The sequence below is a fragment of the Ruditapes philippinarum genome, unplaced genomic scaffold, assembly GCF_026571515.1.
Source record: "Ruditapes philippinarum isolate M1 unplaced genomic scaffold, ASM2657151v2 ctg3582_1_1_1_1, whole genome shotgun sequence".
Taxonomy (NCBI): Eukaryota; Metazoa; Mollusca; class Bivalvia; order Venerida; family Veneridae; genus Ruditapes; species Ruditapes philippinarum.
The window spans coordinates 60,139-132,227 of record NW_026861973.1 but is presented as its reverse complement, the minus strand read 5'-3'; the positions used below and the strand labels follow the sequence as shown (position 1 = coordinate 132,227).

The 72,089-nt window shown below is 32.9% G+C and overlaps 1 protein-coding gene and 1 long non-coding RNA gene across 2 annotated transcripts; both read right to left on the bottom strand.

The window, feature by feature from the left end:
- Positions 1–13,623: 13,623 nt before the first annotated feature.
- LOC132717493 (uncharacterized) lies at positions 13,624–36,438 on the bottom strand. Its single transcript, XR_009623965.1, has 3 exons — positions 36,356–36,438; positions 34,207–34,311; positions 13,624–13,724 (listed from the first exon to the last, which is right to left on the bottom strand). It is a non-coding gene; the product is annotated as an uncharacterized LOC132717493 (long non-coding RNA).
- A 6,609-nt stretch (positions 36,439–43,047) lies between these two features.
- Positions 43,048–44,718, bottom strand: LOC132717492 (uncharacterized). Its single transcript, XM_060700978.1, has 2 exons — positions 44,407–44,718; positions 43,048–44,269 (listed from the first exon to the last, which is right to left on the bottom strand). Exons 1-2 carry the CDS (start codon positions 44,699–44,701, stop codon positions 43,233–43,235), a joined length of 1,332 nt encoding a protein of 443 aa, XP_060556961.1. The 5' UTR covers positions 44,702–44,718; the 3' UTR covers positions 43,048–43,232.
- Between the last annotated feature and the right edge of the window lie 27,371 nt (positions 44,719–72,089).

Sequence of the window (72,089 nt, the reverse complement as noted above, 5' to 3'; positions counted from 1 at the left end):
ACAAATGTTAATAGTTTGATATATAACCTGTTTCTGCATTAATGTTTATAAATACCTGATTCTGTTGTATATCTCCTTGTCCCAGGTGATTGAGACTGATTGTTATCATACCAATACTTAACACTTTAAAATCTTAAACAAAACAATATCTCCAAAACTGCTAAAATATCAAGTACATCCTCTGTAATTTGCTCTCTTTGCTGACCCAGATATCTTAGAATTCAAATTTTACAACAGTTACTGTAAAACTGGACAGGTCTATCATTATGTAAAGCAGGGTTAATCTACTCATCATTTTAACTTTCATTCTTTGAGCGTAAAGGAAAATATCAAATAGCTAATAGATATATAGATTTTAAAAGTCATTACAAATTTTTGTACAAAAAGATTGCAATGTCCTTCTAGACACATTCTGCATATGAAATTTATAATGTTATCTCTCCCCAAAATAATCACATGGAACAGCCTGATCTGTCGGAATGACCAGGGAGTAAATTAGTCATGCCCAGATGGTGGAAAAATGCTGGTCAATGAATTTCATCAAGGCTCTGATCTGTGTAGCGCAAAATCTCAGTGGATGTAGTATTTATTTTCCTAAATAAAAGCAATATATATTGATTAATTTAATATAGAATATATATGAGATTATTTCATGCACTGTTTTTGTTTTGTTTATTTATTTATTTATTGTTATCCAAAAACATGAATTCTTAGAATTTAAAAATGGCAAGCAATGCAATCCCATCTTGATGATTAGTGTCTGAATGATTGAATCACAGACTCTAATTAATTTATAGTTAAACATAAAGCCTGTAATGAAATGGATATTATTTCATTGTACATATTAAACTTCATGTAGATTTATTTAAATAATAATATGTATTTAACAATCAATTCATTTACTTCTTTTGCATAGACAAAGATATACCCTTTTCCAACTACATGAAATGTATAAAGTATCAAATTTCAAATCATTTACAGTAACTTGCATTAAAATAAATGATGATTTTATATTTTCTTCGTAAATTTACAATATTGAGCTGAATATATAAAGTCAGATTTCTTGTTGTTATTTTTACAAGTTTTTTCCAGCATACTTAGAGAACGTTTAACACATTTCCAGCATCAAAAAAATGCTATATGGAAGTAAAGTCCATGGTCTTTTACCACAAATGTCCAGCCAATTTCCAGCCTATTCCAGCAATGCTGGAAATGGCTGGACAAAAAAAGTCCATATAGCATGGAAAAAATACCGCATTCTCCATGAATGTCCATGGAATTCCATGCTTTTCCATAGTTTTCCAGCCTCTCTTCCAGGCTTACCTTGGAAAATCTACACCTTGTGAGGTGAGAAAAATAGTTTCTTAAAACTCTGTATATTACCTATAACCGACTTACAGTTAGCCCTCGCCCATTCAAATCGAGTACATTATATGAATAGGGGGAGTCCATTAAATCGGCTCATTTAACATATTAATTTAATACATGAAGTTGAGTTACAGCATTGTATGGTAAATATTTTGGCAAAATTTTAACAAAATAGGGCGATTTCATTGGCAGACAAACTTTAGCGTGGTATTCTATTTTAAACTAGTTAATTATCCCTGAAACTAACAATTTTTGGAATGTTTTTTTTTATGTGTACACTTTTGACAAAAATTTTCTAAGTGTTTCCATTACTTTAACAAAAAAAAGTGTAGATTTGTACAAAAATTTTCTAAGTGTCTACTAATTGCAAGCTGGCGGCATTGCAAGCTTACATCAAATGTTCGCAAGCTTGCATGAATTTTAAACAAGCTTGAAATATATTTCAAAAGTCATCGCAAGCTTGCGCAAGCTTGTTGCAAGCATGCAGCAACCTTGTATTTAAGCTGTAAGCTTACGGCAAGCTTGTGACAAGCTTGCGGCAAGCTTGTCGCAGGCATGCATTTTGGTTTGGGAAGGCCCTATTTTCAAAGTGAAAAAAGGGAAATATCTGGGAAATATGGATGACACAGTTATATAACTTGGCAATATCATGCACTTTGTATTGATAAGTAAGTCTGGAAATTATAAAGCCATTAGTATAGATAGAACTTAAGATGTTTCCAACTTGCCGTTTTAGGTTAACCATTATTCATTTTCTAAATGCTGAAAAGGGCAATAACTTGGTAAATATGAAAGCCAGAGTTATGTAACTTGCCCAGATCATGAACTTTGTATTGATTAGTAAGTGTGTAAACTTAGAAGCCATTGGTACAGGTAGAACTTAAGAAAAATTGTAATTTGTAATTGAAAGAAAAATCCAACTTGCCGGACGGACGGACTCTTCAATCACTATATGCCCAGGGGCATACAAATTATTTTATCAAGTTTTCAACAATAAAATCTTACGTCTTAGAATGGATTTATTGTGTTTACATCAGTGCCCCATTTATCATTCTTGTATGTATGAAATAAAGGCAGCGTTTATGAATGAGTTTTATTCTTAGGATGACGTCATTACGCTGCTTACGGATTTGCATCGTTTTGTCAAAATATCTATTAACTGATATGGATCAAATATGTGGCGTTAGTGTAGGGCTGTTCAAAAACTTCGTGGACTGCGGCTGTACTGTTCACATCTTTTAAGTTGCGTACACGATTTTACAAGAGACAGATATTGGAACATGTCTTTAAAACACAGTGAAAAAAAATCAATAAAATGTGTTTAAAAATAACAATTCTGTGAAAATTACAAGTAACAAGGGATACGCGATCAGGCGCACGCTAATGATAAAACAAAATGACGTTCGTGACGTCGAAATTTCTATTTAAAATGTCACCAGCGTCATTGCTTCTGAAAGTACATTTTCGTGTGTTCTATGTCTCCATATTATATTACCATAACCATTTTTCTGTTTGTTATGATGTAGCGAGAGTGAAAGCGGTCACCTTTTCGCTCCATTCTCCGTATATGGGTCCGAGAGCTGACCACTTTCTTTATCATGATTTTTAAGTAGTCTTGACACATACCGGACATTGATTCAAGTTGATTCATTTGGTGATTTATAGTATCAATTTAAAACCACCATCGTCTGATCTTTAAACAATATGATTCTTAACAGTAAAAAAATAGTTCATCAACTGACAATTGTTATCTGCGGTAAATCTACTGAACACCGGCTAGCATTTAATACCAAACAAGTCGGGGGAAATACATGTAATACAAATATTAACTACATTTATTTATTGTAAGTACGCATGCATCCTGCTAAATAAAATAAAATATTGTTTAAATTTAATTGTTTGGTCAGAATTGAATGTGTATACTCGATGCAGAAACTAAACATGCCGGACAGCTCGCACACCTTTCATACTGCCCATCCTCCTGTAACACTTTTGCCATTGACGTTCCAAACGTCATGGCGATTCACCGCTTTCGCCCCCGCCCCTTCCTGTCTATGGTCATGTTTTTGCCGGTCTTGAATCACTTGCGCCAGCTGAAACCGGGTGACCTGGTCAGCGACTCATTGCCCTTTGTTAATTTAACCACCTCATATGGAGATGAAGGAGTATCCCCAATTTGATGGCAAAACTTCCCGAAAGTGTGAATTTCTAGTTTTTTAAATGGGCTTATATTTCGCACTTAACGCTACTGACTACTGCTGCTCAAAACTTGTTTGTTTAGCCATTCGACGTCCGAATGACGTCAAATTTCAGATTAATGTCATTTAAATCTCACAGATGTTTACACGCATTTTACCTGATGGAATAAACATTCGATTTTTTTAAACATTTGTTAATATTGAAACATAATATGAAAATTTTGGCGTGCGCCGATGTTGCGTTGCCATGGTTATTAAAGTGCACATAGTTCGCAACGGATGTAAAAGTATAAGATAAAAGTAAAACATACTTTTAGAAATAAAGACACTCGTTCGATTCATATCAACAAAGGTTGTTTTTATAAACAAGCAAAAAATGACAGCAAAAGTCCACGAACTTTTTGAACACACCTCGATAATATGAGATAATATTTCAGTATTGTATGAAAAGAAAGCATTATAAGAACTGAAAACATAAATAAAATTGCTTTTTATTTTTGCTTTAAAAGGCTTTGTAAACTATTTAATCGAGGGTGAAAACTTAACAACAGCATATACAAGTAGTCCCTAACCAGTGTTTATTGGCAGTTTAGCACCGTTTTTTTTCTTCTTTGCCTATAGTGACAATATCACGTGGAGTTTTAGAATCAATAATAAAGTGAAATAAATTCAAAATTAGCCTTTTTCCGAACAGGTTGATATATGGCTATAGACCTTACATATTTTTTTTTATATTCCAATTTCTATTTATATAAAGTATCATATTTATTGTTTTTGCAAAGTTAAAAATAATTTCAGAATAATATTGTACATGTACGTTATTTTTTTGTTTCTGACATTTGTTCACCAAACAGGAAGTAAGAACAGTTATCTTTCATAACAATTAGTCGCTAAAAACAGTGATATGCACCTTCCTGACCGTACATATCACAGTCGCTTAATACAGTGCAACTGTATAGCTGAAATAGTTGGGCCGATTGAACAGGGTCACATAAGACTGGAACACTGAATACAGGATGAGGTGGTTACTATGGCAGTTTTGACTGTATTCAATGATCTTTTGTGAGTAATTGTCAGATTCCGAAGTATATCATACGGATTTTAAAGTATGGCATAACAAAATACATGGTTTATGTAAAACATAACACTTTCCTAACTATATAGCCTCTATGATAAGGAGTTTAGACTCTTAGTTTCAGAGTAAAGGTTAAATGTTCGAATCTTAATGAAACATTATGTTTTTATGGGTTTTTTATTATGTTGTTTTAATATGTTTTGCGAAACTATTACTAAGTTTTTGCGCATGCCAAATCAAACATTATAAATACGACTGCACAAATTGTAGTTATGAAACATGTATATATCAAAGTTATGATTTTTTCTAAAGAAAAGATATAAGAAATCAAAGAAATGATTCATTTATTAATGCTGCATATAAAAGAACCTTAAAAAAAAGTTTGTGAAGAATTCGAACTTGCAACTTTGCGACGGCAACTTTGCGACGAAAACACTAGGCCATCTTTAATATAAAATAAAGTATCGACAACTTCATATCATTTGAAATAATAACTACATCGTAAGAAAATACAAAAATCACAAAAAAGCTTCCGAAAATTAATGAGTCTCAGGTCAATATTGCCAAACATAATACTTGCCAAAAGTAAAACATTGATAACTGGTTTAATAAAGTAAACAATACAGAGGTGATGCATATTTTACTGTAGATTATTCATATTAAGTGCAAAACTGTAGTAAGTCCAGTTACAACAGTTTTGCAAAAAAATATTTTTATCTATTGAGTTACTAGGTCAGTAGAGTATTAATAAAAAAATTATGAAATGAAGTAACATAAAAACAAACAAGAGCTGTCGGTAGGACAGCACGCTCGACTATTCTAAGTGCTTGATAGTAAAAGAGCCTTGATAATTTTAAATTTTTTAAGTTCACAAAAGGGCTAATTTTTTTTTTTATAAATTCATGTTATAGGCCTTAGAGAGAGTCTAATTATACAGTATTGGCTTGACTATTCGGAAGGTAATGTCACAAGGGTGTTTTATTGAGTATAATAATACTAATTACCTATGAATACATAAATTTGACAGAAAAGGTACAAACGCTTGTTATTGAGATGTTTTATCAAGTAAATCACTGCTTTATTATTATGAATGCATAAAATTGTCCCAAAAAAGGCACAAACCCTTCAGTAGTTATTGAGATAACAGCTTACAAGCAAAACTTTACCATGAATTTCTAAGTTAAAAAAGGGGAGAAAAACCAGCCTAAATGCAAGATAGAATTATGGATCTTTGTCAGTGGCCTACAATTATGACCCTAAATGCATATGTGAAGTTTTAAATAAATATCTTTAATAGTTATTGAGATATGTAAAACTTGCATGTAAACATTAACCAAGAGACTAAGTAGAAAAGGGGATATGAATCAGCCTTAATGCAAGGGGCAAATAATTCTGCAAATATTGCAGTCAGAGTTATGCAATTTTGCAAACTGATGTACATTGTTACTATAAAAAAGTATTTTAAATTTCAATTGAATATCTCAAGCAATAATTGAGATATTGGACTTTACAAAAAAACTTTAAACAAAATTTCCAAGTTCCAAAGGGGCATAATTCTGTCAATATCGTAGGCAGAGTTATCAAACTTGTCAATCAGATGTACCTTGTTACTATAAATAAGTATTGTAAGTTTCAATTGAATATCTCAAGTAATAATTGAGATATTTGACTTTACAAAAAACTTTAACCAACGCAGACGCCGACGCGGACGCTGACGCCGATGCCGGGGCGACTACAATAGCTCTCATATTCTTCGAATAGTCGAGCTAAAAAAATTACCACATGATGTAAAATACCAAAATAATACAGGAAATTAAAAAAAATCATTTTCAGAAAAAATGGTAGTAAATACTACAGTCTTGCGCTTAACCCTTGGTCTGAATATTTTAGCTACCGGTATTGCTTTGTTTGGTATTATACATGTAGTTTGACAGCTGTATTGTGTTGGCTGTTGTTGAAGGAAATGTTTATATTATTAATCAATGCAATTAAATCCTAAAATTGTGTCCGGTTTATACCGCTATTTTTTTTTTATCTTAGAATAATTATATTTAACAATATCATTATCAAAGACGATAAAAAAACAACCCTTGTTTGTTATTGTTATCATTACCTGCAATAAACATACTCTTTAATTTGTAATTGTACAATATGCTGTCATTATGCGATTTTGCCATTGTTTTTTTTTCACACTTCATATTTATACACATACAGTAGTAAAATTGTTGGTATTGCATTCTTTTCTTGTTTATTAACGTGTATATACCAACATGATGCTTATGACGAAACACATTATCAGTAGTCTGCATCTTAAATGGGAAGTAATGTAGTATCGACAAATCTTGAAATGATGTTTGTTCTTATTGATTAATTTTGTACATAAATCTTCATTAAAATGCAGAAATAAAATGCATAAATGCAAGAATGATGACAACGCAGAAATAAGATATGCAGCAATTTAAACACCCTTATTTTAACAAAAATCGCAGAATATTAAGCCCGCAAAAATAAGTACTTATACGGTAAATAGAGAGGATTATTATATATAAAGGTCCACATTCCATTAGAGTTTTTCATTCACACATTAGCCCACATAAGTATTTTTTACATGCAAAAGTATGTACCTGTTCAATACATTTATACTATTTAAAACCCCAAATTTCGCTACCATATAGCAGGACTGGTAGCACCTTTCTATCAAATAATTTGAAAAACAAAGAATTGGGTAATTGGCCACACTTATACATAGAAGATAAAATACTATTAAAAACGTGTTTACCTTTGAAAACATTTTCATTGGCCATATTATTTAAAGAAAGAGCTGGAAACTAGAAATGTGTCATCATGCCACGGATGCCCCCGCATGCAGCCAAAATTTCAAATGTTATAATATTTAGTTCCAAATTTGTTTGCACAAATTATTTTTTTCATTCCAAGTTCAAAGCCCTTAAAACTTTTCAATGTTAACACAAACCTTTTTTATACAATGTTCAAGGCACTGAAATTATTCAGTCTTAACCATTTTTATACAATGTTCAAGGCACTGAAATTATTCAGTCTTAACCTTTTAAAAATAGCATATTGCATATTTGTAGCCAACATAATGGCTATATACATATATACATACAAAAGTATGAGTGCTGAAACTGAAAGTTCAAAATTTTTCCAACATTCAGGAAAGATAAGTTTGTCTAAAATCATTGAACCACGACCAAATTCAAACTTAAACTGCTTATTCCTAAGATGTATCTATATTATTTTCAAAGTGAAAGGGACATAACTCTGCCAAAAAATCATCGAACCATGACCAAATTCCAACTTGACCTGCGCATTCCTTTGACATATCCATATGTCAATTTTGAGTTGAATATGTAACACTGTTGGGTTGATAATGAACATAAACTGTAAATTTCATATCATTTTCAAAGTGAAAGGGGCATTACTCTGCCAAAAATCATTTGAACCATGACCAGATTCGAACTTGGTCTGCGCATTCCAAAAACATATCCATATGTCAAATTTGAGTTGAATGTTGTAATATTGGTTTGGGGAGATAATAAACGGAAACTGAAAATTTCATATTATTTTTAAAGTGAAAGGGGCATAACTCTGCCAAAAATCATCGAACCATGACCAAATTTGAAATTGACCTGCGCATTCCTTTGACGTATCAATATGTCAAATTTGAGTTGATTGTTTAAAAACTATTGGGGAGATAATGAACAGAAACTGAAAATTTCATATTATTTTCAAAGTAAAAGGGCATAACTCTGCCAAAAATCATGGAACCATGACCAAATTTGAACTTGGCCTGCGCATTCCTTTGACGTATCGATATGTCAAGTTTGAGCTAAATGTGTTGTACGATTGGGGAGATAATGAACGGAAACTGAAAATTTCATATCATTTTCAAAGTGAAAGGGGCATAACTCTGCCAAAAATCATTGAACCATGACCAAATTTAAACTTGACCTGCGCATTCCTTTGACGTATCCATATGTCAAGTTTGAGTTGAATGTGTTGTACCATTGGGGAGTGAATGAATGGAAACTGAAAATTTCATATTATTTTCAAAGTAAAAGGGGCATAACTCTGCCAAAAAATCATCGAACCATGACCAAATTTAACTTGACCTGTATTTTCTCATGACATATCAATAAAAAAAATTATGTCAAGTTTGAGTTGAATGTGTTGTACCGTTGGGGAGATAATGAACGGAAACTGAAAATTTCATATTATTTTCAAAGTAAAAGGGGCATAACTCTGCCAAAAATCATCGAACCATGACCAATTCGAACTGACCTGTATTTTCTCATGACATATCCATATGTCAATTTTGAATTGAATGTTTTTGAACCGTTTGGGAGAAATGAACGGAAAGTGAAAATTTCATATTATTTTCAATGTAAAAGGGGCATAACTCTCCAAAAATCATCGAACCATGACAATTTCGAACTTGACCTGTATTTCTCATGACATATCCATATGTCAAATTTGAGTTCAATATGTGCAAGGGTTATTAAGATAATGAACGGAAACTGATGATGACGGAAGGACGGAATGACGGAATGACGGAACAGGGTAACACTATATGCCCCTGCCATTATATGGCGGGGGCATAAAAAGAAACTCCAACATAAGTAAACGACTGTACAACTTCGAGCTTATTACCAGCAAAGTGCCAATGTTCTGAAGCTGCTAAGATGCCCCCTCTTTTAAAGACCATGACCCTTGTCTTTTGGGTGTTCACCCTTAAACCTGTTTTTTGACAAAACTGATGTAATGTATTTAAATGTATTTGGAGACCATTAACTGTATCGGAGAGAAGGGCTATATCATCGGCAAACATCAGTGAGAGGATATCAATATCCTTGGGAGAAAGTTGTATATCCCTCGTTCCACTATTTCTTAAATCTTGGACTAACTCATTAATAAAGAAGGAAAATAGCTGAGGGGAAGCCAAACATCCCTGTTTTAGACCAATATAACAATCAAGATAATCCGAATTTCCATCATTACATCTAACTCAAGCTTTGAGCCTCTCATACATTGACATCAATACATTAAACACGAGGGCCATCATGGCCCTGAAATCGCTCACCTGTTTATAGGCCCCTGTTGTGGGGCCAATTTAACCCAGGGGCTTTTATTTGAACAAACTTGGTAGACAGCTATTTGAAGATGTTTCATGATAAATATCTAAGCTCTAGCTCTAAGAAGATCTTTTGAGTTTTTACTATACACATACAGGGAAAAACAATGACCTTACCCCTCTGGGCGGGGCCAATTTTGTCCCCAGGGCTTTTATTTGAACAAACTTGGTAAAATAGATAAAAACAGAATCCCTAAAGAAAGCCCAACACGGCAAAATTGAAAATGTTGCAGGCTCGGTTTGATTGAGCCTGTTCACTAGAAAAAACACTCACTAGAAGATAATTCATGCTTAATATCTAAACTCTAGCTCTTACGGTTTTTAAACAGAAGAATTTTTAAGTTTTTACTATAAACATATAAGAGAAATCAATGATCCCTGGGGCGGGGCCAATTTTAACTCTAGGGTCCTTATTTGAACAGAAATGGTAGACACCCATTAGAAGTTGTTTCAATGCTAAATATTTCAGCTCTAGCTCTAAAGATTTTTCAAAAGAAGATTTTTTAAAGTTTTTACTATATACATAAAGGGAAAAAATGACCCTCTGGAGTGGGGCCAATTTTGACCCCAGGGCTTTTATTTGAATGAACTTGGTAGACACCCAATAGAAGATGTTTTATCCTCTAGCTATTTGGTTTTTTAAAAGAAGATTTTTTAAGTTTTTACTATAATATACAAATAAGGAAAATCAAGGACCATCCCCCCCGGAGGGGCCAGTTTTGACCCCAGGGCATTTATTTGAACAAACTTGGTAGACAGTGACTAGATGATGTTTCATGCCAAATATTTAAGCTCTAGCTCTTACGGTTTTCTAAATGGAGATATTTAAGTTTTTTCTTTCTCTTGCCATGGCAACCAGAGTTCTGCTTGGAATTAAATTCTTTGAACAATTTTAAAGTTGACTACCAAAGGAACATTCCTGTGAAGTTTGGATGAAATTGGCTATGTGGTTTATGAGGAGATGTTGTTTAAAGTAAAAGTTTACGCAAGATGGACGGACATCCCACCGAATAGGGATAAACGGCCATATCTATTGTTATTTTCTTTTGTTTAATAGAGGGCAATGGCCCCTTATTCTATTGTTACAGAATTAATTCTATTGTTCTCTCTGTTTACAGTTAGATGGCCCCCTATCCCTATCCGGTAGGGCGGACAGACAACGGACGGCGGACGAAAAGCGATCACAAAAGCTCACCAGGTGACAGGTGAGCTTAAATATTTGATTCGTTAAAACTTCCATAATTTATTTACGATTTTACGAGCAAAGCGGTCCTTAAAGCAATAAAACCCACTAAAGCTTACCACGTTTTTGCGATAAAACTTTTGAAATAATTGTTTGCAGTACAAATGCATTGTCAATGGTATTGTAACTGGCACGAAAACCAGACTGACACTCATCTATTTTTTCGAAAGCGTTTGCATAAAAAGTCAATCTCCTTATAATGATGCTAGTAAATATTATACCAAAAAGTCAATCTCCTTTTAATGATGCTAGTTAATATTATACCAACTAGAAATGTGTCATCATGCCACGGATGCCCCCGCATGCAGCCAAAATTTCAGATGTTATAATATTTAGTTCCAAATTTGTTTGCACAAAGTATTTTTTCATTTAAGTTCAAAGCCCTTAAAACTTTTCAATGTTAACACAAACCATTTTCATACAATGTTCAAGGCACTGAAATTCTTCAGTCTTAACCTTTTGAAAATAGCATATTGCATATTTGTAGCCAAATAATGGCTACATACATTTCCACAAAAGTATGAGTGCTGAAAAACTGAAAATTCAAAAATTTTCCAACATTCAGGAAAGATAAGTTTGTCCAAAATCATTGAAGCACGACCAAATTCAAACTTAAACTGCTTATTCCTAAGTTGTATCTATATTATTTTCAAAGTGAAAGGGGACATAACTCTGCAAAAAAAATCATCGAACCATGACCAAATTCCAACTTGACCTGCCCATTCCTTTGACATATCCATATGTCAAATTTGAGTTGAATATGTAACACTGATGGGTAGATAAATGAACAGAAACTGTAAATTTCATATTATTTTTCAAAGTGAAAGGACATTACTCTGCCAAAAATTATTGAACCATGACCAAAAACTTTGAACTTGCCTGGGCATTCCAAAAACATATCCATATGTCAATTTGAGTTGAATGTGTTTTACCGTTGGGGAGATAATAAACAGAAACTGAAAATTTCATATCATTTTCAAAGTGAAAGGGGCATAACTCTGCCAAAAATCATTGAACCATGACCAAATTTGAACTTGACCTGCGCATTCTTTGACGTATCCATATGTCAAGTTTGAGTTGAATGTGTTGTACTGTTGGGAGATAATGAACGGAAACTTAAAATTTCATATCATTTTCAAAGTAAAAGGGGCATAACTCTGCCAAAAATCATCCAACCATGACCAAATTCGAACTTGACCTGTATTTTCTCATGATATATCCATATGTCAAATTTCAGTTAAATGTGTTTTACCATTGGGGAGATAATGAACGGAAACTGAAAATTTCATATTATTTTCAAAGTGAAAGGGGCATAACTCTGCCAAAAATCATTGAACCATGACCAAATTTGAACTTGCCCTGCGCATTCTTTGACGTATACATATGTCAAGTTGAGTTGAATGTGTTGTACTGTATGGGAGATAATGAACGGAAACTTAAAATTTCATATCATTTTCAAAGTAAAAGGGGCATAACTCTGCCAAAAATCATCCCAACCATGACCAAATTCGAACTTGACCTGTATTTTTTTTTTTTTTTTTTCTCATGAACATTATCCATATCTTAAATTTGAGTTGAATGTATTGTACCGTTGGGGAGATAATGAATGGAAACTGAAAATTTCATATTATTTTCAAAGTAAAAGGGGCATAACTCTGCCAAAAATCATCAAACCATGACCAAATTCGAACTTGACCTGTATTTTCTCATGACATATCCATATGTCAAATTTGAGTTGAATGTGTGCAATAGTTACTAAGATAAGGAACGGAAACTGATGATGACGGAATGACGGAACAGGGTAACACTATATGCCCCGGCCATTACATGGCGGGGGCATAAAAATGTCAAGTAATGAAATACCACGGTAATTAGAAGGACAATTTATGTCACCCTTTTTATGTATTGGAACGATTATTGCTGAACTCCAAGACTCTGGAAAATTTCATGATGTAAAAATTCTATTAAACAAGTGAACAAGTATCTGGAGAATAAAGTCACTCGAATATTTGAAAGAGGCTGGTGGCATTTCATCTTGACCCGCGCTTTTGTTTTCGTCTAGTGCACGTATGCTTAACAAAAATTTCTTCGTCAGTTATAGGACTATTAAATATTTCATCCTCAAATTCAGTATCAAACACGCTATTTGCAAACAAACAAAAATGACAAACGATTAGAAAAATCGTTCAAAATAAGGAAATGACGTGTATGTAGGTACATTTTGTATATAAAATAAATAAATATAAACTGTCTCTTATTAACACCATAAACATTTACTTTGCACAAGAGAGACATAGTATAGAAATTAACTTCAACCTTACCTGTAATATTGCGGAAATAAAATTCAAATAATCGCAAATATAAATTTCTGACCCTGCCATCGTGAATATATGAATATGCGAAATAATCCGGGGGAGGGGTTTTTGCGAAATAAACATCAGGCGATTATAAAATCACTTATAGTAGTGTTCTGCACTGGGTGAACAGGTCCGAGGTTTAGGATCAAATTATGAACCAAATAACCCATTCCAAAGGTAATTATCCATGAAAGGTACCAATACATCAAGTATATAAGACATCAATCTACTTACAATATTCTTCAGTTGTGCCACGAGAAAGAGCTTTGTAGAATTCTGTTCATTTCTTTGGGCTGGTACATAGGCCAACATCTGATAACATGATATGTCCCTGTAATATATGTCATATTAATAGGAATAAAGCTATATTAGACGGTCTGTAATCAGTAAATATATTTATTTGTCTCTTGATAATAATAATAATAATGCCAAATAGAAAGGAGAATGTTTATAAAGCACTGTTACTAATAACACTAATGAAACAGGTTTGCTTGGTCATAGCATTTAAATATGTTGCTTAGTAAGGTTTTATATAACTCGTAAGCACTTAAGTAATTATTTAACAGACTGAGGACTGAAATTACTGTATGCCATCATTACATCAAATATGACACAAGTTGACCACTGGAAGTCACAAGCCATGACTGTATCATTTCTGAATATTGTTCAACATCTATTTCTATTTGTATACAGTCTGAATAAACTCCATTTTCTTTATACAATTGGTTACTATTTTAAATATCAAAATTCCTTATAGTAATAATGATAAAATGTTCTAATTCAAATAAGGAGATGTTCTCCATAAATATGGATTGCACTTTCACATGAACTACCTATACATCTCATTTATTTTAATATCAATATACTCTCAAAAGTACCTCAGGTCAATAGTCTTTGAACATTAAAATGCAATCTTTAAGTTTAGTACGACACTCGATTCGCCAAGAGACAGAACATTGCATTTTAATGTCATACGGTGCATTCCTATTTTATAGCAATATAGACCATTTACTGGAATATGAAAGGAAATTATGATGGCAACAAGCCAATACTATGTTACAGTAATTGTTAATTAAAGTGTTTTATATGAGGTGATTAACTGCATCAATTTCTGAGGAACATTCTATACAATATTGTAGCAATATATTAATTATTTACAGCAAAAATGGGAATTTGCTGTCCAAAAGCAGCCCTATTTTCTTTTTTGTAAAAGAAAAACAAAAAACTTTTATTGTACTTATCCTTATGTCTCTATGAACACTGCCTACAAACATGTGGTATCAAATTGAGTCATTTAATGGATTACACGAGGGGTTATATGCTGAATATTTGCGGACAAGCATGTTTAAAATGTCTTGGATTTTAAGTCATATCAACATAATTATATCAGATTACATGGTGATGTTTTTATTTTGTGAAGGAGCAACCTTTCACAACCCAGCAAACACAAGACGTCACCCTGACGTCAGATCAAAGTCAGATTCTGACGTCGGATGACGGTCGGAAAAACATTTGGATTTGAAAGTTTGTTTTGACGTAATAAGCTGACGTCAGGTAGATGTCAGAATCTAACTATTATCTTTCTTTTCTTTTCACAAAAGTGCTGATTTTTTAAAACAATATATATCAACAGTGAACTTATATTTTTGTCTATGGAAACGTTAGGAACATATCATTTTTTTATTGATTAATAAAAAAGAAATTAAATGATGTAATTCTGATTGCCTACACATACTGTACTGTCCTGAGTATAACCACAGGTGTTCCTTAATCCTGGGCTGGATAGCTCCCTCAGCGGGAAGAAGCCCATCCTGGCTTCAGGAGTCAAAAATACAATGTTGTAAGGCAAGTAGTTTGAAGTCTTTGATCCTGACCACAATGGAGAGGGAAGCGCCCAGTTGGTGATTTTATATAATTGTTTTTTAACTTCTTTCAATGGCTGTACTTTATTAAATATTTACTTAATTTATTTCAGGAATTGTATCCTGGAGCATTTTCCACATGTGACCCCTGTGATGGTGAGGGAAAAACTAAGGGACACTTTAAAATCATGAAGAGTGAATAGGAATTGATATTTGAATATATTTAAATATAGCTGGATACCAAAAAAATTATAACTGAACATTGATTGTAATATTTACCATTAAAGACTATTACTAACTTAACTTTTCATTTGTAGTGCATAACTATTTACTTCACACTGACATTAAATGTTTCAGTGAGTCATGTGATCATTTTTTGCTCTGTATTATTATAAAGAAGTTTCTTAATTCTTTAAAAGGACAATATAATTGCTCTTTTCAGAATATTTCATTGGATGTTATATTTTTTGATTTTCCATGGATATTCTAGAAATTTCCAAGGTTTTTGCTCAAATAAACCTTGGAAAATTCTCTGATGCCCTTAAGTAAGAATCCTCAAAAAATATTACAGTATTCCCAGTTGTGAGAAACTTTCCGATGTTTTCATTTAAAAACCTTGGAAAACAAACCACGGAAACACTTTAAAAATCCATGGAAATTGTTCCAATACTCCAAGGTCACTCATTTTCCAAGGTTTTCTAAAAAAAAATCCTCGGAAAATATTTTACGAGGTTTTTATTCTGAAATCCTTGGAAATCGTTCCAATACTCCGAGGTCATACTTTTTTTGAGGTTTTATTTAAAAAAAAAAACTCTTTACAAGGTTTTCACCCTCTCCCTATTTTTCCAAGGTTTTTTTAATAGCAAAGTTTTGCATTTTCTTGTTCCAATACTCCGAGTTTTTTTTCCAAGGATTTTGAGCCAAAAACCTTGGAAAATCTACACCCGTGCGGTCTGGTCCTTAAGAATGTTCTGTTATAACATGAAGTTGATCCCTTCAATAATAGCAAAGTTACAGTCAGTTACAGCCAAAACAATGAAAATTTCAATAATTTGACCTTTAAAGACAATGTCATTAATGAGTTAAGGTCAAGGTCTGTTGGGTTATTTTTAAGAGTTATCCTTGAAGATTATTATGTTGAAGTTTCAAGACAATCCATTCAAAAATAACAAAGTTACAGCCATTAATAGCTAAAAAAATGAAAATTTAAATAATTTGACCTTCAAAGTCAAGGTCATTTATGACTGAAGGTCAAGGTCCGTCTGGTTATTTTTAAGGGATATCCTTGAAGATTATTATGTTCAAGTTTAAAGACAATCCATTCAAAAATAACAAAGTTACAGCCAATAACAGCATGAACAAGCAAAATTTGGACTTTGAACCTTGAAGGTCAAGGTCATTTATGGATGAAGTTCAAGGTTAGTGTGGTCTACTGAAAGGTCTTGTCCCAAGGGTTGTTGTGGCCAAGTATGAAGACAATACACCAAGAAATGAAAAAAATATGATCCAGTTACAAGTTTGCGGACGGGAACGGCAAGGGCAACGGCAACGCCGCCGCGACTATAACAATACCTCTACTTTTTTTTTGTCAAAAAAAAAAGTCGAGCCAATAACATTTTTCTAGTAAAATAATCTAAGTCTATGGGGAGATCATTCTTGCAATATTGGTGCTAGAGTTATGAACCTTGTCACATAAGATCTGGATGATGATAAGATACATGTATTTGAAGTATGAAGTTAATCCCTTTAGAAATAAATAAGTGACAGTAAAAAATAGATTTCTTAAGGAAAATTCTAAGTTCAACAAATTATCTCCAAGGGTTTTCAAGTTATGCTCCGGACAAGACAACGGACGGACAGACGGACGTACCAACTATTGACATTTATGAGGCACTAAATCAGCTCATAAACACCACCTGGACGTCCATAAGCAAAATTAGCTCATAAAAACGAAAAAATAGCTCTTAATTTGAATTTTATGAGTTTTTGTTCTTTATTTAAATACGGAATGAAGCTCATAAATATCAAATGTTTGCTCGGACAGACGGACAGACGGACAAGGCGCCGACTATATGCTCCCCCGAAATTTTTCGGGGAGCATAAAAAACCCTGATACGCACTCTTTCATTTTTAATACTTTAAACCACTGAAATAGGAAGACCAGTCTTACTTTTCTGGAATTCAGAATTTCAAATTTCGTACTGAAAGAACTATTTATAGTAACAATATTTAGAAAGACAGGAAGTAAACCACTCTGACAAGAACGACAACTATGGTTTAGATGTTGAGGTTGGTTTGCCTGCACTAGTTTACATGTTAGAAACATTTTTACAACATTTAATTAAAAGCTAAAAATCTTTGACTTTCGATCGTGTCCGACTTTCTTACAATCACTTTACCCTAGTACATCCTATTATTTTTTATGATAAAAGTGTGCTCTTTTATGCTGTTTTATGATCTCATTTTAAATATTTGGATTTATATGTTTTTTTCTACTGTATGATTTTAATATTGTATCATGTGCTATGTTTAGCAATGCTACATAATTTTTTGGTCCAAATTTCCAAGAAATGAATAGAATAATGCACGATAATGTTAAAAAACTTTTAACAAGAAATATTTAACACTTTTTTGGTGATTTTTTTACTTGATCACTTATTCATATACCTGAAATGTCATTTTTTTTTTCAAAAAGTGAAAATTCTAACCCCAAGTCAGTTTTTACTTCACTATTTGAAATATTTCCAAAGAAACAGTCTGTTCACACTTCAGTATTAAAAACTTGAACTTCTGAATATGAAATTTATCCAAATACATGGAAAAACAAGAAATGTCGAACGACAAATATGCCCCCTTTCTAGCCCTTGACTCACATTATTGGTAATTTTGTTAGAGAAACTTGCCACAAATGGGTACATTGAAGTATTCAAGTATGAAAAAAAGAAAAATAAGTAAGACTTTGCGATTAGTTTTCAAGATAATGAAACATTAAAGGCCCCTAGACCTTGACCTTTGACCTAGTGACCACAAAATCAATAGGGGTCACTTACTAGTATTAGAAATATAAAGACTTTGTGATGAATAGTTTTCAAGATTGTAAGCGGAAACTTAAATTCTGACATTTAAGGGCCTAGTGTGATCTAGTGACCCCAAAAGCAATAAGGATCATCTGTTGGTTATGACCAATTACTATGTGAGATATGAAGACTTTGTGATAATTATCATTCAAGATTATGAGCTGAAATCCTCTACCATTCAAAGGCCCTGAGACTTTGACCTTTGACCTGGTGACCCCAAAATCAAAAGGGTTCATCTGCTAATTATGACCAATCTATATGTGAAATATGAAGACTTTGTGATGAAATGTAACCAAGATAATGAGTGGAGACCATTCTGACATTTAAGGTCCCTGTGACCTTGACCTTTGACCTTGTGACCCTAAAATCAAAAGGGGTCATCTACTAGTTATGACCAATCAATATGAGAAATAAGAAGATTTTGTAATAAATAGTTACCATGATAATAAGTGGAAATCATACTACCATTCAAGGTCCCTGTGACCTCGACCTTTGACCTAGTGACCCAAAAATTACTAGGGGTCGTCTACTATATATGAACAATCAATATGTGACATATGAAGACTTTGTGATAAAAAGAAACCAAGCTAATAAGCGGAAATCATATTACCATTCAAGGCCCCTGTGACCTTGACCTTTGACATAGTGACCACAAAATCAATAGGGGCCATCTACTAGTTATGACCAATCAATATGTGAAATATGAAGATTTTGCAATGAATTGTATTCAAGTAGGGATTTTGTTTGGCTTATTTTATAGCCGTTATTGGGTCATATTCCCGATTCAAAATAGTATATTATTTTCCCAATCCACAGGAAAATATTTCCAAATGAAAGTTACAAAAAATAAAAATATTGAATAAAGAATTCTAAAATCTTTGGAGATAAGGACTTTTTCCCTGTGACAGTGCTAAAATGTTTGAAGATGCCATCTTAGACAGTGGTTGTTTGCATACATTAAATCACTGCAAAATTTCAATCTTGCATTTCTTTCCAATTTTAAACAAAATATCCTGACATTCTCAAAATCCTGGAAAAAAATCCCTGCCAAGATAATGAGCAGAAACCATTCTGGCATTTGAGGCCCCTGTGACCTTGATCTTTGACCTAATGACCCCAAAGTCAATAGGTGGCATCTACTAAATTTGACCAATCTATATGTGAAATATGAAGACTTTGCGATAAATACTTTTAAAGATAATCAGCGGAAATCATTCTGACATTAAAGGCCCCTGTGACCTTGACCTTTGACTTAGTGACCTTAAAAATCAAATGGGATCATCTACTAGTTATTACCAATCACTATGTAAAATATGAACACTTTGTGATCAACACTTATCAAGATAATCAACAGAAACCATTTTGACATTTAAGGCCCATGTTACCTTGACCTTTGACCTAGTGACCCCAAAATCAATAGGGGTCATCTACTAATTATGACCAATCAATAAGTAAAATATGAAGACTTTGTGATGAATACTTTTCAAAATAATAAGTGGAAACCATTCTGACATTTAAAGCAACTGTGACCTTGACCTTTGACCTAGTGACCCCTTAATCAATAGGGGTCATCTACTAGTTGTGACCAATCACTATGTGAAATATGACAACTTTGTGATCAATACTTTTCAGGATAATCAGGAGACACCATTATCACATTTTTGGCCTCTGTGACCTAGACCTTTGACCTGGTGACCCAAAAATCAACAAGAGGGCCATGATGGCCCTGAGACGCTCACCAGAAACAAATGCTTTTCAGAGTTGGAAATTATCCATTGTCAATGTTTTCTGATATTTAATTTGAGCAAAGAATATGTTGAAACAATAATTTGAAGAAATGCCATGACCTGCGGCATTTAAGCTTTAGCTTAAACGGCGCCAATCAAACAAATATGAGCAAACTTGATAAAAGACTACCTAATAATTCTACAAAGTTTGGTGATCATCGATCAATTATTTCAGTAGGAAAGGTTTTTCTATTTTTTACTTTTCTTTTGGCCCCTAAAAGGGGCTAATCAAATTAACATGAGCAAACTTGATATCAGACTACCCAAGAATGCTACAGACAAAAATTGGTGATCATTTATCAATTACTTCTATAGAAGAAGATGACGTTTAAAGGTTTTTCTATTTTAAGCTCATGAGACCCCTTAAAGGGGCCAATCAAATTAATATGATCAATCTTGATAAAAGACTACCCAAAAATGCTACAGACAAAGTTTGATGATCATCCATCAATTAGTTCTGTCGAAATAGGCGTTTATAGGTATTTCTATTTTTAGCTTTAGCTACCCCTAAAAGGGGACAATCACATTAATATGAGCAAACTTGATATCAGACTACCCAAGAATGCTACAGACAAAGTTTGGTGATCATCCATTAATTAGTTCTGTAGAAGAAGACTTAAAGGTTTTTCTATTTTTAGCCTTACATTTGCCTTAGAGACCCCTAAAAGGGGCCAATCAAATTAATATCAGCAAATTTAATAAAAGACTACCAAAGAATGCTACAAAGTTTGGTGATCATTCATGAATTAGTTCTCTAGATATAGATGTTTCAAGGTATTTCTATTTTTAGCTTTAGCAGCCCCTTAAAGAGGCCAAGCAAACTTGATAAAAGACTACCCAAGAATGGTACAGACAAAGTTTGGTGATCATCCACCCATTAGATCTGCAGAAAAAGATGTTTAAAGGTTTTTCTATTTTTAGCCCTAGAGACCCCTAAAAGGGGCCAATCAAATTAATATGAGCAAATTTGATAAAAGACTACCCAAGAATGCTTCAGACAAAGTGTGGTGATCATCCATCAATTAGTTCTCTAGATATAGATGTTAAAAGGTATTTCTATCTTAGCTTTAGCGGCCCCTAAAAGGGGCCAATCAAATTAATATGAGCAAACTTGATAAAAGACTACCCAAGAATGAAACAGACAAAGTTTGGTGATCATCAATCCATTACTTCCGTATAGAGCTGTCATTGATTCAATGCAAAGCATATCAACGATATATCGATATCAAGTAACTAAAATCAACGATACGCCGATACATCGATAATATCCTATACTCACTTGTCTGTCATTCATTTTCATACCCTTTTCAGTGATTTCAGTCAAAAACATGTTCTGTACAGTGTCTTGTCCACCGCATGAATTTTTCTAGAAAATATTTTTTGTCACCATTGCTATGAAATAATTCCACTATATAACAAAAGCATCACATTTGATATAAATGATTGTTTCTGCATATATTTTGGGTGAATTTTATAATTTCTAGACATTTAATTTATTAGTCAAAAGTATCGATTTTTTAAAATGTGTATCGATTATTGATCGACAAAAAAATATCAACGATACATCGATATTGTCGATATCGATGACAGCTCTACTTCCGTAGAAGCAGACTTTAAAGGTATTTCTATTTTAGCCATAGTGGCCCCTAAAACGGGCCAATCAAATTAATATGAGCAAACTTGATAAAAGACTACCCAAGAATAGTACAGACAAAGTTGGGTGATCATCCATCCATTAGTTCTGTAGAAGAAGATGTCTAAAGGTTTTTCTATTTTTAGCCCTAGAGACCCCTTAAAGGGGCCAATCTAATTAATTTGAGCAAATTTGATAAAAGACTACCCAAGAATGCTACAGACAAAGTTTGGTGATTATCCATCAATTAGTTCTGCAGTAGATGTTTAAAGGTTTTTCTATTTTTAGCTTGTTGACCCCTAAAAGGGGCCAATTGAAATGACATGAGCAAATTCAAATGTGACTGTCACAAAGATGCTACAGACCAAATTTGAAGTAAATCTGCCCGGCGGTTTCAGAGAAGAAGACGATTGTTGACGCATGGCGACGGACGCCGGAGTATCCCCCTTTGATACTAATAGCTGACCCTGAGCCTTCGGCTCTGGTGAGCTAATAAGGGTCATTTACAAGTTATGACCAATCAATTAGTGAAATATGAAGACTTTGTGATCAATACTTTTCAAGATAATAAGCAGAAACCATTCTGACATTTAAGGCCCCTGTGACCTTGACCTTTGACCCAGTGACCCGAAAATCAATAGGGGTCATTTACTAGTTATAATGAATCACTATGTGAAATATATATGATGACTTCGTGAAGAACACTTTTTAAGACAAGAAGATGTTTGTTAAACACAAATGCCCCGCCCAGATTCTTGCCAGTTACAATTTTTCAAACAAGCAATTATCAAAGTATTACAAGCAATGCAAAAGTCCCCTACTGGTTGGAAGCCCAGAAACATTCTGAAAGACCATGGCCATTCAATTATGACATTGTCGAAGACATGAATGAACCTAAAGCTTTTGAGTTCTTAGTTTGTCTGTATCATACCGGTAGTAATCTGTTAAGATTCCCTGTTTAATCAGGGAATTATGTTTATACAACAGATAATCATAAGATCCAATTTTCTCAGGATGAATTAACTATTATGTTTCAACTTTTCTCTGTTATAAGTAAATTTGATGTTTTAATAGAAGATTTTACTTGATACATACAAGGAAAATCAATGACCCCCAGGGACGTGGCAAATTTTTTACCACAGGGCTTTTATTTGAACAATTTTGTAGACACCCACTAGAAGATGTTTAATGCTTAATATCTAAACTCTAGCTCTTTGGGTTTAAAAAAAAACAAGATATGTTTGTAAAACATGTATGCCCCCTATCGGCAGCCAATTAGTCATGTGATCAGGTTATTATGCATGACTTCTGACCCAGTGAACAAACAATTAATAAGGGTTATCTAGTATCTACTGGTCATGACTAGTCACAAGGTAATAATTATTGTGATGTGGTTGTGTGCAGCAATTTAAGTTATTACAAATCTTACCAAATAATATATGCATAAATTTTATGAATCATGTAGGCCTCATTAATAACAGCCAAGTTGTTATATTACATAATACCTTCAAATGTGTATACCAAAAGCATTTTTAGTTTAATATAAAAATATCAACCAAGGCAACTTGATTTGTTGAGTTATTGGTCAGAAACCGTCATTAAGTACAAGGTCAATATGACATTGTCCCCTTGACCCCAAAATCAATAGGGGTCATCTGCTAGTCATGACCAATCATCATACCAAGTTTGAAGTTTCTAGGCCTAAGCGTTCTTTAGTTATTGATCAGAAACCGTTTTTACATGCAAGGTCAATGTGACCTCGACCTTTGACCCCTTGACCCAAAATCAATAGGGGTCATCTGCTGGTCATGACCAATCACCATGCCAAGTTTGAAGTTCCTAGGCCGAAGCATTCTTTAGTTATTGATCGGAAATTGTTTTTACTTACAAGGTCAATGTGACCTTGACCTTTGACCCCTTGATCCAAAAATCAATAGGGGTCATCTGCTGGTCATGACCAATCACCATACCAAGTTTGAAGTTCCTAGGCCTAAGCGTTCTTTACTTATTGATAAGAAACTGTTTTTACTTACAAGGTCAATGTGACCTTGACCTTTGACCCCTTGACCCAAAACTCAATAGGGGTCATCTGCTGGTCACGACCAATCATCATACAAAGTTTGAAGTTCCTAGGCCTTAGCGTTTTAGTTAATTGTTCGGAAACCGTTTTTACCTACAAGGTCAATGTGACCTTGACCTTTGACCCCAAAATCAATAATGGTCATCTGCTGGTCATGACCAACTACCATACCAAGTTTGAATATCCTAGGCCTCAGGGTTCTTAAGTTATTGATGGGAAACCATTTTTACCTACAAGGTCAAGGTGACCTTGACTTTTGACCCCTTAACCCCAAAATCAATAGTGGTCATCTGCTGGTCATGACCAATCACCATACCAAGTTTGAAGCTCCTAGGCCTAAGGGTTCTTTAGTTATTGATCGGAAACAGTTTTTTTTGCCTAAGAGGTCAATGTGACCTTGACCTTTGACCCCTTGACATCAAAAGCAATAGGGGTCATCTACTGATCGTGACCAATCACCATATCAAGTTTGAAGTTCCTAGGCCTAAGGGTTCTTTAGTTATTGATCGGAAACCGTTTTTGCTTACAAGGTCAATGTGACCTTGACCTTTGACCCCAAAATCGATAGGGGTCATCTACTGATCATGACCAATCACCATACCAAGTTTGAAGTTCCTATGCCTAAGGGTTCTTTAGTTATCTCTCGGAAACCATTTGGTCTACGGACCGACGGACCGATGGACCGACAAGTGCAAAGCAATATACCCCCTCTTCTTCGAAGTGGGGGCATAATAATAATCAGCAGAAACCATTTTGACATTAAGGGTCCTTGTGACCTTGACCTTTGACCAAAAGACCCCAAAATCAATAGGGGTCATCTACTAGTTATGACCAATTACTATGTGAAGTATGACAACTTTGTGATGAATACTTTTCAAGATAATCAGAGGAAACCATTTTGACATTTCAGGCCCCTGTGACCTTGACCTTTGACCCAGTGACCCCAAAATAGATAAGGGTCATCCACTAGTTATGGTCAATCACTATGTGAAATATGATTGAAGACTTTGTGATGAATAATTTTCAAGATAATCAGCAGAAACCATGTGGTCTACCGATGGACAGACCGACGGACCGACAGAAAGACCGACATTAGCAAAACAATATACCCCCTCTTCTTCGAAGGGGGGCATAATAAATAATTAAGTTAGCAACAACAAATCAAATAGACTTATATCTGTCATGAACTAGATGGTGTGCAAAATGATGCATGATCAAAATGTTAAAAACGACAAATACAGTATAATGTCAGATTACACAGTCAGGGATCTACACTTTCACACACATCACACTCACAATGCAAATGCAAGGCATAAGAAATGAAATTGTCAGCATTTCAAGATAAACATTACTAATGTCATTAGTGTTACAGCGTGCATGTCAAATAAATAAAACAAAATTTCAGAGCACCAATTTTGATCGCTTGTAAGTTGTGCAGAGTAATCAATCAGTGACAATATCAATAACTGACATTACGCCAGAGAAGGGATCGCTCCGCCCACTGATTCATGTGACCTGGTCAGTAAGGCCCCCACGATTACACGTTTAAACGGATTCTTTTTGATTTTCATTCATAAACGTTTACGATATTGTTTACCGTTTAATCGAAATGATCATATTGTCTTACAAAATTTCTTTATCATTGCCTGTAATCATGGATTTTTTCAAATTTTAGGGTTTTTTCCAAAAATTAAAAAAACGGAAAATGGGGGGTTTACAAAACCCCCACACAGCATTAAGTGCAAAAAATTCCCTGACAAAACATTTTTTTAAAAAATGGGGAAAAATGCAAAAAATTGTGCTGACTTTAATTTGATAACCCGGGGCTTCTTTATTTTACATTATTAAAAATAGAAAGAAAGACATATTTTTCGACTCAAATACATGGTGTGTCATCTAGAGGTCCCCCGTTTTAAAGGATCGTTTTGGTTCTAGAAAAAGTTAAAAGTTTTCAAAAAAATTTTAAAAAAGTGGGGGGGTCCAAATCTGGGCAGTAAGAAACCCTTTAACAAATAACCCGGTACCCAAAGTATTCGCAAAAATTTTTTGACACTAAAGTTCCAAAGAATTAAAACCTTTTTATAACTTTTTATATTAAAATTTTTGATGCTTTTACTGGTTTTATTGAATAGTAGGACTATTATTCAAAGTATAAAATTTTAATTTTTTATGGTATTTTTTAATGAAAGTAGACAAAATATCTGCATTCAGGTATTAATGACGCATGAAACCTTTTGCAAAGATCGTGTTATTTCTTGTTGACTTCAATGAAAATCTAAAACTGACAAAATTATATCATTATATCTTACAAATTCAAAGAGAGACTATATGATTATGTTATGATCGTTTTATTTTGAAATTTAAGTGGCGAAACAAAAAACAGTAAAGTAATACCGGAAAGTCAAAGGCCGTTACCGCGAAGCGGGCCCGGGCTTTGGTTTGTCCGGCTATAGGCTACATGTGTATATTTAAAAGGAAATAGAATTAAACTAGAAATGTCCATAGGACACGTATGCTCCCACACGCCACTGTTCTGTCAATCTTATGACTCTAGGTCAAATATTTTTTGGACTGCATGTGCCACAAGTTGAAAACTAAAAATCAACATAAGTCTGTTAAATTTGGTCACAGCAAAAATTCCTTCCTTTCCTACCATCTACACATTAAGGTTGTTCATCCCTGGAAGTTTAAGCAAAATCTGCCATCCGGTTTAAGAGGAGTTGCATTCACATAATTTCTACATAGTATATAGTGAAAAAATCAACAAAGGGCCATAATTCTGTTAAATTTGGTCGCAGCGAAAATTCCTTCCTTTTCTAATGTAACGACGTTGGTAGAACGTCATATAATGAGCATTACAATATGCGAAAACAAAAGATGATGAATTCACATAAAGGATAGTATCCAATATACAGTTGACTCTCGGTAACTCGAAATCAAAGGGACTGGGCTGATTTTACTTCGAGAGAAACGGAATTCGAGTAATGTGAAACTGCCACCATTACGTTGACATTCGTATATATACATGTGTCTGATTGAATGTACAAAGAAGACGGTTTGTTATTGTTGTTAGGGGCAATGCTGCAATATTTAGTCGTTGAAATGACGGTAAATCACTTAAAAATCTAACTGTTAAAACCAATTAAGTCCTGAAACCGATTAAAGCCCAGTCATACAACGTGTTAATAATGCATGATGACTGGCAATCAAAATTACTATGAAACGTGTAAATCACGAGTCACAACATTCTCAACTTTGATCGTCGCCCCGACCTTTGATCAGTCGCTGTTTTCACATTAGTCGACTAATTGAGACGAAAATATGTTGGACTTAATTGACGGGACCAAATTTTCTTTTCAACTAAAACAGGAGTCTTGGTAAGTCAAATTTGACCCTAGCGGAGTTAAAATACAAAGATAAAGAAGGACAATTGACGGGACTTTAGAAATTTATCGACTTACGCGGAATTTTTGAGTAAAGCGTTTCGACTTATTGAGAGTCAACTGTATAAGGGCATAAAGCCACTCTCGTGTGGTGAGCTAGCATTTTCACCGACAGGGTTTGTGTGCCTTAAAATATACATTTGGTGGCCAGTGTGGGGGGATGTAGACAACTGCCAGACCGAAGTTGCCTACCCACAGATTTCCAAGGCAAAGTCTCGGGACAAGACTTTCTCGGAGGGGAAAGTAATGTAAAGACGTTGGTATAGAACGTCATATAATGAGCATTACAATATGCGAAAACAAAAGATGATGAATTCACATAAAGGATAGTATCCAATATATAAGGGCATAAACCACTCTCAGTGGTGAGCTAGCTTTTCACTGACAGGGTTTGTGTGCCTTAAAAAGTTACACTACAATCTACACATTAATGTTGTTCATCCCTGAAAGTTTAAGCAAAATCTGCCATCAGGTTTAAGAGGAGTTGCGTTCACAAGATTTCGGGACGTACAGACGGACGGACAAGTGCAACGCTACATGCTCCCACTTTGTGGGGGCAATTAAAACAAGAGGACCATGATGGCCCTAGATCGCTCACCTGACTTATCAAACTCATCCAAGCAATTACCTAGACAAGCATTCTGACCAAGTCTCATGACAGGTGAGTCAAAAATGTGACCACTACAGTGTTAACAAGGATTATCCATATTTGAGCAGTGCGACCTAGTTTTTTACCCAGGTGACACATATTCAACTTGACCTAGAAATCATCAAATCAAACTTTCAGCGACCAAATTTCCCCAGGATACTGGATCAAAACAGTAGCAAACTAGAGTGTTAACAAGATTTTTCTATTTTTAGCTCCGGTCACCCTAGTTTCAACATGCGATTTCGAACTCATCCAAGCAATTACCCTAGACAAGCATCTGACTAAGTTTGATGATAATTGAGTCGAAATGTGACCATAGAATGTTAAAAACAAGTTTTCCATATTGGGCGGTGTGACCTAGTTTTTCATCCAAGATGACCCCATTGTTGGATCTTGACATAGAAATCATCAAAACAAACTTTGACCAATTAACAGAAATTTGGATCACAACAGTAGCCACTAGAGTGTTAACAAGCGTTTTTCTATTTTTTTAGCTCGGTGACCTACTTTTTCATCCGAGATGACCCCATGTTCGACTCATCCAGCACTCCACTTAGATTAGCATCCTGACACCAAGTTTGATGATGATTAATGCAAAAATGTGACCGGCTAGAGTGTTAACAAGTTTTTCTATTTATAGCCCCGATGACCTAGTTTTCATCCGAGATGACCCATATTTGAACTCATCCGAGCTATTATCTAAAACAAGCATCCTGACAAAGTTTGATGATGATTGGCCGTCAAAATGTGACCACTAGAGTGTTCACAAGGTTTTTCTATTTTTAGCTCTGTGACCTAGTTTTCATCAGAGATGACCATGTTCGAACTCATCCAAGCAATTGACTAGACAAGCATTTGACCAAGTTGATGAAGATTGGTTCAAAAATTGACCACTAGAGTGTTCACAAGGTTTTTTCTATTTATAGCTCCTGTGACCTTACTTTTTCATCCGAGATGACCCATGTTCGAACTCATCGAGCTATCACCTAGACAAACATCCTGACCAAGTTTGATGATGATTGGGTCAAAAATGTGACCTCTAGAGTGTTCACAAGGTTTTTCTATTTTTAGCTCTTGTGACCTAGTTTTTCATTCGAGATAAGCCATGTTCGAACTCATCCGAGTTTTCAACTAGATAAGCATCCTGACCAAGTTTGATGATGATTGAGGCAAAAATGCGACCGCTAGAGTGTTCACAAGCAATTGTGGACGGACGACGGACATTCACCGATCCTAAAAGCTCACCCTGAGCAAGCTCAGCTGAGCTAAAAAAAAAAACTATTAAAAATATATAGAATTCTTTACCCAGAGATCTGCCGAGGACACGATTTTGCGCCATTGGCGCTAAAAAAATGAGAATGGCGAATGAGAATGAAAGTTACCATGTAGGCATAATTTTTTATTATTGGTTAAGTACTGAATCATAAGTGAACCACTTGTCATAAAATATGATTTAAGTTTTATTACCAGGGAAATTCAATTATCTACAAACTTTTTAACAGTTATTTAGGTCAATGTTTACTTATTTTCCCAAGGCCCATACTTCGGTAAAAATGACAAATCATTTTCAGACCAAGTGGGCCCAGGGCCCAGTACTTTCAAATTCTTGGCAAATCTCTGTATATCAATAAATTTTCAATGTCAGTTCTAGTTGGACGCCGCCGTTTTCAATGTAACTCAATAATAATAGGCAAGGTATTCCTACAGCGAACAATCGCAACTTTTCGTATTGATAATAATCATCAAGGGTTCCGAGTGAAACCAGAAGCGATGCATGTTATACCGAATGACACCTTTAAAATGGAAATATAAACAGTTTTTTTACCAACTTCCCCGTTCATAGGCTTTGCCTAATTTCATATTAATAATCATCGAATGTTCGGAGTGAAAATGAAAGTGGTGCATGAAATACCGAATCACTCCTTTAAAACGGAAACAGGGATCATTCTGGTCAGGATTTTTAGTGAGAGATTTTCTCTCATTTGGCAAATATTAATGAGAGAAAATAGGTTTTGTTGAGATATTTAATTTTCATGATGGGGGAGGTTTAAATTATGGAAATTTCTAACTTTTTAAAAATAAGCAAACATATAAACATTGTTTTTCAAATGATGAAATAAAAAGATTTATTTATTATGTAGTGATTTTTCAACTTTTTAAAACATTACATGCCTTTTCTTTTGTGACTTATTAAACATAATAAAATTCTAATTGTGAAAAGATATTACACCTCAATTCTGAAATATTAAAGATCTACCAGAACAATTACCGTAAAGTTCCTAATAAACGCCCCTCCCCTAATAAAAGCCCCCCAGGCTTTTTGATATGGAAAAAAATCTGCTCATGAGTGGTGAACTCTTTAATAAATCCGTAATCTTATTCAAATCCTTCAGAATCCATTTTATTTCATAGTAAACACAAAAATGTTTCACATGAACTTTAAAATCTTAACACATTTTAATGTTATTACCAACCCATGTTACACTAAATGTATTTTCAATGATTTTTGGATTTAGGAAAAACATTTTGTAATAATAGCCCCCCTTTTGGAAAATGTTTAGCCCCCGGGGGCGTTTAATAGGAATTTTACGGTAAATGCACACTATGTTCCAAATGGGAACACTGTACTGTACACAAGTGATTGATGAGATTTGTAGAATATTATTAAAACCTAGCTTACATCATCAGACCATAATGCTTTCTTTATGATTATCTCCACTTAAAAATATTCATTGAATAATTTATATGACCAACACATACTGACAAATATCTCCATATCCACAAATATAAACAATACCTAAATTAATTTTTTCATAACCTTCATTTTTAGTGTTATAATACACCTTAATACAAGCAATTATCATAGTATGGCAAGCAATCCATAAGTCCCCTACCGGTTAGAACCCCATCAACATTCTGAAGGGCCATTGGCCATTCACTAATGTTTCAATTTCTCTCTATTTTAAGTAAATTTCAGTGTTCAATCTAGAACAAATTCCCAGGGGGCCCTTCGGGCCCATAAACTTTTCAAAAGGGGGTCATTTGAGAAAAAAGGGGGCCCGCACTTAAAAGAACATCTGATTCAAATTAAAATAAGGTATTGTATCTTTTAAGTTACTTGTTCACGTACCATATATAGACTAAAAACGGTTGCAAAATTCCAAAACAATCAACTCATTAAAAAAATGACATTATTTTGACCATTTTTGAGAGTTCTGTTAGCGTTGATACAGGCTCAATTTTAAGAACTGATTGGTAAAGAAACGATGACATAATGTTCAAAGAAACATATTAATCTTATTTTAATGTTTAATACCATGGATATTTGATAATAATGTTCAGTTTTTTAATCAGCGCCCGATACAAAATGTATATAAAAGAAAATCATATTTCCCAATTAGCTTTGTTGATGAAGACTATAAACTTACAGTAGTCGCTAAAAACATTTACCCTTCTCAATATATCCAAACGAAAAACTAAGTGTCAACAGGTGCTAAGACAATGTATATTGACACACCGGTACCTTTGATCTTTTGTCAGGGCAGCAGTTCTTACGTCACGTGTATTGATTAATGATATGCACAATGTTTTAGCGCCGACCAGCCAAAGACCAATCAAAGTTTATTTACTCAATTGTCAGACACCCCCTAGCCAATCGTGTTTGATTAGCTCCATCTTTAAGACTTTTTTAATTGGATGAAGGCGTGTTCGTAATAATTTATGCACACTTCTCTATAATTATCTCGCACTTTTCACAAATATATAGTTTTTTTTCCTCCGACATATTTATTTGTTTTGACCGTGAAAAAATATAACTACACGCACGTATTGGATTATCTGTGACGATTTGTTTTGTTTATAAAAACTGTGACTCAAAAGTAAGTAATAGTTACGGTACGAAGAAAAAGTCTACATAGTATTTACAGACCCCGGCGGAGAGAGCGTAGCGATCAAGGTTTTAAAAGGGTTACCGAGTGCGGTAACGATCTTACCAACATGCTCTTGTTTTTCTATACAAACTTCAGTTTTGAATTCAGTATTTATTAATATTATTCACAAAAAACTTTTATTATTATATGTACTTATAATCAGGTTTAAGAAAGCATTCTAATGTCATTTAGGGCATTTTCTATGAGTGCGCCCATCGGGCCCACAGTTGAATTTGTTTTGCGCCGGCGGTCTTTTCAGGGGGTCAATGGCGCAATGGCGCGCTCTAGATTGAACACTGAATTTGTTGGAAAAGTTCTTTAAAAGTGATCACAGGAAACAGTTTTTATGAACAGACAGACAGACGGACTGAAGGACACTCTAAAGTTAATTTTTGAAACATCCCTGTTACCAAAATATAACATTTTAAAAGCAAAATATGATCAATATGTAATAACTGTTCAATCAAAACATCTTATAAAACAATAACTAACAGTTTTTCAGATTTGTTAAATTCTCCATCCAAAATGAAAGTACACATGTATACACGGATGCATTAGTATGGAGTATTTTCATTGGTCGTGTGAAAACCTTAGACCAATGAAAATACTCCGTACAAAAAAATAAAGAGGAGAGCACTCTGCAGAACAATTACTTGCATTTAGATTTGGAATTTGACATATTGGAAAACGGTTAGTTATAGTTTTATATGACGTTTTGATTGAACAGTTATTACAAATAATAATATAATTTGATCATATTTATATGCGCAATACAAAAAAATATTCATTCATTTCGAATAAACTGCCGTTTAGTCAGGTAATTTTGACAAAAACCCAGCGGTCAGGTCTCTGTCGAGTTACACTTGCGGTGTCTCCGAGATTACATATCTTCTTAAAACTTGAAATGATTGTAATGACAGCTTTAATTCCTTTAAGAGTAATCAATTCCCTACCATTTGGTACCAAGATATTGAAAATTGGTGAAAAAATGTTGGAGTTATGGAGTTCATATTAAGATGAGTGCTGAAAAATGAGCGGCGAGTTGCATACCTTTACTAAATATATATTATATCATTTTTTTATTTTTTGTGGGAGATGAAGGTAATTGAATTAAAAGCATGTACCAAATATTAAAACATGTTTAAAATGAAAAATACTCCAGTTTACATGGTTTTGAGAGGTAGGAGGGTTGTAGAGTGGGTGAGGGGGGGGGGGGGGGTGGGTTGGCCCAGGGGTAGTAAACCATCAACGCACTGAACACCTATGATATTAAGCAGATATATTTGAATATTATTATCTTAATTTATTGAACTTTAATAGAAATGGTCAGGTAAGATAATTTCACCCATTTTTTATTGTATTTACTCATTATATTTGCACTTTTATGGCTGCATTTTTATTGACGCTATACGTTTAAGATGAAAAATGGCATATCTTTTGGATATTCTGGGACCTTATATATAATGTGATTATTAGCCATAAGGCCACTTCTTTTTTTTTTCTTGGTTTACAAATTTTTTTTTTCAAAATGTCCACTGGGTGGTCGAAAAAAAAAAACCTCAAAAAGGTCCATCGGGTATATTTTAAAAAAAAAAAAAAATCTTGTATGGTGCACATAAAACACTATTTTGTCAAAAATAGTGTCATTCTTCTATTGACATGACTCATTGAACTGTACAGTTTAGTTCACTCCAGATATGACATTTCTAACAGCCTCAGTCACCAAGTCAGTGCTGGGCTAGCTCTTTAGAACGACATGGCCAAAGTGTCTGGAACGTTTGCTTGTTATAAAGCAGCACTTCTCCCGGTTTATACTGATCGGATGTGTGTCCGAACCGGTCCCGGCTGAGCATTTCGACGAAAAGAAAAATACAATTTAACAATATACTAGCAAATATATCGTAAATCAAACCATTAAATCTTCTCGAGGAAGGATACGGCTTATAGCCGTGCCGATGTCCTCATCAACGGCAGCCTTTAAAAAAGCCCGTCTGTTTGGCAAATCTTTAATTCCAACAAAATCAACTTGGAAATAAACAGTGCCGCTCAAGGGCGCCCCGCCATTGTTGTTTTACCATGAACTGTGGTAGTTATCCGAGGTAGTCCGAATGTTGTGTTATATAGATTCGTACTCAAAAATATTCGAATTTTCGTACTCATATTTATCGCGCTTATCAGATAATTTTTTTTGCATCGGGGGAAAAAAAAGTGGAAATTTCAGTTTTATTTTTTTTTCCAATTTACAAATATTTCGGGTCGCCGGTTTTGTAAACCAAGAAATATAAAAGAAGTGGCCTAATTAATTTAGTTTGCTACAAAGAAATAGGCGATAAAGTCCGAGTAATCGACCTACCTATTTATAGAGAGTAAGGGGGCAATACACAGTTTTCAAGGCTTCTCGGCAAACAACTGACTGCGCCACAATCAAAACCTCACACACAAGTCTGTAAACACACACCTGAAATAAATGCATTTCATATTTAACATCTACATATGTATCTCACAGCAAACAATTAAAAATACATGTCCACCTTCTAGTTTTCTGGCACATAGCCCTGTGTTTTTCATTGTTTTGGTCGCGAAAATCAACGACACAATATGCGGATTACCCCTATTCGCAAAATACAACAATGTATTAAAGTCAAAAGATTAAATCACAAGCAATAGTGTTTCTTCCTTCTTAACCAATGCACAATCTGAAAATAACATCCAAATGGGGTGCCATCCACCTACTTTTTTCACTCTTTTAAGTCTTCTGCATACCCTGTAAATTGAAGAGCTGATTCACCGGCTAGCTCCAAAAACCACACATTCGCATCCGGCAGGTACTCTCTCCAAATGCAAGGGTCAACGCCACTAAATTCAATTTTACTAAATAACTGAAACACAATACTAGTCACTGAAACTTGAAATATAGTAACTATAAATATTTAGAACCTCAAATATCAACTTCAATTTCAAAACTGCCTCTTATTTGTAAATTTGACCCTGGCCAATTCGCAACTAAACGGCCGATATTGTGTACTGCCTCCTAATCAGGGAGGTTATTCACTAACTTACTTATTCTTTACTGCCATGAGTTTTGTTTATAAATAAAAAAATAAAAAAAATAGACTTTACCCGGAATTTGGAGGTTACGTACCATGGAGGTTACGTACCACTGCATAAATGTACCATTTTTGGAGGTTACGTACCACTATAGAAATATATAATAAAGTGATAATAAGGGATAAGGCGTGAAACTATCAGGTTTATTGTTCAAAGTCGCACATTAATTGTATTAATTTTGTAATGAGATTAAATGTGTATGAATATAAAAGAATAAACAACAAACCAATTAACGATAATAAACAAGTTTTATTTACAACACAAAACTGAAACGAACAAACGATGAAAATAATTAATAACACTAATATAATTACACGCACTAAACTGAAATGAACAGTACAATGAAACAAACCACGGTGAATATAAAAAAAAATACTTTTCATTTATAGTATTATTTTTTTATTAATACGCTTTTCACTGAAATTAACTGAAATAAACAAAATAATCAATAGCAATAATAATATTTCATATGCATGTTAATATACCGGACAAAATTACTTACCTTGGAAAAAAACAAGCGTTACATATTTATACATTTACATTTACAAGTTTTATTTACACGTTAACTGTGCAAAAAAAATGAAAATAACAATAATTATGTTACAATTAACAAGTATTTTTAAAAATACTTTTTGAGTTTTATTTATCCGCACTGAATAATAATAATATAGTGAAATAAACAAGACAAAATAATTGATAACAGTACATATGCAGGTTACGTTTTATTTACAGACTCATATATAAAAACACATAATTATGTTACACGCTCTGAAATGAAACAACAATACACAACAAACAAGTATTTTTTAAAAATATTTTATTTATACGCACTGAATAATAATAATATACTGAAATAAACAAGACAACATAATTGATAACAGTACAGATGCAGGTTACGTTTTATTTACAGACTCATACTCGTATATACAAACACGTCAATTTATATATTTTTCAGCTCCACTAAACCGCTCCTGGATGCTACTGTCTTCTTGATTACTCATTTCTGAATGTGTGATAATCATATATAAAACGTTTGCATTTATATTATTAAAATTGCTCATATGTGATTTTTAAAAAGTAATAATAAAGTTTTAAATTTCGGTCTTTTTTTTTATAATTGTTATGCTCTATATTATTTGTATTTTATATAAATTATATATATGGTACGTATCCTCCAAAACATATAAGTGGTACGTAACCTCCAAAAATGGTACGTAACCTCCTGGTACGTATCCTCCGTGGTACGTAACCTCCAGTAATCCTTTACCCCACCCAGTCATGCAGTGTCTTACTGCAATTTTTAACTGGCCATATTTCTTTATCTGAGCATTGTCATAATAAAATGTGAACAGTTCTTATAAAACAGGAGTAATTGCAACATTTTTACAACTTACACCAAGGGAAATACTTCTTCACTGGCAAAAAATAACTGAATATAGATCTATATCTAAACTACACACAATTCTGTAAACGGAAGTTGACAATGGCAGGGGCGTAGCTTGAAAGAAACCAATGTGTAGGCACTTGTGTTAGGGGGGTTCGGGGGCATGCTCCCCCGGCAAATTTTGAAAATCTACATTGCCGTAGCTGCATTCTGGGGTATGTTAAGGCATGTTCTGAAGGAAGAGTATTCATAATTTTGCTGATATTTGGTTACATTTTTTTCCATCAATTTTAAGATGACCATACTTATATCACTAACTCAACGCAAAATACTATGATATTTTGGCAAAAAGAGCTTTTTTTCCGTATATAGTTTTGGGTAATAATATATGAATCCAAAACTATACATTTAAAAAGAACATTTTTTTTTTGCAAATTTTTAAGCAATCATTAAAATTTCAAATTCAAATTGAGGTTGTCTAAACATATAATTAGAAAATAATGAAAACAAAAATCAACAAGATCGAACGCCATTAACTAAATGCACCCCTTTACACATGACAATCGGTTGATAATACATTTTCTCAATAAGATTGTATGTTCCCTGAAAGCCTTAGTGAAACATATACATAGAACATAGAATAGACTGTTTACGTGAAGTCAAACATATAAAGAAAGTAAAGACAAAGTAAACTTACAACTCCAGTACGTAACCTACAGTAAAGTGAAAAATAGAATTCCGAAGAACTTTTATTATCAAACATTTTTTGTAATTTCAATGAACTATTTCGCGCGAAGTAGTGTCAGAATGTTCAGAAATCTATTTCACAATTGTAAGAATTATTATCAGTGCGAATGAACTTGGCATGTCAGAACGGTCATATTCATTTACATGTACATGTACATGTTTATTTTAAAAACTAAAAAATCGGATATTTTCAATCATGTTTTTCCTTACATTCTTTCTTTCTTTTAATAATTCTCCATAAGTTCCCTAAGTCTCTCTATAGTGATAATTCAACAATCAATTATTCTCTTATTTTTTCGCTGTACATTTAAAGAGCTTACATCTATCCGCAACATTTTGTACCTTTATTTTGCTGGAGAAGTATTGTTTCAAATCTGAATTACATTGTTGTGAAATGTTTGTAAATGTTACTTTGTGTGCAATTTAATGAATAAATAAAGTTTCATTAAAGTATAAATTAAAAAAGAGAATTAAATCGCCACCTTTATAAGCAAACTCTCCACAAGTACGATAATTAATGCATATTTTGATGTGTATTCGAACACATTACTTGTATATATATCTATTATATATAATTAAAATACATTTTAAAATAATTATGTAATAACACAGATTATGTTTCACGTTTACTTCAAATCGACTTGTGCTCAAGATTTGACGGAGATGCAGTTTGAACAGAATAATGTACAAATAATTAAATCATGAATACCTTAAGAAGGGAAGAGAATATAAAAGTCAAGATGTCTAGGCTTCATTCGAAAGATATCGCTTAGCTTCCTCATCAGTTATATAAAGCTAGCACTACTGATATCTGGATATGGCCGATCATTGTCGTGCATACTTGTAATATTTATATTTTGAATCGAAGCGCTCAAAATCTTTTATATTGTCAAAAACGTCATCCGTCTCTGATAGGTTTTACCACAGAACAACTTTATAACACGGCAACACTTTAGTTATGAAATAAAACTTGATATAAAGAGTATAAAACTCGATTGGGGGCATATAATGTTCTAATATTTGGACCTACACATCTACCGCCCTTACCCTAAAAATTTTATCGCATTTTTGTAATAATTTAATTTTTCATTTCTGAGGAAAAAGTGTAGGCACGTGCCTATAGTGCCTATAGGAAGCTACGCCACTGAATGGGAAAAGGCGAAAGTCTTTACGAATTACCAATCTCCTACGACGAAGTGATCTCAGTGATTACAATCTGCCAAGGGAGGTAATCACTGTGAGGAGTTTGACGAATTACAAGGGGCGCATTTGTTGCCGATAAACTTAGTTTGGTTTCAAACCCGTTTTGTAAACCCTACATTTGTTTTTTAGTTTTTCACTTAAACTAAAACTGATTTAGTTGTTTTTTTTAGAAGCGGAAACAAGAACCGGTTTAGCAAACTGACCAAACTGCCTCCAGGTGCAGTTTGATCGGTACATACACATGCACTTTCTTGGAAAAATGGCGGCAGCCAAACATGAAGGAATGTTGGACCAAAATTCAAATCGGTAATTGACAAATGAGCATAATTTTTTAAACATTTTAAGCAGAACAGTAATGTTACTTATTAGTTGCAAAGTTGTATGACACAGCTTATAATGCTTTATATTAAGTATATACAGTAACTTGTGATGTTGCATTTATAATCTAGAAGTATAGACGAAACGTACTCGAGTCTCAACGTACCCAGCATTAAAAAGTCAAAGTAGAGATCTACTTAACATATATCACAAAATATTCTCTTCTATATTTTAGTTTTAATATTTAAAAAGTAGCTATTTATGTGATGAAATTAAGTATTCTTTAATAATTTACTTCTCACTCTCAGTCCTGTAATAAATTACGTTGAACTGTTGAATTATTATTTTCTAAGGATTGAAGTCCCAAAATGTGTAAGTTAAGGCTATTATTTAGAAATTATATTTTGATGTAAGGTATTAAAGATGGTGATTGAATTAAGCTTAAAGGTGAAGGTAACCACCCGGCCACAGACACCCCTAAAATACTTTAATTGTGATGTGTACTGTAATATTTAAGTGGCAATGCAATACGTATCACAATTACTGTCATCCTTGGAAGTCAATTCCTAACCTATATATGTCAGTGTTAGAAAAAGAGTAATAAATTATTAATAACCATTTAATGACAACTTTTTTTTAAATGACAAGTTGTATGTCAACTAGGGTCTTACTACCTCACACGCAGCCTAAATTGCAATGAAAGATGACAACAATATCATAATAGGAATATTCATCGCATTATTTAATCTGACAAGTCACAATTAGTATATGTTTGACATTTCCATTTCCTGAAGTGCTTTTGAATTGGCTATCTATTAACACTTCAGGAACAAAATAGGTAATCGCTATTGACCCACCATTAGCGGTAGGTACATTACGGGGACACTAGTGAGGAGAGGTTACGGTAGAAACCGTAAGGTTACGGTAATAACCGTAACTCCGCCCTCTACATCCAACATGGCTACTGTAATAACAAAACGGTACCACTAAAATACGCAACGGAGATTTTTTTGCGCAACGGACGCAACGGGCGCAACGGAGATATTTTTTTAAAAAAAAACCGGCACAACGCCTTTTTTTAAAGTCAATGTGCTATATTTAAGCATCTAAAATGATTGTTTAGCACTATTAAGTAAGTATGTTTTAAAATGTTTCATAAATTGTATATGTTTAGTTGCACTGAAGGGATATATGCCTGGCGAAATGGAAATTTCATGGCGCAACGGAGATATTTTTTAGAAAAAACGGACACAACGCCTTTTTTAAAGTCAATATGCTGAATTTGAGCATCTAAAATGATTGTTTAGCACTTTTAAGTAAGTATGTTTTAAAATGTTTCATAAATTGTATATGTTTACACTGAAGGATTATATATGCCTGGCGAAATGGAAATTTCATGGCGCAACGGAGATAATTTTGGAAAATCGGCACAACGTTTGTACTAATATATGAAATTAATTAACACCAATGTTATTTGAATAAATAAATTAAAAAAAAAATATTTAAAAACCTTAATCGTATATCAAATAATCAAATAGCTGCAATGTTGATGTTGTAAAGGGTAGTGTGCCGGAGAAATGGACATTTGGTCTGCGCAACGGTGATTTTTTTTTTTTTGGCGCAACGGAATTTAAAAAGAAAACAATGTTTGTCCTAATTAAGTTGTAATATGAAGAAGTAAATCATTAAAGATATTAGCTGAATTACTCAAGTGGTGTAATAAAAGTCTGTTTTATTAATTTAAAAATGGAATTAAATACGTTTTTATCGTTATGGCTAACACTGAAAGACAAGTATGGATTTTACAATCTGTTTCATTTTTTCCCTTTCAATCTGTTAGTACTCGTTTAAATTTGATCCTATAATTTTTTAACTGTAAAAATTATTTTCTTATTTCTGCTGCCGGGAATATATAAGCAAATCACTTTATTTGTTAAAAGCATGACCAGTAGCAAGCAATTTGCTAACCATATTACATTATCTTTTTAATAATGATTGAAATATTTTATGCATTTTTAAAATTAAAAATAGTATAGTAACTATACAAAATATTAATTGTTTGATAAAGTTATTAAAATAGTAAAACGACATGCATGTTACTCAGAATTTGCTGTTCTTTCTATTGCCATTTTAAAACAGTAAAAAAACATAAAATAATACTTCCCCGATCAGAAACCCCGTTAAAATCAAATGCAGCTACATTTTATTTAGCGAAACAACAGCAAATATGGTGATTTGAAGAATGTTTATCACGGGTGTTAAGTACCGATAATTAAATTACCAATGACACGTGGTTGATGTTTATTGGACACACGTTTTCACACCATTTAGATAATGTGATTAAGAGGAACATGTATTGACTTTAAGGTATTAAATATTTTTCTATAACTTGTGATTTGTCGAAAATATTGCTTTTGAAGCTTATTATGCCAATATTTCACTCAAACTATGAGAAAAAATGTGTATATGAAATGTGAGACGTAATAAAACTTTTTGGAGTCTGAATCCACCACTGATGACGGTCAAGTTTTCTATTACAAGTGTTAAAAACATTATTAAACACCCGTGCCATACACGTGCACGATACGTTGCTAATTGCTAACAATTCTCGTGTAATTGATTACTTTTTGTCAATATCATAATTATGAAATATTTGGATTGCTTTTGATGAAATATACAATGTATACGCAACAAACAATTATTGAAAAAGTACACAATGATTAATGAAAGATAATAAATTAATAAAATAATATAATATGATAAAACTGTTATGATAATCCCCGTTGCGCCGAAATAGTCCATTTCGCCGTAATTTAAATATCTTTTACAATATCCTATTTTCAACATTTTCTAAAATAAAGGAAAGTAAATCATTTTTAAAAGACTGTTACTTATTATTCTCAAATTCTTAAGTTATGTTCAAACATAAGATCTACCCATTATGCAAATCTTCATTTTCCGTTGCGCCGAAATTATATCCATTTCGCCGTCCATTTAAAATCTGATATATTCAGTATTCTACCTAATAAAATCAAACTTATACAGTATATGTAAAAATGTGTATCAACAATACCAACTTATATGATTATTTTATGTTTTAGACATAAAAAAAACAGTACACAGTTTTGAAAATAAAATCTCCGTTTCGCAATAATCCATCGGCGCAACGGAGTTTATGAAAGGTATAACAACAATACAATGAATGTTTATAATTAAAAAAAAATACTGAACATTGATTCTGTAATATCAACATATGACTTTATTTAGTATATACTAATGCAAATTCATTTAAAAAGTATGTATAGAAAAGCTATCACAGTACTTTTCGTAAAAATAACAAATTGAACAGGAAAAAAATAAAACAGATTGTAAAATCCATACTTGTCTTCCAGTGTCAGCCATAACGATAAAAACGTATTTAATTCCATTTTTAAATTAATAAAACAGACTTTTATTACACCTCTTCAGTTATTCAGTTAATATCTTTAATGATTTACTTCTTCATATTACTACTTAATTAGGCCATTTAAAATTCGGTTGCGCCAAAAAAAAAAATCTCCGTTGCGCAGACCAAATGTCCATTTCTCCGGCACACAATCCTTTACAACATCAACATTGCAGCTATTTGATTATTTGATATACGATAAAGGTTTTTAGATATTTTTTTAAATTTATTTATTCATATAACATTGGTGTTAATTAATTTCATATATTAGTACAAACGTTGTGCCGATTTTCCAAAATTATCTCCGTTGCGCCATGAAATTTCCATTTCGCCAGGCATATATAATCCTTCAGTGTAAACATATACAATTTATGAAACATTTTAAAACATACTTACTTAAAAGTGCTAAACAATCATTTTAGATGCTCAAATTCAGCAATATTGACTTTAAAAAAGGCGTTGTGTCAGTTTTTCTAAAAAAAATATCTCCGTTGCGCCATGAAATTTCCATTTCGCCAGGCATATATAATCCTTCAGTGTAAACATATACAATTTATGAAACATTTTAAAACATACTTACTTAAAAGTGCTAAACAATCATTTTAGATGCTCAAATTCAGCAATATTGACTTTAAAAAAGGCGTTGTGTCGGTTTTTCTAAAAAAAATATCTCCGTTGCGCCATGAAATTTCCATTTCGCCAGGCATATAGCCTCGAGTGCCCATGTTCCGGTGATATAAGGACAGGATTGAGAATAAAACCAACTTTAAGAATGAAAAAAACAGTTGTAACATTTGCCAAATAAAAACAAATAACTTACCTTCAAAATGCCTTGGTTTTTATTAAAATAGCATAAGTAGTTCATGATTTTTTTTCAAAAGTTTAACCACCTTCAAAAATTTCTTCTGTAAAAACATGGTGCCCTGATTCCGGTGACGTCATACACATGCTAATCAAGGGGGGTAACTTCGAATAAAACAACAATTAGGCCACTTACATTTTTATATTGGGTTCTACAGGTACATATGTTTTATACATAGTAATTCTAATTCAAAACATAAATTTTTCACAGTTTTAATCAGTTATCATTGCACATATTCTCAAGGAAGTAAATTTCCAATTTAGTTTATTTACATCTTGTTATATCAAGTCACAAATATGCAAGGATGCAAATTCACTCTTCCTCCTTGCAACATGGGCAAACAAAGTGATCTCCACGCCTTAAGACTCTTTCAGAAGTACAATAAATCAAATGCACCCAGTGGCCACAAGACTCACACTGCCCCCATGTTGTAAACTTTACAAAATTGCGGTTCAACAGTTCAACTGGGGTAAATTTTTTGCATTTACAACAAAGTTCCAACTCATCAATTTCAATTTCACTGTCAGTATCTGACACATTTTCAACAAGATTTATACATGATGGCCCAGGTTGTGGTGATGGTGGGGTCTTCTTTTGCTGTTTACTCTGCTTAACCTTAGATTTTGACTGGTTAGATTTTCCTTGTTTTTGAACATGCTCAGTCATTTGTTTCAGTACAGACTCATTGATTTCCTTACCCGCAACAATTTTACTCATGGTATTTCTTGGTTTTGTTTTGTTTTCATTTTTTACCCTTTTAAGACTAGCCTCTTTCTGGTGCAAGAAATTTACAATGTCCCGAGACATTTCATTTAATTCTGACTGGACCCCACCTATCACTGTTGCCTGGCTATCATCACTGACATCAGTGTCAGAAGAACATGATCTGAACACCTCTGCAGGTAGAAGTTTCTCCTGTGCGATGGCCAAGGGATCAAATGGGTAAATGCCTGCACGGCGGAATGCAGCCTGGACATTATTTGGGGTAAGGGCAGCTAGATAGGATGAACAAGATACTTGGCAAATATTGTATCTGGTAATTACTGATGAAACTTCCCTAATCAGCTTGTGACATTTTATATCATATATTTTCTGAAAGGGGCCAAAACATCCTACATCCATGGGCTGAAGAATGTGGCTACAATGGGGTGGCAATATGAAGAAAACAATTCCTAATTTATGTGCCCATTCAGAGAGACCTACAGACACATGAGACTTATGCCCATCTAGGATCACAAGGATTTTCTTATCATTGCGTCCAGGAACAAATTTAAGAAAGTGATGTTCTAAATAATATCTAAAAATGCTGCCATTAGACCAGCCGGTTTCACTAACTGTTCCATCAGCACCTGAAATGTAAAAATAGTTTGATTTAACTATGCCAATATAATATTTTTACTGTGAAAAAAATCTACCAAATAAGCTAAAAAATATCAGTATTAAGATATTTGTTAAATAATTAACTTTTTTTAATTAAATAATTAACCTGGCGATGCTCCAATCATAAGCTCAGACCTCATGCGCTGTCCGGGAAAAACAAGATAAGGGGGGATAGCTTGTCCAGCTGCACTTCCAGCACCAATCAAAGTTACAATCTGTCCCTTGCCAGAGGTAACAGCAGAGGGGATGTAACTAGAACTTGACACTACATGAGGAGGCTTATGCTCAACTTTGACTGCCTTTTCATCAATGTTGAAAATCAAATGGGGTTCAATGTTGTGGTTTTCAATTGTTTCTTTTAAGTTGATGAAGTATTTCATCACTGTATCACGTGATGCCATTTTTGCTCGGGCGTGTTCTAGACCCATAACAAAAAGCAACGATGAAGCTGAAAAAATGATTTAACAACTTGAAACTTGAAACTTAAAACAGTGGCCGATTTGTGGCAACGAAAAATAAGAAGAATGGTGTAAGCTCGGCTACGGTAAATACTTTTGCTGCTTAGTTTATTTACTGCTTTTTATAAAAATATATGATAATTTCGCAGGACGTTTCGTCCCAAAACTAAATCGGCCCAAAGACATTTCAGCCTTTTTCTATGTTAAGCAATACGTGCATTGCCGATCAATGACAATGTTTTGTTTTTATAATATTCATGTGATTCAATTTGCTTTGTAAGATAAAATATGCTCTGATAGTATCATGTTTTGCTGATGTCTTTCAGAGCTCTGGACTGATTAGTCCTATAAATATGACGTCGCTTTGAGATATTTTTGCTGCTGGGCTTGACCGACAAAAACTATAACAAGCCTGTAACGTCTAATATATTGGACTATCGTATATACCTACATTGGCAACCCACTATTACAAACCATCTAGTCTTGAAATATCTAATTATAAATACCTACCTACACTTCTTGGCCACTATTACCTGCTATCTAGTCTTGAAATATATTATCAGTTTAAAGATTGTTGACAGGTTATATGGCCCTATATAAACGGCTATTTGTAAATATAACCAGAGCCCCTAGGCAAGGGTTATATTGCAAACAGCCATTTATATACAGCCATATAACCTTTCAGCAATCTTTATAACAAATTTATAATACAGGTAGCATCATTTTTTAGAGAAAAAAGTAAGATTTCTTTATGAATCAACAACAGCCGTGTATATAAAACTATATAAACGTCACCATTATCCAATGAAAAGTGACGTTACAAACGTGCAGTATTATGAAATAAATAATACCTACCTACACTGCTAGCCTACTATCAAATACCATCTAGTCTTGAAATATCTAATTATTAATACCTACCTACACTGATGGCCCACTATTAAATCCTATTTAGCCTTAGCATATCTCATAATTATACCTACCTGCCCTTCTTGGCCACCATTACATGCTATCTAGTTTTGAAATATCTTATCATTAATACCTACATGTACCTAGGCTACACTGGTGACCCACTATTAAATCCTATTTAGCCTTAACATATCTCATTGACTCATTATAATACCTACCTACACTGGTGTCCCAGTATTATATACCATCTATAGTCTTGAAATATCTAAACATTAATAACTATCTACACTGGTAGGCCATTATTACAAACTATTTAGACTTGAACTATTTAATTATTAATACTTACCTACACTGGTGGGCCACTCTTAAATCCTATATATCCTTAACATATCTTATTTTAATACCTACATACACTGGTGGGCCCATTTTTATATACCATCTAGTCTTGAAATATCTATTCATTTATTCCTACCTACACTAGAGGCCTACTATTAAATCTTATTCAACCTTACTATACCTCATTATAAATACCTTTACTATACCTCATTATAAATACCTACCTACACTGGTGAGCCACTATTTATATAAACTATCTAGTCTTAAAATATCTAATCATTAATACCTACCTACACTGGTGTCCCACGATTAAATCCTATATATCATTAACATATCTTACTATAATACCTACCTACACTGGTGGGCCACTATTACAAACTATCATGTCTTGAAATATCTAATCTTTAATACCTACCTACACAGGTGGGCCATTATAACAAACTATCTAGTCTTGAAATATCTTATTATTAATACCTACCTACACTGGTGGGCCACTATTACAAACTATCTAGTCTTGAAATATCTTATTATAAATACCTACCTACACTGGTGGGCCACTATTACAAACTATCTAGTCTTGAAATATCTTATTATAAATACCTACCTACACTGGTGGGCCACTATTACAAACTATCTAGTCTTGAAATATCTTATTATTAATACCTACCTACACTGGTGGGCCACTATCACAAACTATCTAGTCTTGAAATATCTTATTATTAATACCTACCTACACTGGTGGGCCACTATCACAAACTATCTAGTCTTGAAATATCTTATTATTAATACCTACCTACACTGGTGGGCCACTATTACAAACTATAAAAATTTAGGTAGATTTAATCACTTGTGAAAATTTCTAATATGATGGTTAAAATGTGCTGAAATTAAGGTTGTTGTAGACTAAAGATAATTTGGAATTAGATGGAATTACAATGTATTAGTCAGGTGTTATTCTGTTACATGAAATATGTTCATTATTGTAATCTATAAGATAATTGTTCAAATGGTAATTGCCTTTAGATCACTTGTATCTCAGAGCTTTGAATCACAGCAGAGACTTTGGGTTCTTTTATGTGAGGAAGCCATCCAGCTAGCTAACTGAACCTCTGTGGTTCTACTCAGGTGCCTGTTTGTGCCTGAAAAAAATGCACCGAAGGACATTTAGGGTCTTCTTTCATCAGTAAAGTTGGAAGGTTGCCATATGACCTATACTCTGTTTGTGTGACTTAGAACTGAAGCAGAAAAAATAAGTAAATAAAATGAAAAGCTTAAACTAGGGTTGCATATTATATATACTTGTATGATAATTATATGAAAATGGTTGAATCTCTTTTATTTAATGTGAGTTACAACTGTTTGTTGCAGGATTCGCTCTGGCCTGCCTGCTTAGCTCAATAGGGAGAGCATTTAATAAATAATCCAGGGTTTATAGTTCAACATTATCTCTCTCACTGCTGATTAAAAAATCATGTAGAAGTAGTAGATCACTTATATAGAAATTGGTAGTTACTAGTTAATTTTCCAGGAAAGTCATTTAGGTGAATCATCTGCAAAGGTATAAACAAAAAAATGTGTTAAAATCTGTGTTAAAACCCTCAAGACAGGAAATATTTTGTATCAAGTACTAAAATATCACATTGTGTTAATCTTACATGTAAGAGGTAATATCTATATTCCAGAGAGCTGAACAAGTTTGGTTGAAAATCATGGATGATTTTAGCAATTGTCATCAAAGAACTTCTGGTTACTGTTAAGTTTGATTATGAAACTATCAACTAACCACTTCCAAAACAAATTGCTTATTTGTGGATTTTAGGATTTCTAGGTAAGTAAATCATTTCCAAAACTAATTCCAACACCAAATGGTACAGTCTGGTACTTATGTAGGTTGGTCTTAAATGTCAAATGTATAACTTATTTCAGGATATTAGGCATTAAGCCATTATACAAATAAAATGTATATTTCCTGCCCCTTCTGTCTATATATAGGTTGGCTATTACTTTCAAGAAGTTGTTTAAAAAAGGAAATGTGTTCTTTTGTATACTACATGTATAAGAAAAGAGCTGACAAAATTGGCAATCCGATATCAAATTTTGTAGGCCCTAATAATGCAACTTAAGTAATATTTCCTGACCTTATGTCTAAACATAGGTTTGCTATTTTAAAAGTTGCAGATAATGTTAAATCTATTAATTTTGCAAGAATCAGGTACAAGAAGAAAGCATGACAAGTCTGTTTTAAATAGCACTTTACCTGCTCAACTTGTGAAATAGATATTGACCTTGCTTTGAATTTAGAACCGCTAATTCAAAGTTTAGGTGAATTAGAAAATAAACTCAAAAATTGAGCTGCCAACAGTTGAGGACTTGGTAAGACTCCACGAAAGTGCAGGCTGGCCTGCTCTTTACTGTGACAAAGGCTAATGGCCCCATGTTCCACCAGGTTAAGGGTTCAAGTGTCTGGAAGAGTGAGGGTTGCATATTGATTATTACACATGACATGTATTTAACTTATAAATATTTTGTTTCTTATGATTTTCTTTTGACATTAAAATTTTTTTTCTTCTTTTCAGGTCTGGTTGGGTATACAGTATGGAAGTTTTATATTAAGCGGATGTGAAAAACCAAATCAAGGGTAATGGATGACACCATCAATGAAACAGAGCAGAAATATAGCACAACTCTAACAATAATGACAATAGTGTACACAAACACAAGAAATGGATCAGCTTGAAATTAATGGATTTTTAGCAGTTTTAGATTTTTTTAAGTTACAGTTTGTTTCATATGTAAATGATGTTTTAAATATTAGTCAGAACTGCTTCATTCCATTGTTATAAGGTATATGTTGTAAAATTTTGCTATTGTCAAATTTGTTACCTGTTTAAATAACTCTAATTATCACATAAACCACGGCACATGAGTGTAATAAAGCCATTTAATAAATCAATATTACTCTAGTGTAATAACACTTTGTCATGACGTCATAGAGTTATTGCGCGCTAATGTTAGCGTTACACTATAGGCGCGTCAATGAAAATGACTCATTTTAACTATAAGCCGTGCTCGTATAATATGATTTTATTCAACTCGTTCAATAAATTTAGTATTAAACCTTAGTAACATGTACACTCATCCAATATCCTCTATTTAGGATGCTTTTTGAAGAAATTTACTGAAAGTAGCTTGTTTTTATACTGTAAATTAAAACTAATATTCATGCTATTGATATATTTTTTTAAGAAACCTCTTTAAAGTTAAAGTAATGATATATGTACTTACACAAAATCAAATCCTTTTTATTATTAAAAATTTTAGCTCTTTATATATATTGATAGAAGTTAAAATTGTAGCTGTTTAACCATTTATTTTTTTTGATACTGGAGACAGATAATGTGTAACAATCGTAATTATTATTAGCTCGACTATTCGAAGAATATGAGAGCTATTGTAGTCGCGTCGGCGTCAGCGTCCGCGTCGGCGTCTGCGTTGGTTAAAGTTTTTTGTAAAGACAAATATCTCAATTATTACTTGAGATATTCAATTGAAACTTACAATACTTATTTATAGTAACAAGGTACATCAGGTTGACAAGTTGGATAACTCTGTCTACAATATTGACAGAATTATGCCCCTTTTTAACTTAGAAATTTTGGTTAAAGTTTTTTGTAAAGTCAAATATCTCAATTATTGCTTGAGATATTCAACTGAAACTTACAAAACTTATTTATAGTAACAAGGTACATCAGATTGACAAGTTGGATAACTCTGCCTACACTATTGACAGAATAATGCCCCTTTGGAACTTACAAAATTTTGGTTAAAGTTTTTTTGTAAAGTCAAATATCTCAATTAATGCTTGAGATATTCAATTGAAATTTAAAATACTTTTTTGTAGTAACAAATGTACATCAGTTTGAAAAATTGCATAACTCTGCCTGCAATATTTGCAGAATTATTTGCCCCTTTGAAACTTAGAAATTTTTGTTAAAGGTTAAAGGTCTTCAAAGATATTTACTTGAAACTTTACACATGCACTTAGGGTCATAATTGAAGGGTCATTATTGTATGTCACTGACCAAGTTCCATAACTCTATCTTGCATTAAGGCTGATTCATATCCCCTTTTCTACTTAGTCTCTTGGTTAATGTTTACATGCAAGTTTTACATATCTTAATAACTATAAAAGATATTTATTTAAAACTTCACATATGCATTTAGGATCATAATTGTAGGTCACTGACAAAGATCCATAATTCTGTCTTGCATTTAGGCTAATTTTTCTCCCCTTTTTCAACTTAGAAATTCATGGTAAGCTGTTATCTCAATAACTACTGAAGGGTTTGTGCCTTTTTTTGGACAATTGTATGCATTCATAATAATAAAGCAGTAATTTACTTGATAAAACATCTTAATAACAAGCCTTTGTACCTTTTCTGTCAAATTTATGTATTCATAGGTAATTAGTATTATTATACTCAATAAATACTCAACATAAAGACAAGATGTATTATGTCTCTCAAGTGTTGGGATTTTAACATGTAGACAAGATATTTCTATAATGACCTTCAAATGTTGGGATTTCAACATGTAGACAAGATATATGTATAATGTCTCTCAAGTGTTAAGATTTAAACATATTGAAACGATATATGTATGAGGTCTCTGAAGTGTTGGGATTTCAACATATAGAAAAGATATTTGTATAAACAAGATATATGTAGTATATCTCTCAATGTTTGGGATTTTAACGTCTAGACATGATATTTCTATAATGTCCCTCAAGTGTTGGGATTTCAACATATAGACAAGATGTATGTATTATGTCTCTCAAGTGTTGGGATTTCAACACAGACACAAGATATATGTGATATGTCTCTCAAGTGTTGGGATTTCAACACATACACATGCTATGTATTACGTCTATCAAGTCTTGGAATTTTAACGTCCGGACAAGATATTTCTATAATGTCCCTCAAGTGTTGGGATTTCAACATATAAACAAGATATATGTATTATGTCTCTCAAGTGTTGGGATTTTAATGTGTAGACAAGATATTTCTATAATGACCCTCAAGTGTTGGGATTTCAACAAATAGACAAGATGTATGTATTATGTCTCTCAAGTGTTGGGATTTTAACATATAGACAAGATATATCACGCCCGTTTAACTCACAACGAGTGAAAAATGTCCATCGGTAAAAATGTTGTGAGCAACTTCCGTTCCTCGTTGTGAGCACCCATCTAGGACGTGTGACACGATAAACAATGTGAGTTTTTCATAATTTTTGAAGATTACAGACATTTATGTAAAAATATCGGAATGCAGTTAGCTAGCGATGTGTTTTCCGAGTATGCACATGTAAAGATATTGCCTGTTGGTCGACAATTTGATGGAAATACCGTGCGACGCAGTCACTTGGGGTAGCTGGAAAACTGGAGACAACTTCTCTCCGTACCAAATTTAACATTGAAAAACGTCGATTCTGGTGACGTTTTGTGCATTCTAACCTAAAACAGATGCCCACAAGTCTTCAGCGTAAATTATTACATGAAAGTCTTCATAGAAAGGAAGATATACCCTTTTTTGCTTTAATCCTCGTTGTGAGCACCATAACCTCGTTGTGAGCAAGACAAGCGCAGTGCGTGCTCACCATAACCTCGTTGTGAGCAAGACAAGCGCAGTGCGTGTCTGGTTTTAATATGTAATTCAAGTGGGGAGAATACAATTTTCAATCTACCAAAAGCAATCAAAACGTTTTTTCACAATAGTTTCTCTTTGCAATAGTTCTTCTTTGTCTACATAACTTGGCCAGTCTAACATGAATAAAAATCAGGATAAATACATGCATGTTTATATCACACAGACTGCCCTCTATGTTAACTCTGGCAACACGAAGTATATGCAATTAAATACATAATTTACCTCCCTTATTAGTTCACCACCATTTGTACAAACAGCAAAACATCTGCAAAATTGTAGGTATAAGTAGTTTTTTTGTTTACCATTATCTATTAAGCTAAGAATATACTAGTGAAGTGTTAAAAGTTAAAATACACAAAATAAGTAATCCTCCGCGAAAAACGATAGTCGCATATAATAACAGATTCAAATAGTTCTCAGCGTTTGTTTGCTCTGTACACGAGCATTTTTCATGATTTTAGTTGCACTGTCTTTCCTAGAAAGCTCATGACAGTCTGTGTTTGACATTTAAATGAAATAGTGGCATTTTAAGAAATCTTCTTGACTTCTTAGGTGTTTCACCACTGGTACAATTTTGGGTTAGCTAATTTTACAGTGTGTTTAACTGAAAAGAATGTTTTTTGCAAGAGACATGACCAGAACTTTTCTTTTGATTTTTATGCATCACTGACAGTTTTTCTAGTAGTTCTTATCTTTTTCAGACCAGGGCAAGTACATACTTGATGCCTCGCTTCGTTCTCTCCTTGAACGACCCCATGTCCAATCACTGAAAAGAATAGTACTGCAGTTGGAAGGCCTTGTCCAAAGAGGTGTTTTGCCTAAATATGAATTAAATTGATTTACTAATAAGGACATTATGGCCAATCTTAAATGTTTTTGGACAATTTGACCTTCAAGATAAAGGCCATTCAGGGGTCAAGGAAAAAAAATACAGGCCCGTAGGAAGGTCTTGTGCTAAGGGATGTTGTGTTCAAATATGAATCAAATCCATTTACTAATGAGGACGTTATGGCCAATGTTAAAGTTTTCGGACGGATTTACGGACTGACGGACGGACAGTTCAAAACTAATATGCCTCCCTTCGGGATATGCACAACGTCTTGCAAAGAAATGCTGCTGTGCAAAAACGTTTTAATTGCTTTGGGTAGATTGAAAATTATATTTTCACCATCTTTTGTTTGGTCACATCGACACAGTATAGGTCATATGGCGACGTTCCAGCTTTACTGGTGGAGGAAGACCTCAGGTGCCCTTCCGTCATTTTTAGGCCCGAAGGGTACCTTAAAAACCCCTTTTCCGAACTTATTAAGCCCCTCCAGGAAAAGAAAAAACCCCCGCAGGTGGGGGAAAGGGGAAATAAGCCAACCCTGGCCCAAAAACCCCCCCCAAAAATCGAAAAATTTTAACCAGACATCATCCCTTTTTTGCCACAACGGGGTTTGGGGTTTTAAAAAAAAACCCAAAGGAAGGGGTTAAGAATTTTTTTTTTTGAAATTTTCAAAAAATTTTGCTGGAGGGGGCCCTGGGGAAAAGGTTAAAAAAAACCCCCCAAAACTTTTTCAAGAAAATTTGGTCCGGAGGGTTTTTCCATTTTTTCCCCCCCAAAAAATCTCGACTATTACTTTGCGCCAATAGGCAATATTTTACATGTGACTCAGAAAACACAAAAGCTAACTGCATTCCGATATTTTTTCTAAAGTCTGTAATCTTCAAAAAATGAAAAACTCACCTTTTTATCTGTCAAACGTCCTAGACGGGTGCTCACAACGAGGAACGGAAGTTGCTCACAACATTTTAACCGATGGACATTTTTCACTCGTTGTGAGTTAAACGGGCGTGTATATGTATAATGTCTCTCAAGTGTTGGGATTTTAACGTCCAGAAAAAATCTTTCAATAATGACCCTCAAGTGTTGGGATTTCAACATGTAGTCAAGGTATATGTATAATGAGTCTCAAATGTTGGGATTTAGACATATAGACATGATATATGTATTATCTCTCTCAAGTGTTGGGATTTCAACATATAAACAAGATATATGTATTATACATTTCAAGTGTTGGGATTTTAACATCTAGACATGATACTTCTATAATGTCCCTCAAGTGTTGGGATTTCAACATATAAACAAGATAAATACATTATGTCTCTCAAGTGTTGGGATTTTAATGTGTAGACAATATATTTCTATAATGTCCCTCAAGTGTTGGGATTTCAACATATAAACAAGATATATGTTTTATATCTCTCAAGTGTTGGGATTTTAACGTCTAGACATGACATTTCTGATAATGTCCCTCAAGTGTTGGGATTTCAACATATAAACAAGATATGTAATACAAGATATGTATTATGTCTCTCAAGTGTTGGGATTTTAATGTGTAGACAATATATTTCTATAATGACCCTCAAGTGTTGGGATTTCAACATATGAACAAGATATATTTATTATGTCTTTCATGTGTTGGGATTTTAACGTCTAGACATGATATTTATATAATGTCCCTCAAGTGTTGGGATTTTAACATATAAACAAGATATATGTATATTGAGTCTCAAATGTTGGGATTTCAACATATAGACACGTTATATGTATTATTTATCTCAAGTGTTGGCATTTTAACGTCTACACAAGATTTTTTTATAATGACCCTCAAGTGTTGGGATTTCAACATATAGACAATATGTATGTATTATATCTCTCAAGTGTTGGGATTTCAACACAGACACAAGATATATGTAATATGTCTCTCAAGTGTTGGGATTTCAACACATACACATGATTTATGTGTTACGTCTATCAAGTCTTGGGATTTTAACGTCCAGACAAGATATTTCTATAATGTCCCTCAAGTATTGGGATTTCAACATATAAACAAGATATATGTTTTATATCTCTCAAGTGTTGGGATTTTAACGTCTAGACATGACATTTCTGATAATGTCCCTCAAGTGTTGGGATTTCAACATATAAACAAGATAAATACATTATGTCTCTCAAGTGTTGGGATTTTAATGTGTAGACAATATATTTCTATAATGACCCTCAAGTGTTGGGATTTCAACATATAAACAAGATGTATGTATTATGTCTTTCAAGTGTTGGGATTTTAACGTCTAGACATGATATTTATATAATGTCCCTCAAGTGTTGGGATTTTAACATATAAACAAGATATATGTATAATGAGTCTCAAATGTTGGGATTTAAACATATAGACATGTTATATGTATTATGTATCTCAAGTGCTTGGATTTACACGCCTACACAAGATATTTCTATAATGACCCTCAAGTGTTGGGATTTCAACATATAGACAACATATATGTATTATATCTCTCAAGTGTTGGGATTTCAACACAGACACAAGATATATTTAATATGTCTCTCAAGTGTTGGGATTTCAACACATACACATGATATATGTATTACGTCTATCAAGTCTTGGGATTTTAACTTCCAGACAAGATATTTCTATAATGTCCCTCAAGTGTTGGGATTTCAACATATAAACAAGATATATGTATTATATCTCTCAAGTGTTGCGATTTTAACATCTAGACATGATATTTCTGATAATGTCCCTCAAGTGTTGGGATTTCAACATATAAACAAGATATGTAATACAAGATATGTATTATGTCTCTCGAGTGTTGGAATTTTAATGTGTAGACAAAACATTTCTATAATGACTCTCAAGTGTTGGGATTTCAACATATTGAAAAGATATTTGTATAAACAAGATATATGTATTATATCTCTCAATTTTTGGGATTTTAACGTCTAGACATGATATTTCTATAATGTCCCTCAAGTGTTGGGATTTCAACAAATAGACAAGATGTATGTATTATGTCTCTCAAGTGTTGGGATTTTAACATATAGACAAGATATATATATATAATGTCTCTCAAGTGTTGGAATTTCAACACATACACATTATATATGTATTACGTCTATCAAGTCTTGGGATTTTAACGTCCAGACAAGATATTTCTATAATGTCCCCCAAGTGTTGGGATTTCAACATATAAACAAGATATATGTATTATGTCTCTCAAGTGTTTGGATTTTCACGTGAAGACATGATATTTCTATAATGTCCCTCAAGTGTTGGGATTTCAACAAGTAGACAAGATGTATGTATTATGTCTCTCAAGTGTTGGGATTTTAACATATAGACAAGATATATATATAATGTCTCTCAAGTGTTGGGATTTCAACACATACACATTATATATGTATTACGTCTATCAAGTGTTGGGATTTTAATGTGTAGACAATATATTTCTATAATGACCCTCAAGTGTTGGGATTTCAACATATAAACAAGATGTATGTATTATGTTTTTCAAGTGTTGGGATTTTAACGTCTAGACATGATATTTATATAATGTCCCTCAAGTGTTAGGATTTTAACATATAAACAAGATATATGTATATTGAGTCTCAAATGTTGGGATTTCAACATATAGACACGCTATATGTATTATGTATCTCAAGTGTTGGCATTTTAACGTCTACACAAGATTTTTTTATAATGACCCTCAAGTGTTGGGATTTCAACATATAGACAATATATATGTATTATATCTCTCAAGTGTTGGGATTTCAACACAGACACAAGATATATATAATATGTCTCTCAAGTGTTGGGATTTCAACACATACACATGATATATGTGTTACGTCTATCAAGTCTTGGGATTTAACGTCCAGACAAGATATTTCTATAATGTCCCTCAAGTGTTGGGATTTCAACATATAAACAAGATATATGTTTTAAATCTCTCAAGTGTTGGGATTTTAACGTCTAGACATGACATTTCTGATAATGTCCCTCAAGTGTTGGGATTTCAACATATAAACAAGATATGTAATACAAGATATGTATTATGTCTCTCAAGTGTTGGGATTTTAATGTGTAGACAATACATTTCTATAATGACTCTCAAGTGTTGGGATTTCAACATATTGAAACGATATTTGTATAAACAAGATATATGTATTATATCTCTCAATTTTTGGGATTTTAACGTCTAGACATGATATTTTTATAATGTCCCTCAAGTGTAGGGATTTCAACAAATAGACAAGATGTATGTATTATGTCTCTCAAGTGTTGGGATTTTAACATATAGACAAGATATATATAATGTCTCTCAAGTGTTGGAATTGCAACACATACACATTATATATGTATTACGTCTATCAAGTCTTGGGATTTTAACGTCCAGACAAGATATTTCTATAATGTCCCCCAAGTGTTGGGATTTCAACATATAAACAAGATATATGTATTATGTCTCTCAAGTGTTTGGATTTTCACGTGAAGACATGATATTTCTATAATGTCCCTCAAGTGTTGGAATTTCAACAAGTAGACAAGATGTATGTATTATGTCTCTCAAGTGTTGGGATTTTAACGTCTAGACATGATATTTATATAATGTCCCTCAAGTGTTGGGATTTTAACATATAAACAAGATATATGTATATTGAGTCTCAAATGTTGGGATTTCAACATATAGACACGCTATATGTATTATGTATCTCAAGTGTTGGCATTTTAACGTCTACACAAGATTTTTTTATAATGACCCTCAAGTGTTGGGATTTCAACATATAGACAATATATATGTATTATATCTCTCAAGTGTTGGGATTTCAACACAGACACAAGATATATATAATATGTCTCTCAAGTGTTGGGATTTCAACACATACACATGATATATGTGTTACGTCTATCAAGTCTTGGGATTTTAACGTCCAGACAAGATATTACTATAATGTCCCTCAAGTGTTTGGATTTCAACATATAAACAAGTTTTATGTATTATATCTCTCAAGTGTTTGGATTTTAACATCTTGACATGATATTTCTATAATGTCCCTCAAGTGTTGGGATTTCAACAAATAGACAAGATATATGTATTATGTCTCTCAAGTGTTGGGATTTTAACATATAGACAAGATATATATATAATGTCTCTCAAGTGTTGGGATTTCAACACATACACATTATATATGTATTACGTCTATCAAGTCTTGGGATTTTAACGTCCAGACAAGATATTTCTATAATGTCCCTCAAGTGTTGGGATTTCAACATATAAACAAGATATATGTATTATGTCTCTCAAGTGTTGGGATTTTAACGTGAAGACATGATATTTCTATAATGTCCCTCAAGTGTTGGGATTTTAACATATAAACAAGATAAATGTATTATGTCTCTCAAGTGTTGGGATTTTAATGTGTAGACAAGATATTTCTATAATGACCCTCAAGTGTTGGGATTTCAACAAATAGACAAGATGTATGTATTATGTCTCTCAAGTGTTGGGATTTTAACATATAGACAAGATATATGTATAATGTCTCTCAAGTGTTGGGATTTTAACATCTAGACATGATACTTCTATAATGTCCCTCAAGTGTTGGGATTTTAACATATAAACAAGATAAATGTATTATGTCTCTCAAGTGTTAGGATTTAATGTGTAGACAATATATTTCTATAATAACCCTCAAGTGTTGGGATTTCAACATATAAAAAAGATATATGTATAATGAGTCTCAAATGTTGGGATTTCAACATATAAACAAGATAAATGTATTATGTCTCTCAAGTGTTGGGATTTTAATGTGTTGACAATATATTTCTATAATGACCCTCAAGTTTTGGATTTTATCATATAGACAAGATATATGTATAATATCTCTCAAGTGTTAAGATTTTAATGTGTAGACAATATATTTCTACATTTATAATGACCCTCAAGTGTTGGGATTTCAACAAATAGACAAGATGTATGTATTATGTCTCTCAGGTGTTGGGATTTTAACATATAGACAAGGTATATGTATTATGTCTATCAAGTCCTGGGATATTAACGTCTAGACAAGATATTGTTATAATGTCCCTCAAGTGTTGGGATATCAATATTTAAACATGACATATGTATTATGTCTCTTAAGTATTGGGATTTTAACGTGAAGACATGATATTTTCTATAATGTCTCTCCAAGTGTTTGAATTTCAACATATAAACAAGAAATATGTATTATGTCTCTCAAGTGTTGGGATTTTAATGTCTAGACAAGATATATGTATTATGTCTCTCAAGTGTTGGGATTTTAACACATAGACAAGATTTATGTATTATGTCTCTCAAGTGTTGGGATTTTAACGTGTAGACAAGATATTTCTATAATGACCCTCAAATGTTGGGATTTCAACATTTAAACAAAATATATGTATTATGTCTCCTAAGTATTGGGATTTTAACGTGAAGACATGATATTTCTTTAATGTCCCTCCAAGTGTTGGGATTTCAACATATAAACAAGATATATGTATTATGTCTCTCAAGTGTTGGGATTTTAACGTGTAGACAAGATATTTCTATAATGACCCTCAAGTGTTGGGATTTCAACATCTAGACAAGATATATGTATAATCTCTCTGAAGTGTTGGGATTTCAACATTTAGACAAGATTTATGTATTATGTCTCTCAAGTGTTGGGATTTTAACGTCTAGACAGGATATATCTATAATGACCCTCAAGTGTTGGGATTTCCAAATATATACAAGATATATGTATAATGAGTCTCAAATGTTCAATAAATAGACAATATATATGTATTATGTCTCTCAAGTGTTGGGATTTTAACGTCTAGACAAGATATTTCTATAATGACCCTCAAGGGTTAGGATTTCCAACACTTAAGGGTCATTATACAAATATCTTGTCTAGAAATCCCAACACTTGAAAGACATAATACATATATCTTGTATATATATTAAAATCCCAACACTTGAGGGTCATAATACAAATATCTTATCCAGACGTTAAAATCCCAACACTTGAGAGACATAAGACATATATCTTGTCTATGTGTTGAAATAACAACATTTGAGAGACATAGTACATATATTTTGTCTTTATGTTGAAACAAAATACATATATATATATTGTCTAGACATTGAAATGCAACCATTGGAGAGACATTATACATATATCTTGTCTATATAATGAAATCCCAACACTTGAGTGTCATCATACAAATATCTTGTCTAGACGTTAAAATCCCAACACTTGAGAGTCATCATACATATAACTTGTCTATATGTTAAAATCCAAACACTTGGCAGACATTTTAAGTATATCTTGTCCAGACATTAAAATCCCATCACTTTAGAGACATGTCAAGAGGTAGTGTCTGTGATCAAGGTCAAGGTCACTGTTACTAAAATTAGAAATTCAGTTTCCGCTCAATAACTTGAGTTTGCTTTGGCCTATTGACGCCTTATTTGGTGTTTATGTAGCTTATATCAAGAGGCAGCGTGGGATTAATACGCATGTGTCTGTGATCAAGGTCAAGGTCACTGTTTCTAAAAATAGAAATTCAGTTTCAGTTTAATAACTTGAGTTTGCTTTGGCCTATTGACACCAAACTTGATGAATGGGTAGCTCATCAAGATAGAGCTTTGGATTGCTACACAGGTGTCGTTAATGTATTTCACGTAATAACTAGAGTTTGCTTTGACCTTTTGACACCAAACTTGCTGTGTGGCAGCTTTGGATTGTCACTTAGATATCTGGGAGCAAGGTCAAGGTCATTTGCTTACAATAGAATTTTCAGCGTCTTCTCAATACCTTCAGTGCACTTCGACCTATTGATTACTGTCACATCAAAATTTGGTCGTTGAAAACCTGGTTTTCGTCGCATTGCGGCGCTTCTTGTTTATATGTTGAAATCCCAACACTTGAGGGTCATTTTGCAAATATCTTGTTGAGACGTTGAAATCCCAACACTTGAGAGACATAATACCAATATCTTGTCTATATGTTTAAATCCCAACACTTGAGAGTCATTATTCAAATATCTTGTCTAGACATTAAAATCATAACACTTGAGAGACATAATACATATATCTTGTTTATATGTTGAAATCCCAACACTTGAGGGTCATAATACAAATATCTTATCCAGATGTTAAAAATCCAACACTTGAGAGACATAATACATATATCTTGTCTATGTGTTGAAATAACAACATTTGAGAGACATGAAAACAAATATTTTGTCTAAATGTTGAAATCCCAACACTTAAGAGGCAAAATGCAGATATAATGTCTACACATGGAAATTCAAGCATTATAGAGACATTATACATATATCTTGCCTATATAATGAAATCTTGAGGGTCATCATACAAATATCTTGCCCAGACGTTAAAATCCCAACATTTTCTATATATCTTGTCCAGACCTTAAAATCGCAACACTTAAGAGACATTATACCAATATCTTGTCTAGACATTAAAATCCCATCACTTGAGAGACATAATACATATATCATGTCTATATGTTGAAATAACAACATTTGAGACTCATTATACATATATCTTGTCTTTATGTTGAATGACATAATATATATATTTTGCCTTTATGTTGAAATCCCAACACTTTAGAGACAAAATACATATATATTCTCTAGACATTAAAATCGAACCATTTGAGAAACATTATACATATATATTGTCTATATACATGTAATGACCTGTACGAAATTTTGGCACGGATTCTGGGCGTAAATGGCACGGAATTGGGATGGAATCATTGCTTTCTGGGCGGACTAAGCACGGAAGAGCAAATTCCGTGTCAGTCCGCCCCACACGGAAAACATTTCTGGGCGTAAGACAAGAACCGTTCCGGGCGGAATTTTATTACGGGCGGAATTTTGTACTTGTACATTTTATCTTGGATGGAATTTCAAACTTAACTTTTTCTTGAGATAGAATGGGGCGGAATTCAGAACTTTGATTTTTCTGTCGGGCCAAATTTCAATCTTAGTCATTTGAGGTGGAATTTTTTTACACTTAGAATTTTTTGTTTGGAAATTTTCACTGAATACTTCATTAAATCAGTACACAAGAATGGAAATTCAACAATTAAAAGAAAATTGGTGAAATAATCGAAGTGTTATTTATATCTGTTATTTAAACAGATTTTGTCAAACATTATTAATTTTCAAAAGAGCTAAAATCTAATGCAAAATTTTATTTAATTTTCTATATCACATAGCTTATTACTAAAGATACTGAAGTAAAATGTAAATTGTATGCTATTTAATTAAATTACTACATATCTAATAACATGAGTAATTCTTCCCTGCAGTGTGTATCTATAGATTTTTAATTTCTTGGTAGCATTAAAGCAATTAATTGTTAAATAATTTAAGAATGATATTTTAAACTTTAATTTATGTTTTAAATGCCATATAAAATAGTACATAATCTACTAGCAAGTTTGTTTGGAAATTTGTAGACATACATCTAGATTATTTACACTTTACTCTGCCACTTATTTTATTATGTTACAATAAACACATATAACTAGTATATCAATTATTGCCATTTAGTTTATGATTGTGTACAATAAACACATATATAATCATTATTGCCATTATATACATGCACAATTAATGTGTTAAATATAATAACCACTGTGTGCCTGATAATTTCTTACAAGTCAGGATAAATAAATACTACAGACACTAAGGTTAAGATCAGATAAGACTAATGATAAACACTTGTGTTTCCCTCTATCTGATGCATGACTAATCTCCTGATGGGGCATTCTGGTATAGGCAAGTTGCATGTTATTGTTATGAAATCTATTAATAGTAACAAATTGCTGATAAGATATACAGGTAACTTTCGGGTGGTTGGCAAAAATATGGTGGCTAATAAAATGCAAAATATAGTAATTTTATATTTACAATAACAAACTTATTTTTTATGAAACAGCTTAGTATTTTATATCATTAGAAAGGTCATTTTACTCATATTTTAAAAATTAAAAAAAAAATTTACAAAACGCTTTCATTTTTTCTTGGTAAAAAGTTAAACTTGGTGCTAGAAAACTATTGAAATAACAGTTAAAAAATAGCTGAGCATTCTTTTTTAAAAGCAAAAAATTGAAAATCCGCTTACATTTCAAAAATATGAATGTAAAAAACTTTCAAATGATATAAGAATCTAAAAAATCGATCCACAAATAAAAAAGTTATAAGAATTTAAAAATTCTAGTGCTATATAATGCATATAAATATTGGTTCTTCTTGCCAACCGGCAAATCTGCTAAATTCTGGTAGCAGGTGCTTGTGATGTCATCAGTCAACTTGACCAGACTGTTCCATGTGATTATTAAGGTAGTCTGAGCAGTATACATTTCAAAACAATCAGTAAAGAAGGTAATTGACACTTTGATTCTCTTTCAAAAACTTATTATGATTTTCAAATTCTACATTTACTTATCATTTGATATGGTTTTACACTCAATAAATGTAAAAATAAGATGGTGGGACTGTTTTGATATTTTTGGATAATCCCTGTTTCACATATTGATGGACCTGTCCGTCCAGTTAAACTGTTGAACAATTTGAAATCTCAGATATATGGGTCAGCTGCTTATTGAATGCCACCACAAAGGATCTTGCAAAATTTTGGAGATTACATCTTGTTTTTGAATGTTGTGTACATATTTTGGAATTTTCAAAGAAAACATTTATCTAAATGTGACAAGATTGTGGAAATGTTTGGTTGTTGTAAATGAACTAAGACTGAACTGAGGGAGGAAGATTATACAAAAGAATCATAGTAAAAAGTTTCAGGTAAACAACTTTTAGAATAGATACATTTATGAAAAAAAAGGTTATTATAAACAATCAAAATATATTGTGGCAGTAAGCAAAAATTGTTTCTATAAAATAAGGTTGATAATTATAAAGTAATGTTGATAAAACTATTATTCAAACTACATTTACATGCTGTGAATAATTATCTGATTATTAAATCTAGATGTATTACCAAAATTATTTGTTTAAAGGTCATGGTCCATAGACTGGCCTCTCAGCTTATGTTTTACAGTGCTAAATTTCTATAAAATCTCACATGTTATAATATACATACAATTTAAATTATGAGAATATATAATTGCAGACTGGGCCATTGCAGACTGTGAAAATTTGCCAACTTAAGTGTTTATAGTATCAGCAATATTTCACTACCTTGGAGTCTGAAAAGGTAATTACATGTATTTTTAAATATCTGAACAAACCATTTTTAGAGTACAATTGTTTCCCAGATAATGGAAAGATTATCAATTTTGACATCAAAAGTGTAATTACTAAAAAATAAAAGTACTCATAATGGGCAATTTTTTACATCATTTGCTTACTGTGAAATGATGTTGCTATAGTATTTTTGAAACTGCATTTGCTCGAGTACAGTGTTTTAACACCCCAGATGAAATATTATAATGGAACACAATTGTATTTTACCATAGAACAGAATTTGTTTCCATTCTTTTTAAATCAATTGTAATTTTTGTCCTTAAAGGTGAACGCAACTACAAGATGTGCCACTAGGAAACATTTGCACAGGACGTTAGCTGACATAATGAGGAAAAATTGTGGTTTTGATAATCAGTTTGAAAGAAAGTTTTGGTTTGTGACAGACAACATAATAGTTGAAATCAAGGTGATCAAAGAAAGCAGCAGTACCTACAAAAGTCATGTACAGATACTTGCACAATAAAAAAAAGCTGTTTGTGACACTTGAAGTTAATGTAGGATGTATTCTGTATGTAGACAAAAAGGATATCTTTTATTTGTGAAGAAAAACAAACTGTCATAATTTTCATATCTTAACTTGGATTATTGAAATACAATTAGATGTGATTTTAAGAGAATAATCATATAAACATACATGTATGTTTACTCATAAGCTTATAGAGAAGTTTACTACATGAATATTGAATTAATTATTACATATAAACTATAATTTTAGATGCATATATATCTTTAATTAAGATAGTCTTAATACAATTGTTTAGCCAGTTATTTAATTATCAATGGTCCAAAGTACATGACAAAATGGTCATCATTAATTAAATTAAATATAATAAAAAAACAACTGTTTATTGAATTTTGCTCTGATTATTCCATGCCAAAATTCCGTGCTAAGATTCCGTGCCCAGATTCCGTGCCAGTTTTCCGCACGGACATTTTTCCTGCTCATTTACATATTTCGTGCCAAATTCCGTGCCATTTCCACCCAGAATCCGTGCCAAGAGTTCCGTGCCTAAAATTCCGTTCAAAATTCCGCACGGAATTTTGTCCTGCTCATTTACATATTTCGTGCCAAATTCCGTGCCATTTCCGCCCAGAATCCGCCCGTAAAATGAACCCTTATCATATACTAAAAATTTTAAAGGAATTTTAACTTTCTGGGCGTAATCCGTTCCGAAATTCCGCCCCAATTCCAGGCGTAACATTTCGTACAGGGAATCCCATTACTGTAGGGTCATCATACAAATATCTAGCCTAGAGGTTAAAATCCCAACACTTGAGAGACATCTTAAATATATCTTGTCCAGACCTTAAAATTTCAACACTTGAGACACATCATACCAATATCTTGTCTAGACATTAAAATCACTTGAGAAACATAATACATATCTCCTATCTATATGTTGAAATTCCAACATTTTAAAGACATAATATTTATATCTTTTTATATGTGGAAAACCCAACACTTGAGGGTCATTATGCAAATATCTTGTTAAGACGTTGAAAACCCAACACTTTAGAGACATAATACATATATCTTATCTAGACATTGAAATCCCAACACTTGAGAGTCATTATACATATATCTTGTCTAGATGTTAAAATCCAAACTCTTGAGAGAAATAATAAATATATCTTGTCTATATGTTGAAATCCCAACACTTGAGGGTCAATATAAAAATAACTTGTGTAGACTTTTAAATCCCAACACTTGAGAGACATAAAACATATATCTTGTCTATATGTTGAAATGCCAACACTTGAGGGTCATAATACAAATATCTTGTCAAGACGTTTAAATCCCAACACTTGAGAGACATAAAACATATATCTTGTATATATGTTGAAATCCCAACACTTGTGAACCATTATACAAATATCTTGTCTAGACATTAAAATCATAACACTACATATATCATGTCTATATGTTGATTCCCAACACTAGACAATTAACTTGACTAGAGGTCAAAATCCCAACACTTGAGAGTCATAATACATATATCTTGTTTATATGTTAAAATCCAAACACTTGGGAGACATTTTAAATATATCTTGTCTAGACATTAAAATCTCAACACTTGAGAGACATAATACATATATTCTATCTATATGTTGAAATCCCAACACTTTAGAGATATAATATTTATATCTTTTTTATTTGTTGAAATCCCAACACTTGAGGGTCATTATGCATATATTTTGTTTAGACGTTAAAATCCCAAGACTTGAGAGACGTAATACATTTATCTTGTCTATATGTTGAAATCCCAACACTTGAGGGTCAATATAAAAATATCTTGTGTAGACGTTTAAATCCCAATACTTGAGAGACATAAAACATATATCTTGCCTATATGTTGATTCTCAATACTTGAGAGACATAGAACATTAATCTTGTCTATATGTTGAAATCCCAACACTTGAGGGTCAATATAAAAATATCTTGTGTAGACGTTAAAATCCCAACACTTGAGAGACATAATACATGTATATCATATAGACATTGAAATCCAACGATTTGAGAATTATTATACATTTATCTTGTCTATATGTTGAAATCCCAACACTTGAGGGTCAATATACAAATATCTTGTGTAGACGTTTTAATCCCGACATTTGAGAGACATAAAACATATATATTGTCTATATGTTGAAATCCCAACATTTGAGAACCATTATACAAATAGCTTGTCTAGACATTTAAATCATACCACTTGAGAGACATAATACATATATCTTGTCTACATGTTGATTCCCAACACTAGACAAATATCTTGTCTAGACGTCAAAATCCCAACACTTGAGAGTCATAATACATATATCTTGTCTATATGTTAAAATCCCAACACTTGGGAGGCATTTTAAATATATCTTGTCCAGACATTAAAATCCCAACACTTGAGAGACATTATACCAATATCTTGTCTAGACATTAAAATCCCAACACTTGAGAGACATAATACATATATTCCATCTATATGTTGAAATTCCAACTCTTTAGAGATATAATATTTACATCTTTTTTATTTGTTGAAATCCCAACACTTGAGGGTCATTATGCAAATATTTTGTTTAGACGTTAAAATCCCAAGACTTGAGAGACATTATACATTTATCTTGTCTATATGTTGAAATCCCAACACTTGAGGGTCAATATAAAAATATCTTGTGTAGACGTTAAAATCCCAATACTTGAGAGACATAAAACATATATCTTGTCTATATGTTGAGTCCCAATACTTGAGAGACATAGTACATTAATCTTGTCTATATGTTGAAATCCCAACACTTGAGGGTCAATATAAAAATATCTTGTGTAGACGTTTAAATCCCAACACTTGAGAGACATAATACATTTATATTATATAGACATTGAAATCCAACGATTTGAGAATTATTATACATTTATCTTGTCTATATGTTGAAATCCCAACACTTGAGGGTCAATATACAAATATCTTGTGTAGACATTTAAATCCCAACACTTGAGGGCTATTATACAAATATTTTGTCTAGACATTAAAATCCCAACGCTTGAGGTACATAATACATAGATCATGTCTATATGTTGAAATCCCAACACTTGAGAGTCATAATACATATATTCTGTCGATATGGCGAAATCCTAACACTTGAGAGTGATAAAAATATCTACTTTGTTTTTATATTGAAATAAAAAATTTGAGAGTCATAATACATTTACTAGCTAGTATGTCACGGTTCAGAACTGATCACTATTAAGGGGAATTGGTGTGATAAGCGGCCGGATAGCTCAGTCGGTAGAGCCGCGATACGGTATTCCGAGGTTTTCGGGTTCGTGTCCCGGCCAGACTGCACATTTTTCTCTCCTTGTGACATTTGGGCCCAACAGGGATACCGTGATGGTATAAACTCCGAGTTTAATTTCACATTGTTGTCTGTACCCATTTCAATATAGCGGAGGAGTATAAAAAATGTGCAGGCTGATCGGGACTCGAACCCGGGACCCTCGGAATACCGTACCGCGGCTTTACCGATTGAGCTATCCATCCGCTTACCCAATATCTCCCCTAAATAGTGAACAGTTTTGAACCGTGACAAGTATATATACATGTCAAAAATTGGAATCATTTCTATTTAATATGTCTGTGTTTTCTTTAAATATATATAAAAAACAATATACTTTATAAATTATTTTTACGTCACAAAACCTTTCGTATGATTAAAAGTTGAACATAATGGCCATTCTGTTGTAACAAAATTTAAGGGATTAAAACCGATTCCGGTAACTTTCATCGCGCAATATAATGTCTGCTTTCATTTTCCATGTATAATAATGCTATTTTAAAATCACAATGATTATCATAATAATCTAATATCATATACATAGCTAAAAGCAATGTTTTTTGCGGAGCTTTCCCTTTGCTGTCTTTGCAGTATTATTTGCACTTGTTGCATAAATATTTTATGTTTAAAAATGAACATACTAATAGAATGTATGAGGTTACGGGAAATCCGTGATGAGGTCAACTTCGTGAATTTTAAATAATGATACTTCTAAAATGTAAAAATAATTTATTAGCATAGTTATAAGCATAGTACGTATTGCTGCAATTTAATGTATTAGGTAAGATTTTATAAAGCAATATGGCGCGTTGTCGTGAATTGTTTATTTATGTTGTAATATAAGTAAATAAAGCAGATTCTACATCTCCCGAAAAAATATAGTAGAAAATGCTTTTTTAAAATTTCCTTCTTATTTTATATGAGCATCAAATTCAGCGTGCGAGAAACTGCTGACCAGTTAAACATATAATTAAAACTACTGCCCAGTTAAACATATGGTAGAATCTGCTGACCAATTAAACTTATTATAAAAAGTGCTAACCAGTTAGATATATAAAATATATTATATTTTTCCGAAGTTTCCATTTAACTGGCCAGCAGTTTCCTATTTACTCTCTATCGTCAGCTAATTCGTCAGCGGTTTAGTTTACAGCGGTATTTCCTCAAGTGTTGAGATTTTATCACGCGTATGTTTACCTCAACTGTTAGAGTATAGTCAGACCCTTTTCTGTATAAACAATAGTGCACATATAACGAAGGTGCATTGCAAGGTAAAAAAAACATATTGCATCACCTTGTATGGCCATTGGCATTTTGTTTGTGATGCATACATTAGTTGAATAGTGGATTGCGATGCATGGATGAATCCTTACACCTCTACAATTAATTTTTAGGTGGTGTGAAATAACTACAGACCACTGAAAATGCCAGATATTAAAGCGATGCTTTTGTAATAGCGTATTATCTTAGGAAACAGTCGGTTAAAAATCAGTGTTATTTTTTCGAGGTCAGGGTCAAAAGCACTGACACCTTTGCTTGTGTTAACATGCTGGTCTGTCACACTTACCAGCCGTTGACCTGGAGGAGGCCTAAAATATATTTTAATACATATTTTCCTCTAATATCCTCATTTTAAATTACTGTTGCAGGATAAAATTTTACTTATATTTTCAGAAATCATTTGGCAATTGGGGCCGGTTATGTACAGTCGTGCCTATACAGTTCATCGGTATTGTCGCCCAGCTACATTGAAATCATACTTGGCTTGTAATGAAACCTACGGCAATGAACTTAGAAAATCTGTAGAGCCTGCTGACATTCCCGTCATAGTAAAGAACTACAGTGAAGTAGTGTATGGTGGTGTTCAAAAACGTTTAAATCAACTTGGCAAGCAAGCAGTTGAAGTATTACATCCATGGGTTGTTATCTACTTTGTTGACTTAATTGGTCATTTTGTGTTTCGTGCAAAGAATGCACCTGGCTAACATTCTTTAGATATCCATTTGAATGTACAGTGTTTTTAAAATTAAATGATAAAAGTAATGATCTTCTCAGTTCTGCCATAGACTTAATATGATTCAGTTATGAATTGTGCTCCATTCAAAACATGGCTTAAAAGGATTTAAGAAGGAAATTCTGCGTGGTTTTATTAATAGTATAGTAGAAACTTCTTTATAAACGTATGTACATGTATAAAGCAAGTTTTCTTGACATGCTGTAAAAATTGTTGTGGCCTTCTAGTTTATTTTTTGTAAGATCAACTATACTGCAGTAAATATTATTAAAATGATTTTAGGAATTTCAAACCTATGGAATTATAATATGCCCCATTGAACAGCTGTGAGGGCGATTATATGTGTGTTTTTCTGTGTGTGCTCACTTCTGCGAGTCGTATTAGCTCCATATCTTTTAAACTGCTTAAAGATTTTTGAATTTATTTGTGTATTTGCTATTGAGATAATGTGTCCAGTACAGTTTTAAGCTATACTGACACAATTTCAATATAGTACTTGAGCTTCAAAACTTCCACTTTACAATGGTTTATATATGTTAAGTCTCCACACCTTATCTCTCTTAACTGCCTGGAGTAATTTAGCAGAAATGTTTAACATAATGAAATGGCGTGTGTTTATTGGTCCATTCTTGTAACAGTTCAAGGTCATGCAGACACAGGGCAGAGCGCAAGTTTAAATGGTAAAGATATGCTTGGCACTCATCGTTGTTGTACACAGTAGCTGATACCAATACCTTGCAGACAGAACTTATATATCTTTTAATATTTTAAGATAGACTTTAAATTTGCATTTTAGCAAATATCAGCTAAATGATGGAAACAAACTTCCTGTTGTAAGAAAACCAGGTTTCGAAATTCAAGTATACTTGTTTTTATTTGAGCTTTATTTGATCATTTATTATTGTGGAAACTACAATCGTACGATGAACCCTTGTTTGTGCTAACAGTTTTTTAATGCCCTTGTCTTTTTTAAGTTTTAGGGTAAATTGACTCGACATATACTTTTTTTTTAAGACATGTTTAGTTATGACATGTGAGTTATTTTCTCAGATGTGAGAAGGTGGAAATTAATATTGTTCTAAATGATGTTTTTTCACAACTTGATAATATTTTCATTGGAGATTCTTTATTTTACTTTAAGACTTGTTAGGGATAAAAGTGTACAGTGTACAAAGATTAATTAAGAAAATTTTCTTTTCTGTTACATGTGTTGTTATGTTATACATTCAGTTAAAATAAAAGAGAAACACCAGCTTATGAATGTTTTCTTTTTAATTTTAGACTAAATTAGTTATGTATTATCTTATCTGTAAATAATACTGCCAACTTGGGTATACACCCATTAATGCATGTACTGTTCAAAAGTTACAAAAGGTCGGCAATGGCTTTTTCGTTTCACGTCAGCAGACGCACATGTTTTACAAACTGTCCATAAAATTGGTTGACCTCTTCGTTGTCCTCGGCGCTATCCGGTATGAATTCCAGGATGTCCTCAGCACTGTTTACAGACAAAGTTGATGGAAAGACAACAACAACTTAGTACAAACATGTGTCACAGGGTCAAAATATTTCTACACTGGATAGTACTGAACAACCTCTGGGCGTAGGTTCCGATGTATTTATTAGAATCCAAGTTAAAAATGGTCTAAAAATATAATAAAATAATTATACATCTTACAAGTACAATACATATAAAACAAAACATTGAAATAACAATATTATACACAAATCCGACGCGGAATAAGAAAATACCAAAAATACATAATATAAGATATACAATCAATATCCTAATATTGAATACTTATTCTTACCACAGCGTCTGTAATTATATTTTACTTTATTATGAATTAAACTATTTCAATATAAATTGAAATAAGTAAAGTAAATGTAGATTCTAATGTTAAACAAGAATTGTGAAACGAGACCACATATACCCCCTTTCTGCCATTGACTCGACATAATTTGGTAATTTTTATTACAGAAACTTCGCCAAAAATGGGTACATGGAAGTGTTCAATTATGGAAAAATCAATCGAAAAGCCATTTTGACATTTTAAAACGGCCCCTGTGACCTTGACCTTTGACACTAGTGGACCCCAAAATCAATAGGGGTCATCTACTAGTTATGACAATCACTTATGTGAAAATATGAAGACTTTGTGATTACACACTTTTTCAAGTTATTAATCAGCGGACAACCATTTTGTTGAGACATTTAAGGACGCCGATGACCTTCGACCTTTGACCTATCTGACCCCAAAATCAATGTAGGGGTCATCGACTAGTGATGAACCTAATTCACTATGTGAAATATTGAAGACTTTGTGAAACATACTTTTCCAAGATAATCAGCGGAAACCATTTTGACATTTAAGGGCCCATGTGACCTTGAC

Coding starts and splice junctions, on each gene's coding strand:
- LOC132717492 (XM_060700978.1), bottom strand. CDS start 44,701: ATGGCATCACGTGATACAGTGATGAAATACTTCATCAACTTAAAAGAA. Junction 44,270..44,406: donor TATGATTGGAGCATCGCCAG/GTTAATTATTTA, acceptor TTTACATTTCAG/GTGCTGATGGAACAGTTAGT.